At 43.2% G+C, this 72089-nt stretch overlaps 3 protein-coding genes across 5 annotated transcripts; 1 reads left to right on the forward strand and 2 right to left on the reverse strand.

Annotated features, from left to right (window-relative positions):
* Positions 1-26131: 26131 nt before the first annotated feature.
* isg20l2 (interferon stimulated exonuclease gene 20-like 2) lies at positions 26132-34187 on the reverse strand. Of its 2 annotated transcripts, none has more exons than XM_084336056.1 (4): positions 34079-34187; positions 31793-32656; positions 30786-30986; positions 26132-30149 (listed from the first exon to the last, which is right to left on the reverse strand). In XM_084336056.1, exons 2-4 carry the CDS (start codon positions 32498-32500, stop codon positions 30045-30047), a joined length of 1014 nt encoding a protein of 337 aa, XP_084192182.1. In that variant the 5' UTR covers positions 32501-32656; positions 34079-34187; the 3' UTR covers positions 26132-30044. The 2 variants fall into 2 exon arrangements, with proteins under 2 accessions (XP_084192182.1, XP_084192181.1); XM_084336055.1 differs by lacking the exon at positions 34079-34187 and adding an exon at positions 33833-34071.
* Positions 34188-35047: 860 nt separating this feature from the next.
* On the forward strand, positions 35048-53390 carry mettl25b (methyltransferase like 25B). Of its 2 annotated transcripts, XM_084336380.1 has the most exons (8): positions 35048-35334; positions 35806-35927; positions 36019-36232; positions 36365-36427; positions 39561-39698; positions 48141-49033; positions 49973-50157; positions 52987-53390. In XM_084336380.1, the coding sequence occupies exons 1-8, from the start codon at positions 35233-35235 to the stop codon at positions 53100-53102; spliced, it is 1833 nt and encodes a 610-aa protein (XP_084192506.1). In that variant the 5' UTR covers positions 35048-35232; the 3' UTR covers positions 53103-53390. The 2 variants fall into 2 exon arrangements, with proteins under 2 accessions (XP_084192506.1, XP_084192507.1); XM_084336381.1 differs by lacking the exon at positions 39561-39698.
* A 5607-nt stretch (positions 53391-58997) lies between these two features.
* On the reverse strand, positions 58998-63808 carry s100a1 (S100 calcium binding protein A1; the record flags this gene model as incomplete). Its single annotated transcript, XM_084336614.1, has 2 exons — positions 58998-59147; positions 63671-63808. 2 exons carry the CDS (start codon positions 63806-63808, stop codon positions 58998-59000), a joined length of 288 nt encoding a protein of 95 aa, XP_084192740.1.
* Between the last annotated feature and the right edge of the window lie 8281 nt (positions 63809-72089).

The following is a 72089-nucleotide window of genomic DNA, read 5'->3' on the forward strand; positions in this document are numbered from 1 at the left end:
GTTCCACTATTGACACTACTGTGTCTACTATTCAGTACAGAACACATCAGATACCTGTGGTAAGGTCAGAAGACACTTCATTTACCAAACAGGAATCGATGATGCAGAGACATTCAACACAATACACGTTTCACAGCATGGAAGACGGTACAGTGACATCAGTGAATGTGATATCGCCTTTAACCAATGGCTTAACGTTTTTATCACACTGCTTTATCGAGTAACCTAGAAACATTATTGACAAATTATTTTAAATTCAGAGGTATGCATCATGGCCAATCACATTGCTTGGTCGAAAACTACCTGTTGTGGAACGTTCTATACCAGGGACTTTCTATAACAGGGGCAGCAAAACAACAATAGCAAGTAGTTACTGGTGTAGTAACTAGTTAACTATAAGGTAAAAAAAATTAAGAATAAGAAACCTGAATGTGTTGATATCAGTCAACCAGAGTGTATATCTGAGAGACTGCCTGTGTATCCATGGTGTTCTCAGGCTGGCATGAGTCAGGCTTTTGGGGAGCTCTTGAGTGTGACCAGAATGCTGATGTACCCGAAAACCCCCACCCACCCACCAGAGGGTGATGTGAGTGAAAGCCCAACCTCCGACTTAACTGGTTTACCATTATTAACACTTTTACAACTCCTCCATACTGCTCAACTGTGCATTCCAATCACCCCCCCCCCCGTTCCACTGGCACACAATACCGGCCAAGACACACAGACAGAGGCACACGTCTCCGGGCCTGTCCCCAGACGACCCCTGCATTTCCCTTTCTGAGAGACCCCTAGGCTGCCCTTCTATGGGAGAAGGTTGAACATGAATAAAGTGAGTGAAGGTCCCCCCGCTGGCCCGCTGGGTCTGTGGGCAATAGAGAATAACATTGCAATCATGCTGCAAACTCATTTAACTGTGAGGAAGATACGGCGGCTACGCGGCGTAGTGGGCAAGGCGCTCGCCACGAATGACGGAGACGCTGGGCTTGCCTGTTCGAGCCCAGCGCTCCACATTGCTTTCAGTTTAGCTGGTCGTTCATACTAATACACATTGGCCGTATTAGGGAGTGGGAAACTGATGGGTGGGGATCGGGCGTTGTGGACAGCGACTCTGAATTGGATGATACGAAATTGGGATGGGAGAAAATATAGAAAATGGGAGAAAAAGTGGACAAAAAAAAACTGTGAGGAAGATACATTGTTGCAATTTCAACGTCTTCATTTTTAAATGAAAAAGTATTTTTTCTCTCTGGGAGATTGTTATAGGCCCACTAGAAGTGCATAGTGTATACTATTATGCATTAACGTGTTCTTTTACGATACCTTCATTATTACTCCTCACTCGATGCATAAAACTGTTAATAGGTATTGATTTACTCTGCTGGTTTCATGCTGGTACAGACAATTTACCTATATCAAGCCACGCCCCCCTTTTCTTGATTCTCCAATCACAGCTGTCAGCCTGCCGGCTGCTCTGGTTTTACATTCATACAGTAGGTATACTACACTGTAGCTACACTCCAGAAATTAAGTATACAAATACAAGGTAAGTTATTTTATTTTACATAAACAAAAAAAAGAATCACTGGAACCAAAACTCAATTCTGCGCCAAATGCAATCAATTTGATTTGATTTATGCATCGTGTTTGTAGCAAAACGACAATTTACAACAACTGTCTGTCCACAGGGGCTTTTAAACTCTTTTCTAAATGTAATTACTTGATTAATTTGAGATTTGAGCAAACATAATTCCCTAAACCAACAGGAAGTGATGGTCCTGCTGATTTATCAAGCAGGATGAAACTCATTCATCTGGAACTGGACTACAACTGGACTTTCATCTATTTTATACAAGCTCTTTTACAAGCAGCTTGTGGTGAGGAGGAAGAGATACTGTCGCTTCACCTCATAAAGAGCCGAATCCTGACATGGAAAATCACTGACAAAAACCAACATTGGTGTCAAGGAATTTTTTTTTAAATGAAGTTTCAAGTTTCTCAAGTTTCTTTAATAGTTGTCATACAGAAGTACAGAATACTTTTATACAAAATGCTTCTTACTGTTGCGCTCCAGAGACTGTGCAAGACAAGATAAGTATGAAATAAAATAACATAGTAAAATTAGAAGTAAAAAAAATGAGGTCACAGTGTTCAGTTTAGACATATGTACAATGTTCGATGCAGCTTAGCATGAAATTAGCATTAAAGTTGAAACAAAGACAGAAATTAAATGTTTATTTTGTCTGTCTCTGCAGAGAGACATTTCTAATCAAAATGGGATTAATTAACAATCTCTCCCACATTTCTCATGTAATACCCACATTTGGCTCTCTTCTGCTTCATACAAAACTCAAAGCTGAGGGAAAACTGGGCTCATGAACCTTTTCTCTAAGCAGAGCTAAAGACGGGATAAAGAGATTAATCGATAAAAACTCATGCTATCCATCACAGGTACATGATGAAACACCAGAGGATAATAAAACAATAACCTGAAAAGGTGATGAAACACCAGAGGATAATAAAACAATAACCTGAAAGATAGCTGCAGACCCCCCTGGAGCTTACCAAGGAGTTCCTGCTCCCTCTCTCAACACGAACCGTGTCTTCCGTCTGCAGTGGCACTGGAGTGCACCTGCTCCCTTTATCCCCAAATTCATACCTGTTGTACATTTCTGGATGTAATTCTTGCCTACTTGGGAAAACCATTAAAACAACCTGAAACGCTCCATTCTCCTCTCCTGTGTTCAGCGATTGGGCTCTGCTTAAAACCCATTCTCACAGAACACCACGACCAAGATGTCAGAACCAGCTACACACGAGATCGAGGAATGGAGGAGGTTTCAGAAACAGTCCGTGAGTATTATCAACGGCCAGGCCGCTCGGGTAGACCAACTCGCCCTCTCAATAGACGCCGTCACTGCTCAGCTTACCGCTCTCACACTTGGCTCTGCGGAACGAGACAGACAATACGGCCGTTTCGAGGCATACGTCACGGCTCAGCAAGCCCCGCCAGACTCCCCACCCACTGCTGCGATTCCCCTGCACAGGGAGCCCCACGTCCCCGCGCCGGAGCGTTATGACGGAAGCGTCACCAAATGTCGAGCCTTTATCTTTCAGTGTTCGCTAGTTTTCGGGCAACAATCACACACTTTCCAAAGCGAGAGGTCTAAAGTCGCTTACCTGTCGGCCCTGCTCACGGGTGCTGCGCTGGAATGGGCAACCGCTCTCCACTTCAATAATTCTCCCCTCTGCGAGTCATACTCTGCATATATTGACGACATGCGCAAAGTCTTCGACCACCCTCCGGGTGGTTCGGATAGAGCCGCCGGCTTATTCACAATCCGCCAAGGAAGTCGCAGTGTGAGCGAATACGCTATCGATTTTCATATCCTGGCAGCCGGCTCCGACTGGGGTGACACGCCACTGCGAGGGGCTTTCCGCCAAGGCCTGAGCGACGTTTTGAAAGATGAACTTGAGTCTAAAGAAAAACCGAATTCCCTAGATGAGCTAATCCATTTAGCCAGGGAACTGGACATGCGCCTCCGTGAACGCCGCCGAGAGAAGGCTAGCGCCGCTCGAGCACCTGTGCTCTGCTCAACTCGTTCTCCCCGCGCCGTCCGCGCCGAAAGTAGTTCCCCCGAGCCCATGGACCTAGACCGCTCGCGCCTTCCCCCCAACGAACGCCGTCACAGGCTCGCTACGGGGGCATGTTTATACTGCGGCCAACTCGGTCACTCCGTTGTCTCATGTTTGATTCGCCCAAACGACGGAGCTCGGCAGTGACGCTGGGCGTCTGTTCGAGCCTTGATATCGCTCCCAGCTCCGGTCCGAACATGCAATTCAGCGCCACGCTGTATCTCAATGGTCAATCACTCCCGCTGTCCGCCCTGGTCGACTCAGGTGCCGACGAGAACCTCATCAACGCTGGGGTTGTCTCCCACTACCACATCACTACGGACGTCCTGTCAATACCCCGTGACGCTCGCGGGTTAAACGGGAAGCTCCTCACGCAAATAACTCGCCAACCGTACCCCTCCGCCTCCTGTTATCCGGAAACCATAGCGAGAGTATTCGTTTTCATGTCACCAACTCTCCCCACAATCCCATTGTCCTTGGCATGCCGTGGCTCAAATTACAGAACCCTGTCATAAACTGGCCTACTGGCTTGGTGACCAGCAGGAGCGCTCACTGTCACGTAGCCTGCCTACAATCAGCTCGGTCGCCACTAGGGGTCGCTGGTTCCCACCTTCCCAACGAAACCATTGACCTGTCTGCTATTCCTCCTGTCTACCATGACTTGAAGGCTGTATTTAGCAAACAACAGGCTCTCTCCCTGCCTCCTCATCACCAATACGACTGTGCTATTGATCTACTCCCGGGGGCGCCGCTCCCCGCTAGTCGCCTGTTCAACCTCTCACGCCCAGAAAGGGAGTCGATGGAGAAGTATGTCCACGAGTCCTTGGCCTCAGGCATTATCACTCCCTCCTCCTCTCCTGTCGGCCCAGGGTTCTTCTTTGTCTCCAAGAAGGATCGTTCCCTTCGCCCCTGTATCGACTACCGGGGTCTCAACAACATCACAGTCAAAAACAAGTACCCCCTGCCTTTAATTGAATCTGCTTTTGAGCCCCTGCAAGGTGCCACCATCTTCACGAAGCTGGACCTCAGGAATGCCTATCACCTTGTCCGCATCCGGGAAGGAGACAAATGGAAGACGGCCTTTAAGACCCCGCTCTGCCACTTCGAGTACAAGGTAATGCCCTTTGGGCTGACCAACGCCCCTGCTGTCTTTCAGGCCCTCGTCAATGACGTTCTCCGCGATGTACTCAACCGCTCCGTTTTTGTTTATTTGGATGACATTCTGATTTTTTTCCCGCTCCATGGGGGAGCACGTCCAGCATGTCCGCCGGGTCCTCCAGCGCCTTCTGGAGAACAAGCTGTTCGTCAAGGCGGAGAAGTGTGAGTTCCACGTCTCCTCCATCGGCTTCCTCGGCTACATCATTGAGGGCGGCAAGATCTGGGCGGACCCCGAGAAGATTAAGGCAGTGTCCGACTGGCCCCGTCCCACCAATGTCAAGCAGCTCCAACACTTCCTGGGATTTGCCAACTTCTACCGGCGCTTCATCAGGGACTACAGCTGTGTTCAGCGATTGGGCTCTGCTTAAAACCCATTCTCACAGTACATCTGTTGTTCGTCTGATGAAGGTTGATTGACCAAAACCTGTGTTTTTAAATTCGTAGTTATTAATAGATTGATTCCTACCTCCAAAGTATGTTTATTTCAGGGTTTGTACAGACTGGAGCATGGCCCCACTGAATGAGCTTTGTGGCTAACTAGCCAGAGCTGCGAGTCTCCAGAATGAGGACCAGCATGGATTGTGCTGAGAAAGGACTCTACCGGTCGACAACATCATTGGTAAGTAGGAAATAGGGCAGGGGTAAAATAGGCTGACCTTATTTTTTATTTATTTTTTATTTAACCTTTATTTAACCGGGAAGTCCCATTGAGATACAAGATCTCTTTTGCAAGGGAGACCTGGCCAAGATGACAGCAATAACATTTGCAATATATCAGACAGCAATCAAATGAGCGATACATCACACAAGAACATAATAAAAGTGCATGTATACAATATACAATACATCACATGTAAACACAAAAACACAAAATACAGGGTAATACAGTAATTTAGCAGTTTTCTAGTTGGGACCCGACTACAGAAAGCAGCGACATTCTTCTTGTATGAAGTTATGTAATACAGATTTAAATTCGCAGAGAGAGACCAGGGTATCCAAGTGGATATGGTCCTGTAGCCCAGCGGTTCTCAACAGGAGTGCCTAGGCACACTAGGGTGCCTCAGAGAGCTGCCAGGGGTGCCTTGAGATTTCTCAACAAAATATATATATATATATATATATATATATATATATATATATATATATATATATATATATATATATTATTTTTATATGATTAAAGAAAATGATCACTAAAGTGCTATCTGTTGCAGCTGCACTGTTTTCCATGAAAATACCACATTTGGATAAGTTTGACCATTTCTCAAAAACTGAAAATCATAATTTTTTTTTATATGTTTTGGTAGCTTTTTCATTTGTTTATTGGACAAGTCTGGCAGAGAGGAAGGATGGGAGAGAGATATGGGGGAAGACATTCGGCAAAGGTCGCCGGGTCCGGGAGCCGAACCCGGGACGGCCGTGCACGGGTGCACCACCCTGGCACCCTGAAAATCATTATTGTGTGGTGACCTATATTAAGAGACATTCACCAAGGTGGGCTGTGCCTTTAAGGGCGGGGGTTTTACTGTTTAGGGTAAAGGGTAAATACCACTTCCGGTTCCGGGTTAAGTTTGTTGTGATTGTAAATGCTATGTGCAGTGAGAAGTAAAGTACCTCAACACGAACCATGTCTCTGCCTCGCTACTTTCTTATCGCCACATTGGTGACCCTGTGAAGAACATTTTTAACGTTAACAACATTTAACGTTATGTCTCAAGACAACGGCGTTGCGCAACCGCAAGCAGCCACACCGATTGCTAACGACGCTAATATGCTACAAGCGAACATTTACGCTGCAACCGTCAAGCTGCCCGACTTTTGGCAGCATAATCCCTGGCCGTGGTTTCAGCACATCGAAGCCCAATTCCAGCTGAGAGGAATAACACAAGACGTAACTAAATACTTCCATGTGGTGGCGGGGTTGGATGCTTCAACGACGGCACGGGCGATGATGCTATTGGAGGATCCACCGGCAGCTGACAAGTACGATGCGCTAAAGACATTCCTTCTGAAACTTTATGAACTATCAGAACTGGAGAAAGCGGACCGCCTGCTGTCCCTCAACGGCCTCGGCGACGGCAAACCATCAGAATTGATGGAGAAGCTGCTGGCTGTGCTGGGATCAGCTGATCCCTCCTTTCTGTTTACACACATTTTCCTGCGGCAGCTTCCAGTGCCTGTGTGCACAGCACTGGCCAGTTCCCTCCTCTCCTCCACCAAGGACTATCGCGGCCTGGCTGCAGAAGCAGACAGGGTTTTCCTGGCCAACAGGCAGCAGCAGTTTGTCCATGCGCTGCTGCCCCACCAGTGCACCTCAGCCCCACCACTGGAGGCCTATACAGACACCGCGGCTGCGGTGACAGCCCGACGCCAACCCGACGACGGGCTCTGCTATTAACATGACAGGTTTGGGGACAGGGCCAAGCAGTGTCGCAAGCCATGCAGTTTCAAGGGGCAGGGAAACGCCAGGGCCGGCGCTCATTAGTGGCTGTGGGTGCCGGCCATGACTGCAAGCTGTTGTTCATCACTGACTCCTTGTCTGGCCGGCGGCTGCTGGTGGATTCGGGCGTGCAACGCAGAATCCTGCCGGCACAGGGCGTGGACACCATGGACGGCAGACACGGGCCCCAGATGGACTCAGCGAACGGTACGCCCATACGTACTTACGGCACCAGGTATGTGGAGGTGTGTTTTGGGGGGGCGCCGTTTCGGCTGGGGTTTTGTTATGGCTGCGGTGTCCACGCCGCTCCTGGGAGCAGACTTCCTCTGTGCCTTCAGCCTGCTGGTAGATGTTAAAAACTGTTGCTTGATTGATGCTCTCTCTTTTTCCTTTTACCCCTGCACACTTGGGGCGGTTGGGGGGGGCGGAGCTCTCTGCCTGTTGAACACACTTGCCACCGGGGACCTGTATGAACGCCTGCTCGCCGGGTTCCCTGACCTCACCACACCCACGTTCTCATCTGCAGTGGCTAAACACGGTGTGGAACACCATATTACCACCGAGGGCCCCCCAGTCTATGCCCGGGCCCGGCGCCTCGACTCAGCCAAGCTGGCAATCGCCAGGGGGGAGTTTTCCACCATGGAGCAACTTGGCATTGTGCGCCGCTCGATGGCTTCTCCATTACACATGGTTACAAAGGCTGGCGGGGGTTGGCGCCCCTGCGGCGATTTCCGTCGCCTTAATAACGCCACAACCCCCAACCGGTACCCTGTCCCGCACATACAGGACTTCTCTACCCACCTGGCGGGGGCCATCATCTTCTCCAAGGTGGACCTGGTGCGCGGGTACCACCAGGTGCCGGTCCATCCATGGGATGTGCCAAAAACAGCTGTCATTACACCCTTTGGACTTTTTGAATTCCTAAGAATGCCTTTCGGGCTCACGTTTCAGCGCCTGATGGACTCTGTGCTCCAGGACATGCCGTTTTTGTTTGTGTACTTGGATGACATTCTTGTAGCCAGTACGTCCATAGAGGAGCCACGACCTCCACTGGCTTCCAATCAAATACAGGATACATTTTAAAATACTACTCATCACATTTAAAGCCCTCAACAACCTTGCCCCTCCCTACCTGTCCGACCACCTCCACCGTCACACGCCCACCCGTCGCCTTAGGTCTGCAGATGCCAACCTCCTAACACCTCCCACGACCAAGCTCCGGACCTGGGGCGACAGGGCCTTTGCTGCTGCTGCCCCCTCCCTCTGGAATGCCCTCCCCAGCCATATCCGTGATGCAAACACCCTGACATCTTTTAAATCAGCCCTCAAAACCCACCTTTTCAATCTTGCTTTTGACCTCTAATTCTGTCGGTTTTATTTTATTTTGTCATGTATTATTTTTGTTCTGTTTTGTTCTGTTTTTTTGTTTTGCCATAGTTTGTCTCTCCTGCCCATGTGAAGCGTCTTTGAGCACCTGGAAAAGCGCTATATAAAATAGATGTATTATTATTATTATTTATGACACACATCCAGCAGCTGTTTGAGCGGCTCAGTAAACACGGCTTCATCGTCAACCCGACCAAGTGCCAGTTCGGGCAGTCCTCCATCACCTTCCTCGGACACCATGTCGCTCCACAGGGAACCACCCCACTCCCTGCCAGGGTGGAGGCTGTTGCCAGTTTAGAGCTCATGAGCTCATACAGGTCGACTGCTATATTGATATGTGGTTATTGTAGAATATTGATACACTGTATCTTTATATGTGTACAGTATATAGAGTGATCATATGTATGTATATTTTGTTGTTTGTTATTGTTGTATATTGTTCAGAGAGTAGCCAGGCCACACGCTTTTCATTGTATGGAAATGCACTGGCTGTATTTTGAACTAGAGTTTGTGATTTATTCTATGGCAGTGGTGCATTCAGTATCCAGTGTCCATCTTGTAACAATATTAAGAATAAATAAATAAAAATTATATATAAAAATAATTTAAAAAATAATAATTATAATCAAGAGTTGCACTGCTAACTTTCCCAAAATGTGTGGGTAGCTCCTCCATTATTCAATCTTCCTCATTTCTGGCTGGTGAGGACATACTCACATCCAGGTTCTACAATTCTTTGTCAAGTCTCTCTCCCTTTCCCCCTCACTCTCACACACACACACACACACACACACACACACGTCACACACACACACACAGCCTAGCCTTCTGAGCCGACCGCATGGCCTCTTGCCAGGCCCACATCTCCATACGCCAAGGAGAGCGAGGCGGTGGGTTTCCTCTGGGGAGAGAGAGGAATAGGCAGCGGACGCATCCCAGGCAACCTCAGAGGTGACCAGAATACCCAACGACTTCACCTTGAGGGAAAGGCTGTGGGGCAGAGAGGGGATGTTTGACCACTCGCTTGCCAGGGAAAGGTCATTTGAGGATTTGGGGTGGATAGATAGAGGAAAAGAGGAAGAGGTGTGTGAGAACAGGGATACTACAAGTGGATGTAATGTCAGTGGTTTCCAACAGCGTCCCAAAAAGAAGGGTTTCTATATTGAATGTATGTCACAGGGTAAAGGTCTAGAAAGCACAGCAATGAACCTAGGAGTGCATGTTGGTGTTTTCATATTTGTGAGGACATTGACGTACATTTGTTCCTTACATCAACATGATAATGACACTAACCCTGCCAATAACCAATAATCTTAAAATACAATGAGTGGGACAAAATTAGCTCACAACCAAAAATGTCGCCAGGAGCAAGCTGTGCTGTCAAGACGAGGACATACAGGTACACAAGGCTCGCAAACAGTAAAACACCAACTGAAGCCTCGCTTCGCCCCTTTCAGACTTGAAAACGGGGTGCAAATTTGTTGTTGAGCCACCCTGAACCTGGGAGCCATGTTCCCCTTCTGCTGTAGTGCCTTGTACTTTCCTATTGCAAGGACCACTGTTGCTACCATCTTCTGCCTCTAACCCGTCTCTCCACCACGCCGGCCCACAAATCCTGCATCACGCCACCTCAGATGACTCCATCTGCCCATCGCCAGGGGCAACCCGTACCCCCCCCCCCCCCAGACTCAAGCTGACAGGAAGCAAGGAACTACTGGGGTGGAGAGGAAGTGGGTGAGAACTCTGAGAGAACAAGGTGATAGAAAGAAAGAAATAGGGAGAGAGAGAAAACTAAAGACCAAGGCAATTAGAGAAAGAGAGAGAGAGAGAGAGAGAGAGAGAGAGAGAGAGAGAGAGAGAGAGAGAGAGAGAGAGAGAGAGAGAGATGGGGGGGGGGGGGGGGGGGGGGGCACATCAAAGACTGTACAGATAGCCTCAAGTGCAGTGAGAAATTACCAGCTAGTAGCCGTTAGCCACTAAGCAAAGCCACTGACCCAAAGGAGTGAAGGGGAGGAACTTAAAGGGGAGCTACACCCAATTTAAGAATTCATACATGTTATTCCTACGGTCACCGTCTAAGATAGTCCAGAAATATTAGTGAGAACAAACATCTCTCTCCCTAATCCAAAAACTAGAGTGCTAAAACTCCAACGTGTGATGTCATCAAGTATAAAGTCTGGGGATGCTCCATAGACAATGAATTGGGTAAATGATAAAGGTAACACTGAGAGCAACCAGGGGGATGTTCTGTGTATACGGATACATTTTCTGTATGGAATAAAGCTCATTTGAGTTTTAAAGATTCTGTGGCTCCACAAAATGGGTCTCCCATGCATTGTCTACAAAGCAGCTCCAGACTTTCTACCTGATGATATCAAAAGTCTCGTTCTTACTTCTCTGGTTTCTGGCTTTGGGAGAGAGTTGCTTGTGATCACAAATATATTGATTGAACATTTCCATGGAAATAGAATATTAGATTCCTTAATTCGGGTGATGTTCCTCTTTAAGTTGGCAACAAAATCCATCCGTGAGCTGCGAGATTGTAGCAGTTAAACTGACACATGCAGGGATATAAGAGGCTGGACGAGGTCATGTCTCTACAGGCTGATGCACAAGGGTTTATGCTGGAGACTGACAGGAAACAATAGCAAATCTCAAGAAGATTTGCAATTCAATCAAGAGTCACGCTTCGGAGGAGCTACCGGAAACAACGTTTAAAGCATAATTCACCATCAATATTACTTAACCCTTTCACACCACCTGGGACACACAAAGAAGAGGAAAAAGTAAATACGAAGAAGTGTGTCTAAATTAAACATTTTCTCTGGTCAAATAAATCCCACACCTTACTACAGCACATACTACACTGCTATGGACACAGTGGGGTGCATTCACACCAGTGACCTATCTATCTGCTCAGGTCGATCACACATGTAACGTACCATATCTACACATTCCATATTATCCCAAAACTCTTTTGTCACTAAATCACATAGACAGGGGAGAACCCAGATACCACGGCGTCAAAGGCTCTCTTGTCTTTGACCGAAGGAAAGGAGCATTCCATCGATGGCTGCTTTCTTAGCATAGGAATATGACGGAGTGAAAAGTGAATGACCTACAGTAGGTCAGCGATGAATATGTCACACTGAGGTACTGCAGAGGAAAATATGAAGTAGCACACTGGCTAATCCCAGAGCTTTATGGAACTGAAAAAAGGGTAAATTCAGGATTTTGGACCCCTAGACTAATTTCCTACTGATTGATGATATTGACAAAGGGTCGCGTCTGACATTTGAAATTGACCCTTTAAATTAAGGAGACAGGCACATGAAATACTCCTTCCAAGCGACTGCAACATCGTCCGCTCGCCTCACACCTCTCTGCAACCTACACCCCAGAGAGCTGCCCATGCTGGATATACAGTATCCTTGGCACCAATGTTTGATGCATACATCCTGTGGAACCTGGGGGCCGCTCTCTCACACGCAAACACAAAAGTCTGATCCGGGCTTTAGAGTGTTCCACTTTTCCATGTTCAAGCACAAGGAGTGCTGACCATACATAAGCCGATCCGGAAAGCCTGGGGTCATAGAACTGATATACTCGGATGGGTATGTAATAAACACCTCGAAAAAGAGGTATTTTACTGAAGAAACGACCAATGGTATGGTATGGTATGGTGATGAGATTTGGCTAGAGAATATAAAAAGAATATTGGAAAATATCCACCATTTCAGGATGAACCAATTTTGTCCTTCTATTTATCAGTGCAAATGTATAGCCATCATATAAACATTCAGAATTTCAGTCATGGAGCAAATATCCCCTAATGTTTGCATTTAAAAAAGAAAGAAGGAACATTTCACACCCAGCTGCATTGGTCCGTACAAATGCCAGCAACTTGCATTATGGGATCCAACAGTGTTTTCCACCTTATGATCCAATAGCCTTTGATGTTCAATTCTGGGATCTGCATACTGCTAGCCAACAGGATCTTAACAAAACAGTCTTGATAAACAGTGAATGAAGGAGAGACATCCTGTACTATTCCCTTTCACAAAATGTACATAGGTTTGTACAAGCTCATAGCACATTTGTTATACTTGGCAGTCTTCACATGTACTCACTAGAAAATCAGCTTGGAGTGAGACATTACACAGTGGAACTAGCAGGTGCACTCCGTTACAAAACAGCATAGTGGCTATTTCACTCTTCTTGATTTAGTCAAGGGGCTGTTGCTTGCTGGTGTTAGAACACGCATTAAAAATGTATTTTAAGACATAACATCAGTATACGAATTTAAGTTAAGCCAAATAGGCCTATAGTCAAACTATTGGCTTCAAGTTGTGCACAACTTTTTAAGTTTGCCTTTATTCATATTAGCCTATAGGAAAGGCTACTTAAATAGTGCCTCTATTTAAATATGGGAATAATACACAAATTAACGGGTGAAAAAAAATCTTAAATTTTAAGACGAATGAATATGCAAATTAGTCAGAGGGTTGACATGATCGCTTATCAATTCTGCAGCCTCATGATAAAACCATAATGCAAAGCTATTCTACTTACCTCATTTCCACCACTTCTGTGGGGCACGGGTTCTTAGAAGCTTCGAGAATACTGTAGACAGGTGCAACCGAAATGTCCTATGTTACGACCACAATATAGTCCCCGGGAATCGTTAAAAGGCACCACAGATGAGTGTGCGCTCCTCTGTCCCGCCAGCTGAGGGGAAGGTGGGGAGGGAGAGAGCGTAGACAAGCCTCACCGTCCAGCCTACTTATTGCACCTTCCTCACTGACAAGGTCTGCGGGGGGACGAATGAGATCAAACGTACAGGTATTAGCAGGCTGCACATGTCACTGAAGTGTACGATAGAGATCTCAAATGAAAGGAAATAATCAGTGGGGGTTAGGGTTGAGAGCGACCACAGTCTGAAGTTGGTGTCTGCTGCTAATGACAGGTCTCTCTCCGCCGTGATGCTGTAGCCTTGTTTTAAGAAGAAGAGCGCGCGCGCACGTGACCGCGTGCCGCAAACGAGGGCAGGGGACCTGATGCTATATAGAGGACGAAGTGAGCAAACATGGGATTACTGTCAGAGGCAGGATGGTAGAACCTTAGTTCTATTGTACATTTAAACCTGTCTATATCATAATAATGTACAATTAAACATTTCACCATTTTTGTTCTGTATTTCTTTTCAAGACATTTTCTTGTATCATGGTAGTTTGATGATAATTCCAGTTTTACAATGGTACCACCGGTCATTGTATAAATAATTTACCATAGTACTACAGCTATGGTAAAGGTTACCACATAACTGTCACTTAAATAATACCATGGTTTAATTAAATTGAATTAATAATTCAAGTAATATATTCCCATAATTGTTGGTCAGTATAACATGATGTTTTTTGTAAGGGATGGTACCACCGGCCATTATATAAATAATTTATCATGGTACAGACATGGTTAAAGCCATTGATAAGTTATAACCATGGTACCACTTCTGTATTTAAACGTACAATATGTAAGATTTTACACGTACAATTTCACTCACAGTCTACCGTGAGCAAGTTTCATCGACAAGTGTTCTTGCTCAGTGCAGATATTCCAATCTAATTTTCACAGCGCTCCCCTTTGTCCAGTTGTACAGTTTTGCTTGTTCAGTCCTCCCGCCCCCCAACCTCCTCCAATGTACAGTTTCTATGTCAAATGTATATACTCTCTTTTCTGGACTCTTTTCGTATCACAAACAGTACTGTATTTGCAAATCTGGTATGTCATAAATCAATGTAGATGTAGCAGTACTGTCTATCTGTATGTCATGTTACGATGAATTGAAAATGGGGGACCCTGATGTAAACAAGACGAAAGTCTTTCTCTGGTCTGTATCCCCTTAACAATTGTATGTATTGAGCTGTACTGTACTGTACCCAATCTGCAATCTGTTAATAAAATTTTCAATCAATCAATCAATTCCCAACCAATCAGAGAAGCTCAAAGGTAATTTAGTTGGAATCAGCTTAGTCTACGCAGTCCTCGTTCAACAGTCTGGCAACGAGAACCATGTAAATAGTAAATGGACTGCATTTATATATTTACAACTTATGCCTCACCTTCACCCATTGACTCACACACTGATGCAAGGTGCCAATCTGCTCATTGCGAGCAGTTAGGGGTTAAGTGTCTTGCTTAAGGATCTGACACGCTGCCGCGAGGAGCCGGAATCGAACCAGGAACCTTCCGATTACCAGGCTCTACATCCTGAGTCACTGTCAATATAGTTCCTGCTTATTCCAACAAAATTGCCTTTGAGCTTCTCTGGTTGGTTAGGAGGAGCCTTGTAGCAATCGTACATATAGCTTTAAATACCAATGGTATTTGGCATAACTTTCTTTATGATGGAAATACCATGATGCTGTTTTGTAAGCCAGATTTACAATATCTTCTCTTATATGTCCAGGTAGGGAACTAAAATACTTTGAGTTTATATGGCCCCACATGTCCATTTATAAATCTCGCCTTTCAATGTATGCACTATGAGCTGAATTTGGTGTTGACATAATTGAACAGTTATTCTTCCTTAAATTCAAATCTTGTAATAGTTAGTGTCTAAATAAGATAATTCCGGCAGCTCTGGGTACTTTAGGCATAGAAGCAATCATATTTAAGTGCCTAACATGAATGACCAAATAAGGACATAAAATATGTTACATTTCTATGCTACAAGCAGCTGTGAATATGAACAATATCTTGTTTTCTAAGAATTAAGCCACAAACACATGTGTACGCACAAGCACAACAAAATCCAAAGCCTCTTGTAGAATTAAAATGTCTGGCTTTCACTTAAGCAGCTAAACAACACTGCATAATATGAAATTATCCCCATTACTGCCCATGCACCAAAAGGGATCAAGAGGGGATACATATTTTGGGAAAAGCTAAAGCAGGGATTAAATCACGTGTGGATTACTTTGGATATTTTTGCTCAACTTCATATTTGCTCAAATCAAAGGTCAAACAGGGGTCAAGCGCAGGGTTGTTATGTAAGGAGCGTTTGGTCAAAGATGCAGAAGCAAACCACCACCGGATAACTCATTCACAGCATTCTAAAGGTTTCATTCATTTAAATAATATAATATGGTCCCAGTGCTGCCATGGTGCTGTCCTGTGGTCCCTGTCTTGCTATGGTGCTGTCCTGTGGTCCCAGCGTTGCTATGGTGCTGTCCTGTGGTCCCCGTCATGTGGTCCCAGCATTGCCACAGTGCTGTCCTGTGGTCCCCGCAGTGCCATGGCGCTGTCCTGTGGTCCCCGTCATGTGGTCCCAGCATTGCTATGGTGCTGTCCTGTGGTCCCTGTCATGTGGTCCCAGCATTGCCACAGTGCTGTCCTGTGGCCCCCCCGTCATGTGGTCCCAGCATTGCCACAGTGCTGTCCTGTGGTCCCCGTCATGTGGTCCCAGCATTGCCACAGTGCTGTCCTGTGGTCCCCGCAGTGCCATGGCGCTGTCCTGTGGTCCCAGCACTGGCATGGTGCAATCCTGTGGTCCCAGCACTGGCATGATGCAATCCTGTGGTCCCAGCACTGGCATGGTGCAATCCTGTGGTCCCAGCGTTGCCATGGTGCTGTCCTGTGGTCCCAGCGTTGCCATGGTGCTGTCCTGTGGTCCCAGCGTTGCCATGGTGCTGTCCTGCCGGCACTGCATTTCCACATGGTTGTCAAGGAAACAGTCAATGTCTAGACCTTTTTTGAAGGACCTTGGTCGAGCCCCCATGAAATTAATAAAATAATTCCACGTAGATACCAACATTTCAAGTCCCAAATAAACACAGGTTGGATGTGAATAGGATGTAATAGGTGCACAGACATGATGTCATGACGGCAAGGCGCTTTGGTCAAGCAATCACTGAGCCTAGGTTTCATGATTCATATCTGTAAACCACTTGTGGACAGAAGGTGGATGCTGATCACCGGCAGGGGTTTCACGGGCCCAACGGTAGGAGCTGAGGGCGTCAAGGGAACGGGCGCAGGGCAGTGCTGAGTAAGAAGCCTTGGGCCAAGCGGGAGGGGGTGAATACGGCTTTGTATGTAGTCTTGCTCAGTCAACGGCTGTGGCCGAGTGGCAGCCTGTGGAGGAATTTGACATCCAAGCACAGGGCAAGACGGTCAACACTGCGCTGGGAAGACACTGATGGCAGTGAGGGGCCAGCAGCATGCTGAGGCAGCAAGCCTAGAAGTGTGGATGACAGGCCGGCTAGATGGACAGTCTCCTGATTACATATGAATGACTGCTTGTAACGTTATTGCCAACCGCAATACAATGACAGTACAGTAGAGTACAAATGACAGTACAGACAAAACATTTAAAAAAAAAATTAAGTAAACATTTACAAATAACTAACCTTGAGATTGGGTCCCTCCTCCAAAACATTCCCGCCTACACAAATATACCTACACATTTCCCTCTCTGTATATACTTACCCATAATACACGCATGTACATTTCCCTCCATCCTGTCTCAAACCAGTGTGTCCCAAGCCTACCCAAGATAGCTAGTAATTGACCTCCATCTCCTCTCAAAGAGAGGCATCTTCAGCTGTAGCTGGGCTGTCATGTGTTCCATCATGTACATGTTTAACTTTCTGTTTCCATTGAGCAGTCGTAGGGGGCTCAGGTTTCATCCAGTTAATAGTAATCATTTTTTTTGCAATCATCAATAAGATGTGTAGTATATAGTACTGATCCGTGTCCAACACTCGTTCACTCTGTATTTCTAACAGTAAGAACATTGGGTCGATGGGGATGTCCGTTTCCAATATTTTCTCTATTTCTCCTTTTATATCCTTCCAAAATGTCTGTATTTTTGGGCAGTCCCAGAATATGTGCGTATGATCCCCAACCATACCACATTCCCTCCAGCATTTGTTGGTAGAGTCCTTTTTGAAGACACATGCTGTCAATGGAGTTCTGAAGAATCTCATTTTGACCTTCCAATCAAATTATTTCCATAACTGGCTTCCAATCCCCCTGTGGCAGTTAGAACACATGGCCTCCCAATCCTCATCCTCCACTATTGTATTCATCTCTAGTTCCCATTTTCTTTAATATGTAGAGTGTCATCAGACATGAGCCTTAGATTTTGGTACATAAGGGATATTTGTTTTGTCAATATCGGGCGTTTACACAGTCGTATAAAATGGAATTCTATATTGGTTGGTTCTTTCTTAATAGTATCCCAATCTGTGTGTTTAGTGACATAATTTCTAATTTGTAAATATCTGTATAAGTCACTTGATGGTAGAGAAAATCTGTTTTGTAGTTGTGAGAGATTTAAATGTATTCCCATCAAATAGTCGGTAAATTGTAATTAATCCCTTATCAGCCCACCTTTTGTATGTGTTATCCCACATGGATGGGATAAACTCTATGTTTCCTACTATGGGCATAGCCCTTGACAAAGCTACTGTACCTTTTATGTGTTTTTGAACTGTGTTCCAGATTTTCAGTGTATGTTTGATCCATATATTAGTTATTCTAATTTTTCCCTGCGATTTCTTACTCATAAATGGGAGGGTGGATATTGATATTACTTGATAAAAAAAATGTTTTAAGAAACATTCATTAGCTGACTGAATTTGTCAGCGATGGTCTCTTCAAATGCAGGGTTGAGGTCCCCAGATATTAAAATCCTTTTAACATGTCTGTAATAATATCCTAACTTGTTTGAAATGAACAAGCACATAATTTGTTTTAAACCACAACCAATCTGGCTACAGGAAACAATCCTTACTGTTACTCCTCAACCTGAACATTGTAGCCATTATTTCTATGCAGGTATCTAGTGGCAAAGTAGTAGACCAATAGCCAGAAACATGCACCAAGTCTTGTGTCGATCGGACAGTGTACAAGTTATGTATTGTCAAAGTTGTACGTTTTGGCCTTTGATTATAGCGCAGCCATCTGGTTGACTAGTGTGAGATTTGTTGTGAGGCATTGGCACACAGACATTTATCAGGCTGGTCAAATTCCATGTTTCCCATCATGTGATTTTTTTTGTGAATAGTGCTACCATGTGGCTGAATGGCACAAAACCTTGCACACTTCTTCATTGTTATGGAGAAAGCACACGTGTCGCGTTTTGTGCAAATAGGCCACAGTGTTAACGAGTAACACGTCACACCGTTTTTCCAATGTGGCGTGGAGGTCACACGGTTTGGGATAGCTACCTTCTGAATGACCTGTGACATCTGTCCATAGATGCCAGACAACACATTTCGGGAGAATCGGGGGGAACAGCCTAGAATGAGCAGGAGAAAAACGTGACATTCATGAAATTAAAAGATGATGGAAAATTCAAGACAGTAGACATGGGCGGTCCCAGTGTCCAGGCTGTTGAATAAGGTTAGGTGTTTTGTGTCAGTCAGACAATTGGTGTGCAAGTTACGACTGTTCATATTTAGGCCTGATTGGTGTGATTATTTGTTCGTATGCATTGGCACAATTATATCTGTGATTGTGGAAAATTATTACTATATTACTATGTTGGGACATACCATATTTTCTTTTCTTTGGAAAGGACAGATGGAAATTTTAAACTAGCTACTTGGTCGCAGCTAAACTGGCTTCCAATGTCAAACCCACACTGTTGGTAAATGATTTTTCAATTACCAGCTGAGTGGCTTGATTTGGAATGGAAAATCATATTTAGCCTATAACACAACACAAAAGGCGCAATTTTCATGTATTTCAAAAGTTGGCGTCAGAGCAGTTTTCGGACCTCAGTCTGGGGCCACCTGTGTAAAACATTGGGAACCTATGCTCACTGGCAACATCCTTCAAATTGAACAACCTTGAGCTCAATGCTCTAAAGACAGTGGAGATGGTAGTGGACTTCCGGAGAAAAAGCAGCCCCGCCGCTCCCATCATGCTGGGAGGCACCCAGGTGGCCTCCGTGGAGTCATGCCGCTTTCTAGGCATGACCATCTCCCAGGATTTGAAGTGGGAGCAAAACATCATGGCCCTGCTTAGAAAGGCCCAAAAGAGGATGTTCTTCTTCCGGCAGTTGAAGAAATTTAAACTGCCGAGGACCATGATGGCCCAATTTCACACGGCGATCATCGAATAAATTCTCACCCACTCCATCATCTCCTGGTTCCCCGCTGCAGCGGCAAAATATCTCGCCAAGCTGCAGCGGGTGATCGGCTGTCCCCTGCCCTCCCTCAGGTCCCTGCACGACTCAAGGGCGCTGAAGATGGCAAAAAGGATCATGGCCGACCCCTCCCACAGCCTCTTCACCCTGCTCCCCTCTGGGAGAAGGCTGCGGATCCCAAAGGCTGTGAAAGCTCGTCACAGACTGAGCTTTTTCCCCTTAGCCGCCATAGGCTGATCAATGCCTCAGGCCCCCCCCCCCCCCCCCCCCCCGCGTGACACTGGCACAATAACACTGGCAAAAATACTGCACTGGGACTGATCTGGAACTCTGCACTTTACACCTTATATATATATATTTATTAAAATGATTAATCCTTCACTGCACTGTCTTTGTCATGTGTCTGTTGTTAGTTATGTGAAAAAAAAATATTTATGTAAAAATGCATAAGCTGCAACGCTTTACCTTGTGATTACCAACCTACAATGTGAAAGATGCTGGTACAATTGTCTAAAGATTGAGGTTGTACACATAAAAGTTCAGTGGATAGTATAATGAGAAAAAGAATAGACCCACACTTTTGATCAAGATGGTTAATCAATCAAAACACTACACAATCCCCTTAATTTGGAGTGTATAAAATTGGACAAATCAATAAGTTACTCATTAACCTTTTTATTTTCCATAAACAAAAGTTGTTTAAAGTTGTGCAACCAGTTATGAAATCACCACTGACTGCACCAGTTTAAAATTATAATTGCGCAAAACCGACAGGATTGTAGATGGAGAACTTTTTATTCCTAAATCCTAAACAAATAGATATTTAACCCAGAGTGAACATTTTCGTAGTCCCCCAAGGTGGGAACGGAATGAAACGATAACGGGGTTCACCTTATGGCCTAACTCCCTAACAGATCAAATAAATTTATTCAAATAGTCTGGAGGTCATTTTTCATTCACTGTCATCTTTCTCTCCCATTACAGAAGCCGAGACCCTGACACTGGTAACGTCGAACCGTCCGACTACATGCCAGCTGGACCAGCTACCCTCCCCACTCCTCTAGACCATAGCACCAGACATCCTCCCATTCCTAACTGCAACCATCAACTCCTCACTCAACTCGGGGGTGGTCCCCACCTCCCTAAAACAAGCCAGAGTCACGCCGCTCATAAAAAAAACCAACCCTGAACCCCACCGTCATAGGCAACTACCGTCCTGTCTCTCTTCTCTCCTTCCTTTCTAAAACACTTGAACGTGCTGTATCCAACCAACTTACTGCTTATCTCTTACAGAATGACCTCCTAGACCCTAATCAGTCTGGCTTCCGGACTGGCCACTCCACAGAAACGGCCCTCATTGCGGTCACAGAGGCACTTCACTTAGCAAAAGCGAAAGGCCTCTCCTCTGTCCTGATTCTCCTAGATCTATCTGCAGCCTTCGACACAGTCAACCATCAGATCCTCCTCGCGGCCCTCGCAGGAATGGGAGTGGCTGGCTCTGCGCTGACATCATACCTCAATGACCACTCCTACCAAGTGTCGTGGAGAGGGACCCTGTCGGCCACCCGCCCCCTGCGGACGGGTGTCCCCCAGGGCTCGGTTCTAGGACCCCTTCTCTTCTCCCTCTACACTAAATCACTGGGTAACATTATCACGTCTCATGGCTTCTCCTATCATTGTTATGCCGACGATACTAAACTCTTCCTCTCCTTCCCTCCCTCAGATATCCAAGTCTCTGAGTGGATCTCGGCCTGTCTGTCCGACATCTTCGCCTGGATGACGACCAATCACCTCAAACTGAACCTAAGCTAAACAGAATTGCTCCACCTGCCGGCCAAATCCTCCCCCGACCGACCTTTCCATCACAGTCGAGAATGCAGCTGTGACCGTGTCCCCGAGCGCCAAGAACCTTGGTGTTGTCCTCGACGACCAGTTGAACTTCTCTGCTCACATCGCGACAACCAGAACCTGCAGATTCCTCCTGAGCAACGTCAGAAGGATCCGCCCCTTCCTGACAAAAGAAGCCACCCAACTCCTCGTCCAATCAACAGTCATCTCCCGCCTCGACTACTGCAACGCACTGCTCGCTGGCCTCTCGGCCACTGCCACTAAGCCTCTTCAACACATTCAGAACGCAGCGGCCCGCCTAATCTCAAACCTACCGAAGTCGGCCCATGTCACCCAACTTCTTAGGGACCTGCACTGGCTCCCCATTGCTGCACAAATCCGCTTCAAGGCCCTCGACCTAGCATACCGTGCGGCAAGGGGAACCGCTCCCGCCTACCTCCGGTCAATGGTCTCTAACTACACACCCTCAAGACCCCTACGCTCTGCATCTTCTGGCCGCCTCAGACCTACTCCTATCCAAGCTCCGGGAGGGTCATCAAAGAGAAGTCGCCTATTCTCAGTCCTTGCCCCACAATGGTGGAATGAACTACCCACCCCAGTTAGGACAGCCGAAACCCATCCAATCTTTCGCCGTCGACTAAAGACTATAACCTCAAATGGTCTGGCAGGATCAGCTTGGTCAGCCTTCTTCAGATTTTTCCTAGGAAGCCGTCGACTAAAGACGCACTTCTTCGACCATTATCTGAATAATTTTTTTTTTAATATCTAACCCTAACTAACCTTACTGTCATGCACTTGTCCTAATAAACTAACCTACACTGTAGCACGCAACACTTTGATGAACATTGTTACTCAGCTGATAAGAGTTGTGCCCTTCCTGATGACTTGTCGTACAGAACTTGTAAGTCGCTTTAGATAAAAGCGTCAGCTAAATTACTAAATGTAAATGTACCCGAGGCAGTAGACATTCACAAAGGTCAGTTTTAAGAACAAGACACACCACCGGGAAGAGATTCATTCATTGGCAAAAAAAGATAACCACATTTAGAGATTCCTCCATGGAATTCCTCCACAGATGTAGTAGAATATTAAGCATGAGAATCATCTCCTCCTTTGCTGAACAGTGTAACTGAACTGGTTGGCGCCAAACGTGACCAGCACTATATGGCAGTGGTCTCCACTGGCAAGTAGATGCCAAGTCGTGAATTCAACCATCAGGTGCTTTGGCATTACCTCTGGAGGTGCTGTAGTTTTCATTTGCCCCGTTTGGGCAATAAGACTGAAAGGTTTGGCCGAGGCTGTCGCTAGCAGAACAGAGGTGTTCTGTGAAGATCATGCTGAGTCAGGCAAGTCCTCAAGGGAGGGACAAACATTCTGAAGAGCAGTCGAGTGATGATGGGGAGTTTCTATCAAATATTGAAGAAAGGCAGCACCACGAAACAACAAAAGTTACCAACTGTACATAGTATATCTATTCAGATTATTAAAGCGACAATGTGTAATTTTCCTATTAATTATTCATCTATTAATTTAGTTCTGGAGCATTTGCACAACAAAGTGAGACCACTGGCGTTTCAACATACGACTCACTTTCACGGCTATAACCTCAAATGGTCTGGCAGGATCAGCTTGGTCAGCCTTCTTCAGATTTTTCCTAGTAGGAAGTCGGAATGTCCGACCTCCGAGTTATAATCGAATGCAGCATTAATGCCATGTATGTTGTTTTGTGATGTTACCTTCTTTCAGGGTTTTCTGCAAGAGCTGGATATGTGCCTGTTGGAAGTTGATTTCAGTTTGTAAAAGGTAGAATCTGTAATGCTGTCAAAGAGTGACCTCCGGGCAAAAGAGCCCCAGTTGGTATGTATTGCGCTTTGTTTTATTTATTTATTTTGGTCTGACCTGTGGGTTGGTTTCTCCAGACCTCTCTTGATAAGAGTCAAGCCCCACCCCTTTACCCACTGAAATCGAACCACCACATCAGACAAGACATACTTTTATTTTGTATCTAAATTACTTGGCAGGAAAACCATTTAAAAGCTATACTGGTGCATCAACGTATATCTAAATAGGCCAAAGTCAGAGGAATAGTCACCTACTGCATTGTGTTTCAATGTCAAAAGGGTCAATTTGTGAGTTCTTTGGCCTAATATTGTATAGGCAATGTCAGCAAACCATACCATTAATTTTGACCTGAAATTTGTGACTTGGTCAAATGAGATGGATTAAGTGTAGCTACAATTTCTTATTTCCTGGTCATTGAAGGTAATTCCATTCAAACCTGAGATAGCGTCATCCACACTCACTCAGCATGCATTTAGCAGTGAGGGGCTAATTCGTCATCCCTCTCAAACACAGACGTCTAGTCAGTAAGGTGCAATCTAATCTTCCCCTCTCACATACAAGACAGGCAATGTGAACAGACTAGCGTCTTGTTTCAAAGAGTAAGTCAGAGTATGGTTAGAAATGGAAATGGTGGAGTGATGAGAGTGACTGGATGATGCTGGATTTCCTTTGTTGGATATTCTTTATCTTCTTTAATGAGCCGTGCCGTACGAACAGCAGGGTCTGTTGTGTTGTTGTTGACTGGCGATTTCAGCAGAGATGGCTGTGTAATTAATGCAGTGGTGTTGAATTAACAGCAGGGAAATACTGCTGACTCGCTTGCTTGCCAGAGGCTACAATATGGGGAACAGAGTGAAACGTGGGACGAAATAATGCAAAGTCTAGTCTTCCAAGACGTTCCTGGCTTTTGGTTCCCACTGAGAGAAGCATAGCCCAGAGAGGCCCATGCTGTTCACACTGACTGGAGTGGGGCTGGTCATAGACCTGATTACGTCATGTGAACTCTGGTGCGCACTAAACCATTCCAAAAAGTTCACACAAAAATAAACGGGGGCCTCGGCCCACTTCCAATCGGACCACGGTGCGGACCATCTCTGGTGTGAAAGCAGCTTCAATAAAGTCCAACTCATTCATCGTTTGTCATTCATCAGTCATCCCCCACCTCGATTCTGTGACTTGTCTTTAACTGTGGTAACAATTAGTATAATAATAATAAATTCAATTTGTACCGCACTTTATATTTGTGAAAATCTCAAAGTGCTACAGGAGATAAAGATAAAAAGTTAAATGAATGGGGAGCTCCAGTAGCTCACCGCGTACCTCGAACGCTATTTCGGCGTCGGGGACAACCGTGCTCGTCACGGATCTGGGGTAGCGAGTTCGACTCCCGGACAAGCCGTAACTTTCTCAGAGTGTCTTTCCCCCCATCTGTACCCCCATTCAACCTGTTTCTGTCGGTCATACTTGACCAGAGAAAAAGCGATAAACGCAAAAAGAACCAGCGGAATGGTCAAAGTTTAAAAAAAAAATTAAATGAATAAAACTATTAAAATGAATAAAACAACCAATGAAATGGAAGAACATAAAAATAAAATAAAATAATAATAAAATGAATAGAAGTAAAAAATAAAAGTAAAAGAAAATTCAGGCAAAAGCCTTGTTAAAAAGAAATGTTTTTAGGCCCCTTTTAAAAGCCTCGACGGACTGTGGTGCTCTCAGGTGGATGGGGAGAGCATTCCACATTATCATTAGCCTAGGTAACTTCCAAACTCTACCTCACAAAGCTCTGTCCCAAGTTATTACGGGAACAACACAACCTCTACAGTAGCCTAGTAGCAACCTGACTCTCCGACTCCAACCACTGACGTTGAGCAGAGTCAATGTTTGAATAGAGGCCTTGCACGGAATGTTTGTGTACTTCTCCATCTTCCAACATGGCTGCATGTTAACATAGCAACCATTGTTTGGTACATGCCAATGGGGGAGATAATGGTTGCTATGTGCAAAACAACCATTGCTATCTGTTGATATAATAAATATATCAACAAACACATAATAATTTGGCGTCTTATTACTGGATCTTGTAAATAAGTTTGACCTACTACTGCACAAAATATCCAACTAAAAGGTCAGATTGGTATTGGCCAAGTGTGAAACGAACCAGAATGATGCAATGTCGCAACTTCATAGTTGATTCTGTGTTGGACTTTGTAAAGACTATTATATGTGAAAATGCCCCAAGAATCAACCGTCAGCAAGAAATACAGTATATACATGGCACAACAAGGCTCAAATCATCAGTCAAATAAGTTACGAAATGTTAGCCCCCATTTAACCATCCTGTATTAGTGAAATAATTTTGCCCACATAACCCTCTGAGATCCACATAGACCAATTTTGGTCTTTTTAGAGGCATACAGGGATCTTTAGGGGGAGATAGCAGGTCAACAGTAGACGCTGCATAGGAGTGGTGCCATCATCTGAAAGTTGGGAACATGAAGATTAAAATGAGATGCAGCTCAGTCATAAATATTTAACAAACATTGTGTTTTGGTTAGGCGCCCATTCAAATGTGGAAGGTTTCTAGTGTATAAGGGAATAGAACATTATGATCGAAGATATGCTCAATTATATCTCAGAATGTATTGCAGCAATGTTTGGGTTGATACCATTTGTTACAGATTTGATGATTTTTTTTACTCAAGATAATCAACCCTCCAAAATACCACATTAAGACACCAACACCTTGAGGAACGCCATAGAAATATTCATGCTGTGAAGTATAAAACATTAGGTTCTCGACATTTGGAGATTTCTGTAAGAATGGCATTTTTCAGCGATTGGATGGCGAGCACTTCTGTTCTGGAAATTGCTCAGAAACCCTACCCCCTTATGATCAATATACCTAGGAAAGCCATACATTATTTGAATTTAATGAATATCTCTAGGTCTCTAGTTTGTGGTTGTAAAATTGCATGAGGCTGTGATTATCCTAGAGATCATCATAGGTGATTTTATACAGTGAGGTTGAGTTTCAAAAACTGGTCTCACTAGAATTAAATGAGTCTCGGCTTTCCAGTCATACCCAGTTTATGCAATTCCAATACTCTTCAAGGACACCTTTTTAGAATAGGTGAAAATAACACATTTGTGCTGCATGCAAGAAACTGCATGGTTCTTGGCGAAAACGGCATGGGATTTTCATTCTGATATCTTGAGGCGAGTTGTCAAGGCCAGGGACCCATATGAAAATAGCTTGGCAAAGATTTGGAGCATTATTTAGCCCCCTTCCCTATAAGCTAGCATGACATGGTTGGTACCAATGGATACGGTAGGTTGTTGAGTTCCATATCTCACTACTTTTGCGCTATCTTAGCAATGAAGCATGCTACATCCTCTGAAAGACTAATGTCAGGAGGTGGGTCTCAGAGGGTTCCGCCTGCATCAGTCAAATAATTTAAGAATTTTTCGACGTTAATTTTATGTAGCTTCTCAAATATCACTATACAGTCGGTAATGGATAATGGATAATAAATACTGTACCCTACTAGAATGATAAGAAAGGGTCGACCATGGTACTTAACTGTGCTGTTCATCGGTGTGATTGTGACCGTTAATCTGTGTGATTGTGACCGTTAATCGGTGTGATTGTTACTGTTAATCTGTGTGATTGTGACTGTTACTCTGTGTGATTGTGACTGTTAATCGGTGTGATTGTAACTGTTAATGTGTGTCCTAGTAAGAGTTAAGTGGACCATTTATTTCAACCGCATTTGGAACTTTTCTGACAAATCTGTGTGAAACTAAATAGTTATACCCTGTGAAAAGTAGCTTCCTTCATATATGGAATCCTAACAAAAATATATTTAACTGTGTTACATCATTTCTTATTTACTAAAAATGTAAAATCAAATTGACTAAATAATAAACATGGGCAGTGTTGACATTGTCATTCATTTATGAAGTGAGAACTGTCCGAACAACCACATTTCATTCATCATCAGTTTTCTGTGAAGCATTCATCTTTCAAGAGGGAACACAACACTGTACACTGATTGTATTATTCCATGTGGAAAATAAAAACTCTGAACTGAACTGAACTGAACTGTAGTACAGCGGTTAAGCCTTTGAATCAAAGGAATTGTGCACTTTTTCATAAAAGCATGAAACTTCTACCATCGTAAGTTTATACCATGAGGTTTATTTTCAGATGTGGAGGGAAGTCAGATTTGACCTCTGAGGCCCGGGAGGCGTCTATTCTTTTACCAACGGATTTCCAGTTCCGTGTTCGCGTTCTGCGATCTAATTGGCCACTGACGTTTCTGGTGCGATCTGATTGGCCACTGACGTTTCTGGTCATGTGACATGTGCGCCAAATCGCGTGACGCGCCCATTTCCGCCTCGAACAGCAGCAAACTACCTAACGCCTAGTTTATCACTGGTTAAGCTTAGGCGACTCTTTCGAAGTTGGTTAAGGTTAGAGTTTGGAATCAGGGCTGGTGTTCTATCGCCCTGCTCTAAGACAAACTCTAACCATAACCAACTTCGAAAGAGTGCCTAAGCTTAACCGGTGGCAGAACTTGCCGTCACACGATTGGCGCGACCAGAAACGTCAGTGGCCAATCAGAGCGCAGAACGCGGAACTGGAAACTGCACTTAATGCGAGCAGCACAAGTAGTGCGCAAAGAGATCTTTAATTCATCTCTCTCTTTTGATGGGTCATTCTTCTTATTATTCTAGCTCTCGTCAACATGGTACTTGATGGTACAAACATTGAGCATCAGACCACCACAAAACCTGCCCTAACAATCTCCCAATTGATGGTCTTCAACAGTAAGAAGCAGGCACGGAACAAGAAATCACCAAGCTCAGCATGTACAAGGCACACCCGAGAAACTCCACTCCCTCTATATTTGTCCCTCAAGATCCATGCAGTTACAAGAAGTAGGGGGCTAGTTGACACACTTTTCAATCTGGGATTGTGTGTTTCCTATTACAGGCTGCTGCAAATCACATCAGACATTGCCAATGGTGTATACCAGCGATTTAGGATGGAAGATGTTGTGTGCCCACCAAAGTTGCGTCATGGACTGTTCACAACAGGAGCTGTGGACAACATAGACAATAATCCAAGTTCTGCAACAGCCAAAGATTCCTTCCACAGCACCGGAATCTCACTTATGCAGGATCTGTCCCACACACAAAGCGGAACTGATCGTGGGGTACTAGTGATTAGTCAAGATGGCTCTTCTTCCAAGTCAGTAACACCTCTTCCATTAGCCTACACAATTGTGCCACCAGCCACCATCCGGACAAAGGAATTCAGTGTGCCACCTGTACAAGGTCCTGTGAGACCTTCCACTTTCCTGGTTACTACAGCCACCACAGAGGATGAGTATGCATGGCTCAGAATGTCTACCATTGATGGCATATCATCATGGTCTGCCTACCACGCTGATGCTCACCAAGCCGCCATCCCTCCTGCAGCAATCAACGCACTATTGCCTCTCTTTCCTGACAATGCACATTCAGTAGCAATGATTCTGCACTCGATGGAAATCGTCAAAAGAGCAGTTAACATTTGGAACCAGTCAATGGTCCTGGATCCAGAGATGCCAGAGCCATCTGGATGGGGCTGGACAAAAGAAACAACTGGGTGGCAGCCACTCTGGACCACTCTCCCTGAAGCAGCAAAGTCTTGCCATGAGCTGGTCCGCTGCAACTGCCAGAAAGGGTGCACTGAACGGTGCTCCTGTGTCAAAGCTGCACTTAAGTGTACAGATCTGTTTCTGTTCTGGGGACTGTTGAGATTTTAGATCTTTAGTTCTCTGCTTCTCCGTCCCTTGATGGTTTTTGTTTTGTAAAGCGACCTTATGACCAATGAAAGGTTATGTATAAATCAGTTAAAAAATAAAAACATATTAAAAAGTTAAATAATAAATTTGTTTAAATAAATGATAATAATTATTATTATTGTCATTATTGTTGTTATAATCATTATTAACATCATTATTACTGTTATTATTTTAGAAATAAACTACCTTTTTGCACCGTTTACCTCTCTTTGTCTGCATAATTTGACCTCCACATTGATCTAAATGCATTTTCTTGAACGCTATTGGTCTCAAAGGTATCACCAACAGAATGGGCACGCTGAAGTTGGTAGGAAATGATACCTTAAGTGTTTTTCTACTGTGTTCGGTTCCAAAGTTATGAATTTTGAATATTTTGGTGGCCATCTTGGATTTGACATCTCCCGGGCCTCAGAGGTCAAATCTGACTTCCCTCAACATCTGAAAATAAACCTCATAGTATAAACTTACTGTTTCATGCTTTTATGAAAAAGTGCACAATTGTTTTGCTATCCGCTGTACTACTGCCCTCTTGTGGCATTAGCACCGCAGAAATATAACACAAATCCTGAGGTACAAGGCAACTGTTTTGAACTGAAGGTGAGACAGGCGTCTAAAGCCACAAGACGGAAGACATGATAGTCACTTCTGAGAGGACCATTCTTCCCCGTGGCAAAATGTCCAAAACATCTCGCATTACCCAGTTCTCTCCTGAAACTCACTGACTGGCCTACTTTCGAGAGGCTAAAGTCCTCTCCCACTCTGCCTCCACCACTTTGTACAGCTCCATGGTGGCTTTGGCATCCTCCACAGAACAGTGGCCCTTCCTCCCAGTCTGTGGACACAAGAAGAAATACCAAATAACCCATTAATCCCTATTCAAATTCATGCAGCAACCCAGGAGTTAATAACAAGCACACCCAACTGTGGAAGTTTGACATATGGAGATTCTAGTAGAATGTAGCAGGGTTTTCAGCAGGCTGAGTTACATAGGCCAGGTAACTTTCAAACAACGTTCAAGTCTCATGGAGTATTTCCCACCCCTTTTCAACACCAATGGCAGTTTGAATGGTGTTTAGTAAGGTAAGCTGGTCAGCTAAAACACACGTATACACCTACAAATACAAAATTTGTTAAAGACAGGGGCCATCTATTATCTATAATACACGATTGTTCGGTCCTCTGTTCCATTGTGTGTGTTCAACGTTAAACTATTGTGCAACCTTATACACTGTACTTAAATAAATTACTTATTTGGAACATACCCTTGTGTTTGCTATTTTATTGTTAGTTGCTAGTTTCAAGTAATTACAGAAAAGGTCTCTTTTTTATTGCAAAATGAGTTGCCTCCCACAGCCCCCATGCGGGTCACGACTCAGCACCATCTTTAATTGAAATTCGCAGGGGAAAGCCATGAAAAGGGTATTATAGTCACTATCCTACATTTTAATCAGCATTTTATTTCCCCTACCTGGATGTCACGGTTGAATATGGCCTTGGTGAGTCTCTTCAGGGAGGCGCACTCCTTCTCCCCAAAGCCAGCCTTCTGGTTGAGCAGTGGTATACGTGAGGTGTCTCTAGTGAGGGCAGCAGGGTGAGAGTAGCCCAGGACCTTGAAGTCATTGTGGATGGCATGTCCAATCACCACCTTCCCTGTAAGAAGCCTCAGTATCTAGAGGGGAACAGAGTCGTTACCATAGGGATGTGGTCATTTTCTGTGGTTTATCCTTGTATGTGATGTCTGAAGATATCTTGCAGAGGCTTTTTAAAGGGGCATTTCACCAAAAAAACAAGGCTGATTTATTTTGCACGTTATCGCACACACATCCCAAAACTCTAAACAGTTTTGCACACATTCAATTAGTTTGACATTTTATTGAGAATTTAGTTTGAATACAGTCACTTGTGATGTCATTGGTACATTGAATCCTAGTTGTGTTGTGTTAATTACAGCTCCATGAAGTGATTATGAAACAAATTGCTACCTTATCATTTAATTGAGGTGTAATTAACACAACACAAGGATTAAATTACCCTGATGACATCACTGGTGGTGATATTCAAACAAATTTACTCTCAATAACTGTCAAACTAAATTAATGTGTGCAACTCTGTTTAGAGTTTTCGGATGTGTGTGAGATTATGTGCAAAATAAATCAATTTGAACATGAATGCTCAAACTCAAAGTGCAAGCAGGTTTACAAGACAAAATAGAACATAACTAAAACAAGCACAGCTTTCCATCCCCGCCTTGATTCCCTTTTTGCATCAATTTTATTGAGATTTGTGACTGATGGAGACAATCCTACATCACTTTTTGAGTGTTTTTCAGCTAAACTTAAGTCATTTGAATGGTGTAGTGAAATCATAGGTGGCTTTTAAAGTGCCCAACAACCCTGACAACAAAGTCATAGAATTAAAGCCATTGGGAATTCTTGCGGTTCAAAAGCCCCCCACCCCTCACCGGCTCTTCCTTACCTCTTTTCTGGCGTCTACGTACGGCGTGGCTCTAACAAGGTCATGCCACCGGACGCCACTCCAGCGGGTGCGGTAGTCGGTGACAGGCTCAGAGGGCTTGATGAACTTGTCATACACCACATCTCCATCATAGGAGACTACACTGCAGCGCGCCAGCTGACTTATGCTCCCCTTCGGACCCGTGCCCACCATCTCACAGTCGATGGAAAGGTACTTTGCGGGGTTCCCGATGGGCGTCGACCCACCAGGATGAAAGGCAGTGAAGGCTTTGGTCCTCTGTGTTTGGGCAGCAGTGGTGGTAGAAGTGATGCTCACTGATTTCTTGGACTGCTCAGGGTCGCTAGAGTTCCTCACAGTGACCGTCAAGGATGCAGTGCTATTTGTGGATGCTGCCGGCTTCGAGCCAGAGCTCACAGCACTGCCTGACTTAGGTGTGTGGGGTAAACTTGTCCTATGTGTGCTAGTGGGAAAGGAGGGTTGCCTCGCTCCGTTCTGCCATGGAGGTTGGCCCTGATTGTGTCCCTTGTTGTTATGACCAGGGAAGGATTGTCCATTTTTGTATTTTGTCTGCTTGTCCCTGAGGTAGCCCTTTCGCTCCAAGAATCGTCTCTTTTTGTTAAATTGTTGGTGTCTGGCATTTCCATTTCCTGGCCCTTTGCTTGTTGCACCATCTTCAGAAGAGACCAGGTTGATCACGATGTTTGACATGCTGGAAGAAAGCCTCTCAGCTGAGGCTGGATATAACAAAGGAATAAACAGTCTCCTCAACCTACTTCCAGAAATGTCCAAGAAGATAATAACTATGTTATTTCAAGACCAGGTGGGCATCCTTTATTCCAGTTTGCGTGTCTCCATTTGTATCACCTGAATGCAATGAATAAGAACAATTAGAAAATGTGATATATGGTTTGAGTAGATGCGAGTGCAAAATGTAACGCTGGTTAATTCAAACGGACCATTTATTATAATACATGCCTGAGCTACATCGCCTCGATCACAACACCAGAGGGAGCTCCACAAATCATGTAAAACCCAGATTCGGCTCAAACAAGGGACTAAACACGTTTCGCAATTATGCCACATCAATGTGGAACGCCCTACCTAAAGCTGTAAAGGAATGTGAATCACTACCCACTTTCAAAAACACTCTCAAAAAACACCTACGTGAGACTGCAATTCGAAACTGGCCCCTACAAATGTCCTAACCTAGTTGTACAGTAAATGACCAAGCAAGGCTTTGTCAGTATTCCAATGTACAGTGTAAAATGTGTGTGTGTCCCCTACCCAACCCCCCCCCCCCTCACCTCCAATGTACAGCCCTCACCCAACCCACCCATCCAACCTCCTCCAATGTACAGTTTCTACGCCAAATGTATATACACTCCTTTTCTGGACACTTTTGTATCACAAACAGTACTGTATTTGCAAATCTGATATGTCATAAATGTATAGATGTAGCAGTACTGTCTATCTGTATGTCATGTATGTCATATATGTTATGATGAATTGAAAATGGGGGACCCTGATGTAAACAAGACGAAAGTCTTTCTCTGGTCTGCATCCCCTTAACAATTGTATTGAGCTGTACTGTACTGTACCCATTCTGCAATCTGTTAATACACTTTTCAATCAATCAATCAAGCCTACGTTACCTAAGAGCAACATTTGTTAGATCGGATTCATTGTATTCACAGGTACAGTACAACGATAACACGCGAACGTTATCTAGCTTGATTGATGATTGAAAACTTTATTAACAGATTGCAGAATGGGTACAGTACAGTACGGCTCAATACACACAATTGTTAAGGGGATGCAGACCAGAGAAAGACTTTATTCTTGTTTACATCAGGGTCCCCCATTTTCAATTCATCGTAAAAAAAAGCTAAGCTAAAATCCTCCAAAAGTGGCGTCAAATGCGCTAGCGTTCATGTAATTGCTCACCGTAATACAATAAATGTGTCAGTCAGCCTACTATTAAGTCAATTATAGTTAGATTAACGTTAGTAACTGGACAAACATGTTAGATTAGTTACTGACCTAATGTGCTCAAGTTAGCTAGCTAACGCATCGGCGGCGTGAGTTGTTCTACTCGGTGGTCGTCGTCAGGTTTTCGTGGACATAGCGATGGTTTACTAAAGGCTAATATTTGTGTTGATTACAAAGTGTCTCTGATAATAACATGTTTAAATTGAAATATAAAACCACCACATATACATCGTAAACACACTGCGTGGCTGCCCAGACTCTGGTAGCTAGCAGCTGCAAGTTGTTAGTTGTTCTCACTTCTCAACTTCCGGCCGGGCTTCTTCTTCTTTTTCCAATAGACCACTACACTTCCGCGTTACATTGAAATCGGGGAGGAGATTGCGGGGGGTGCATATGAATGAATGTGGACGAGAGCCGTGATGTAAGTGGTTGCCGATACGGCTGTGGGGGTGCTAGAGACATGATCGAATAGACGTTTATGCGCCTCGCTCTCCTGAACACGGCGTGACCCATAACTAATCGATCAGAACTAAATCGGCAGAAAAAAAAGCCCATTTAAAGCACCTATTCCGCATGGACATGCGCAGAGTGCCCATGGAGTCTGGACGACGCGAGATGACGCTCGAATGAATGTGGACTGTTCCATCAGAGGGGGGAGCTTCGGTGGCCAATGTCCTTTCAGCCGAACAGGATAATGAAAAAAATGATCCCACTAAATGGCCAGACGCGTCTTATGGCGACATCTACAATTACCTCATTGAGTCTCCAGGTAGACTAATATTTATATTTAAGTGCAGCGGTCTGTAGCCACTCATGACCATCGAAGCTCCCCCCTCTGATGGAACAGTCCACATTCATTCGAGCGTCATCTCGCGTCGTCCAGACTCCATGGGCACTCTGCGCATGTCCATGCGGAATAGGTGCTTTAAAACGGGCTTTTTCTCTGCCGATTTAGTTCTGATCGATTAGTTATGGGTCACGCCGTGTTCAGGAGAGCGAGGCGCATAAACGTCTATTCGATCATGTCTGTCTCTAGCACCCCCACAGCCGTATCGGCAACCACTTACATCACGGCTCTCGTCCACATTCATTCATTTGACCCCCCCGCAATCTCCTCCCTGATTTCAGAATCCCGGAAGTGTTACGGTGGTCTTATTTAAAGGGCTCTGATTTTGAGGTTTTACGGTCAACTTCCGGGTCAAATGTTATTGTTCCTGTTTAGCTAACTTACACGTGACGTCATTATTGATTCAAACACGAGAGAGCGGACATGTCCGACTCCAGTCTCATCAGAGTCAAATCCAAATCAAATTGCGCGGAATCTATTTGGGCTGCTAGTAACGGACTCTGCATAAGTAATATCGGAGCCTTATGTTAGCTAACGTTAGTTTAATAGTAATGTCGGAGCCTTGCGTTAGCTAACGTTAGTTATATCGGCGTTCTTGTTCGAGATGTTTACACCAAACCTTTCACCAGATCAGCTGAGGGAGTTGGCGAGACACCTTACCACCTTTCTGTCTCTATACAAGCACATATCTGACTCCTACATAATTGTACGTAAATCGGTGCATTTTTCACTTCAAATGTAACAGTACTAATATATATACCTGTATGTCCCTATGCCATAAATGTCATGTATGTTGTGTATGTCATACATGTCACTATGAATTGAAAATGGGGGACCCTGATGTAAACAAGACAAACGTCTTTCACTGGTCTGCATCCCCTTAACAATTGTGTGTATTGAGCTGTACTGTATTGTACTCATTCATTCAATTCTGTAAACTGCATCGCTAAATACTGCAGCACGGTATTGAGTTTAAAACGCGTCTGCTAGCTGTTTGATAGTGGTCGTCCTATTTTGTTGCACAAATCAATGCATTTCTAGTATGGGCTGGATTTCTCAAAAGGATCACTGCAGTAGTTGGTTGAGAAAGGTCATTATTGTGTGTCAACGCAAACTAACGTTATATGGGTGTCCCGTTAACTTAAAATTGTAATGACGTTATTGTGTTATTCTACAGGAGTTCTTCAGTGAGGATCTATGGCACACGTTGCCCATCAAATGGCAGCTGGTGCTGTGTGATCTTTCACCCCCGCAAATAGCAGATCTCTTACTAGATAGCAGCACCCATGTGGACAGAAGGTATTGTACGGTGTGGTGTGAAAGATAAAGCTGTCTCTTTTGTGTCCAGGTTATTCAATAAAAGTTTATCATGAACATGTCGTCATTACAGATACCCATTGGTGTGGCCTCTTTCACTCTTGGCTTTCCGGGCCACAGCGCATGCCCTGGCGTTTCCTAGAGTGGCCCAGCAGCAGCCAGAAGGGAGAATGGGCACAATACCAGAAGAGTTCCTTGAGAATCACAGTCAGAGCTCACTGCTGGGACATATATTCAGGAAACACGTCAAACCAAAGAAACAGCATGAGATTCGCAAACTGGGCAAGGTACAAGTTACAGTCACTGTTTTTTCAAATGAGCTTTTAGGACTACCAGGCTTTAGAGACTGGTTTTGTTCTTCATTTGTGATGAATCATTGTTAATTGTGATTTTGTTCTTGTTTTCTTTTCTCTAACCAGTTGGTGAAACAACTCTGTAACCAGACCGATTGCGACAGAGTGGTGGATGTGGGCTCTGGACAGGTATTGATTGAAGTTTTAAAGAGATACTCCATCCTATTTAAGAAGCCTATCTGATTTGTCATTTGACTTGCACCAGTCTTATTTTTGTAGGAGAAATCATTAGTGTTTGTCAGCAATGTGAAAGTCAACTGAGACCCAAACCATCTGAAAAATCACATTTAAAGGTAGAATCTGTAACGTTGTCAAACACCAAGCTCTAGGCAAAAGTGCCCATCTTGGTATTGTGCTTTGTTTACATCTTTTGTTTTTGTCTGATGTATGGGTTGGATTTCAGTGGACATAGGGGAGGGGTTGCCAATGCTGACCACACCCCAGGCTCTACGAAGAGAGGTCTGGAGAAATGCACACTATTTATAAGTTAACACATTGGGTGCCACGCAGTATGCCCATCTTTACCACTCTCTGCCAGTGCTGTAACCCTATGGAGTGGCTCACCTTCTTTACAGGGCTATAACTTTTTAAATATTATAGCTATATCGACATTACTATGGCCCATTCAACATCGGGTATCTATCGTTCCAGATGTGGGAACGTTATATTTTTCCATTCATATATTGTCGTGTTAGTACCGTCAATAATATAAGTATGTTTTTAGAGTGTATAGCAGTCATTCCTAGAACACGCGTTATAGGCCGCGTCACGTATTATACATTATCGATTGGCGTTTCGTCCCTATACACGCTATATTAAAAATGTCAAATGTATATGATCGCTATACATTATGCTTAGGGCTGGGCGATATATTTTAATAATCAATATCGGAAAAAAAATATATCGAATTTTTTTAATTTTTTTTTTGACCTGCAACAGGGCAGTTTTAAAACCAGAGACAGTGGACAGACTTGGAGGAGTGGTTTAGCACAAAATGTATAACATTCTACAACTACCTACCTACAAAAGGCAAAGAAGCAATACCGGCAATGTGGGGTTGTTCCCGGAGAGCTCACTCTCGGCCGTGGTTTCTCAGTGTATAATGTATGGTGCTCTCCCTCAACATGCGAGTAGGGTGAGACAACACCATTCTTTAGTCCAAATAATACCCTACTTTATACTATATTATTGTCATTCGTTTAATGTAAAGTCAGTCTTACATTGGCACTGCGTTAACAACTTTATGAATTAGGGAAATCTATTTTTAGATTAGAGCAGCAATAACAATGCACATACATTACCTCCACTCTGTCTGCAGCATGTCTCTCATGGAACGGCATATTTCTTCCATATCAATATTCTATGAATGCTATGCAAAGTGGGCGACATGTTGTTGGCACTAGTGATGCACGATATATCGGCCGCCGATATAATAACGGCCGATATGGCCATTTTTTTACACATCGGTCCGATATCAAGATAGGGCCGATATTTTTTTTTTTTTTTTTTTGTATCTTTTTTTTGTATCTTTTTACATGTTTTGGCCTCAAATAGTTTCAAAATATCAGTAATTTCTGAAAATAAGTTACAAAAGTAAAAAAATTATGCGTTTTGGAAAATAGCTCTTTATTTGATTATCATAAAAAAGTGTTTTCTATACAGAGATATCGACATCGGTAAATATCGGTATTGGCCAGAACAGCAATATTAATATCGGTTATTGGTATCGGCCACAATTTTCACATCGGTGCATCACTAGTTGGCACAATTTTGAAATGCGCAAACACGAACCAAGGCTTTCTGTGTCATGCTACCTAGGTGCCGCACCTAAACCAAGCGCAGTATTTCCATATGTCTGAACACGTCTGACACAGAGACTTGCATGCTGTTTGCTACATGTCTGACACAGAGACTTGCATGCTGTTTGCTACACGTCTGACACAGAGACTTGCATGCTGTGTGCTACACGTCTGACACAGAGACTTGCATGCTGTGTGCTACATGTCTGACACAGAGACTTGCATGCTGTTTGCTACACGTCTGACACAGAGACTTGCATGCTGTGTGCTACACGTCTGACACAGAGACTTGCATGCTGTTTGCTACACGTCTGACACAGAGACTTGCATGCTGTGTGCTACATGTCTGACACAGAGACTTGCATGCTGTGTGCTACATGTCTGACACAGAGACTTGCATGCTGTGTGCTACATGTCTGACACAGAGACTTGCATGCTGTTTGCTACATGTCTGACACAGAGACTTGCATGCTGTGTGCTACATGTCTGACACAGAGACTTGCATGCTGTTTGCTACACGTCTGACACAGAGACTTGCATGCTGTTTGTTACATGTCTGACACAGAGACTTGCATGCTGTGTGCTACATGTCTGACACAGACTTGCATGCTGTGTGCTACATGTCTGACACAGAGACTTGCATGCTGTTTGCTACACGTCTGACACAGAGACTTGCATGCTGTTTGCTACATGTCTGACACAGAGACTTGCATGCTGTTTGCTACACGTCTGACACAGAGACTTGCATGCTGTGTGCTACACGTCTGACACAGAGACTTGCATGCTGTGTGCTACATGTCTGACACAGAGACTTGCATGCTGTTTGCTACACGTCTGACACAGAGACTTGCATGCTGTTTGCTACACGTCTGACACAGAGACTTGCATGCTGTGTGCTACATGTCTGACACAGACTTGCATGCTGTTTGCTACATGTCTGACACAGAGACTTGCATGCTGTTTGCTACATGTCTGAAAGGCAACTCCAGGCAATGCCCCCACCAGATTCTCAGTAACATTAGCATACTATCCATAGAATCCTCCTTCCGCTCTCATGCTCCACAGCTTCCAATGTTGTCTTCCTGCAACAACTCACACCTTGCAGGATTTCAGAGCTAGACATTTTAAACTATTAACATTGACTCATTCGTCCTATGCTAATATTCCTTATGTTGTTGAGTATTACATAGTAATAATAACACATGGAGATATACTAAAAAGCTATTTATAGTTTGTGGCTGGTATAATAAATCTGTATGGCTGGTAGCTTTCTTCTTATATATATATATATATTTTGTATCTACCAGCCACCAATCTACCAGCCAAAAAGTTATTTTTGTTCCCTTCTTTTAAATATTGAGGATTAGCCTTTATCATTTGTGGTTCACCATTCCTGCCATCTAGGTTCATAAGCCTGTGTCTTGCACTTAATCATACATCCTCTATACATATACCCTACATAGGGCCATCTGACTCGCTTCCTGTCGTTTGGGCTTGGACTATCAGTGACCGGAATTGAGGCTGATCACAAGTTGGTTGCTATGGCGTCCAAATTTGATGGACAGCTACTGTGGACCTTGGAGAAAGACGAGCGGAAAAAGGTAGGGTACATTTGTTCAATATGTAAGTAGGCTTGTGTGAAACGGGAAAGCAGATTGTTTATGTTTTCCCTAAACGAAATCATTGCTCACTAATAGTTTCTTAAAAGCCCAACATGACATTGTAGTAGATCACATGAGTCAAGCATTTTCGGCCGGCCCTCGGATTAGTTTATCAGTTCATTTTGGCCTGCCACAATTAATCTGGCCTGTGATTCAAATCTACTACTACTTACTACTTTAACACATTCTGCGCCATTAACGAGTTAACTCTTTATTGACCGCCAATCGTTGAGTGCCAACAACAAGTTAACTAATTTTTATGATCGTTATTTTCTTTATTCGCTATTGGCATTCATAATTCATCCAGCAAGGCTCCGGGAGCCAGCTGGACTCTGTCTGATATTTCAACGCCTCAATACCGCCGCCTGGTGGATTTCGGGCGAGTTGCACTCTACTCTAAACCGGATGTGGCGCTCTGTGCATCAGGGAAAATGTTCCGGCAGAGCTATCTTGTTTTGTTGATCCAGACAAACACTCGAGTGCATTGGGTCGCTTTCGAGACGCAAGAATCAATATGATTTCGGCGTTTATTGCGTCATACGGAAAATGGATCTAGCACATCGAAATCAAATAATTGGAATATTTTTTCTCCAGATTCATCGGCCACAGGTAAGAGGAATCTAATTCCAGCTCGATTGTCCATTTATTTCATTGCAATCCATCTGATCAACGTATGATGTCGTACTAAATAAAGCCGTTACTGACAATCAAGGAATCATAATCGACCCCCCCCCCCCCCTTTCCTTCACGCATGATGGAGCATATAATAATGTATACCGAGCATATGCATTTGAATTTTTTTTTTTTTTTATCCACTTTTTCTCCCATTTTTCTATATTTTCTCCCATCCCAATTTCGTATCATCCAATTCAACCCCCCCCTGTCACAAACGCTGTTTCTTGCCTCCCACAAGCCGGCTGCAATGTGGACTAAGTCATACATAGCACAAGTCCCCTCCGGTACTTGAGGTAACAGCAGTCGCATCTTTTCACCTGCGCAGCTCGATCTCTCAGTGGCGAGGAGTAACGCGTGGGAGGCTCACGCTGCCCCCGACACTTCCTGATTCTACTGCGCAGGCGCACCAACCGACCTGTAGGAGTCGCTGTCCACAACGCCCGATCCCCACCCATCAGTTTCCCAGCCCCTAATACGGCCAATGTGTATTAGTATGGACGGCCAGCTAAACTGAAAGCAATGTGGAGCGCTGGGCTCGAACAGGCAAGCCCAGCGTCTCCGTCATTCGTGGCGAGCGCCTTGCCCACTACGCCACGTAGCCGCCCTATGCATTTGAATTTTTTAATATAGCTTGTATAGGAATGAAACGCCAATCGTTTATGTATAATATGCGTCAGGGCCTATAACTCGCATTCTAGGAATTACTGCTCTACACTCTAAAAACATACTTATATTCACGACGGTACTAACACGACAATGTATGAATGGAAAAATATAACGTTCCCACATCCGGAACGATAGATACCCGATGTTTTTTATTTATCTACCTTTTCTCCCCATTTTCTATTTTTCTCCCATCCCAATTTCGTATTATCCAATTCTACCCTCCCCTGTCTCGAACGTTGTTAGACCATGCCTCCCACTGGTCGGCTGCAATGTGGACGAAGCCTTGCATCACGTGTCCCCTCCGGTACACGAGGAGGCAGCCGTCGCATCTTTTCACCTGCACAGCGCGATCTCTCAGTGGCGAGGAGTAACACGTGGGAGGCTCACGCTGCCCCCGATACTTCCTGATTCTGCTGTACAGGCGCACCAACCGACCTGTAGGAGTCGCTGTCCACAACGTCCGATCCCCACCCACCGGCTTTCCCACCCCCTAATACTGCCAATTGTATTAGTATGAACAACCAGCCAAGCCGGAAGCAACGCAGAGAGCTGGGCTCGAACCCAACATATCCTGCGTTAGTGGCGAGTGCCTTGCCTTGCCACTTAGCCGCCCCGATAGATACCCGATGTTGAATGGGCCATAGTAGGGCTGACCCCTATTAGTCGATTAGTCGACTAGGTCGAAAGGAGCCGTAGTCGACTGCCAACCTCTTAGTAAAAAAAATAAAAGTATTTAAGTTTAAATTTTTTTTATCATTATTTCCAAAAGAAAAGAGGCCTAGAAGCGTGGCTAACGCTAATGGCACGCATACCAGAGGCTAACTGCCTAAGAAAACAGGCACAGAGGCACTGAAAGAGGATTTCACCCATCTAATGAACACACTAGACTAGACAAATATCAAGATGTATCCATCAGTGGACCAATTGCATGCTTTTGCAGAGGACAAGAAGCCTTCAGTCGACTCCTTCAGACATTAACCCATTCTCCGCCAATCACGTGTTAAGGCGGGTTTCTCCGCCATGCGTTGTCTGCCAATCACGCCGTAAGGCGTGTTTGAGATCAATATTTCATATTTTCGTCATGGTATTCATATTTCACCCACGGAGTCTTGGCTGATGCTGTCTGAGCCATCACAACTCTGCAACGCTTCAATACCGCCACCTGGTGGCCGATCGGCGAGTTGCCAAACCGGAAGTGCCCGTTGGAGCTCGGTCCGTCCCCTAATTTTGTCCGGCCACTCGTCTATCGTCCCGGGGCTCAATACAGACACTGTGGATATGGATCTTTGCCATAACTCAATAATCAACATGATTTGGTCGTAGGGCTGGGCGATATGGCCAAAAACGTTATCGCGATAAAATTATAAAATTATTTTCATATAACTCGATATCGATAATTATCGTCGATATAATGTCTGTCAAGTTTAATTAACTTCTTATGCCCGGCGGCGATGGACGGGCTATTAATAGCATAGATATATATAATAGACTTGTTTTGCTGCTGCGAATGTTGATGTCGTCATCAGTCCGCTCACGTTAGCAGTTAGCCGACAAGCGGAGTATCTCATGACAGACAATGTACTAAATATTACCCTAAAATACTCTCTTCCGCCCCAATATATTGAAACGACGTCCACTGTATACCCCACACTACTATATAAACGTGGCCTCAGAATTCACGACACACACATACTCGGCACGTAAATATATAAAATAGTGCCGTGCAAGCTAGTTATCCTAGCCAGCCTGTTGTGTCTAAGCGGTGTATTCCATGACAATGTAATAAATATTACCCTAAAATACTCTCTTCCGCCCCAATATATTGAAACGACGTCCACTGTATACCCCACACTACTATAAACGTGGCCTCAGAATTCACGCCACACACATACTCGGCACGTAAATATATAAAATAGTGCCGTGCAAGCTAGTTATCCTAGCCAGCCTTGTTTACTACTAGAGTCCTACCTCTCTACCCAGAGGTGCACCGCGGGTCTCCTTCACTGTCGGCCATCTCCTTCACTGATTGGTTGTTAGTGTGTGTGCTGATATCCAAGCTTGGAAAATCGACATATCGAAACTTTGCGACCACGTTTCATGTTTATTTCGAGGAAATAATTTATCGCAATAGTTATCGTTATCGCCCAGCCCTATTTGGACGTGTATTAGTAATATACAAACCGGAAATGGATTGCATCGATCAACATCACATAATTGGGATCTGTTTGCTCCACCCTCATCGATTAACGCTACGAGGAGACTGACGTGAGTTTCAGCGTTTTTCTTTATCATTTTCGATACAAACTGCTCTGATCAATATATCACCCATACTACATAAATCATTTAACGTCGGTCATTGAATTATAAACGACCCCCCCCCCCCCTCCGTTCACCCGCAGATGATCAGTCATGACGTTTAGGACCATGTACAGTTGACATTTTTAATATAACGTTGATCGGTATCAAACTGCATTTGATAATCTAATATTTGCATTTATGCCTATATCTCACGTTCTATGAAATACTGCAGAAAACGATAAAAACATATTTATATTCTAGACGGTATTTTAGTATGAATGTGTGAATGAAAAAGTAAAACGTTCCTACATCCTGAACGATAGATAATTGATGTTGAATGGGCCATAGTAATGTCAATTTAGCAATACAATTTAAAAAGTTATAGCCCTGCAAAGAAGGTGAACATCTCCATAGACAAATAGCGCTGGCAGAGGATGGTTTAGGATGGTCAAAGTGGTGGCAGAGAATGGGTTAAGCACCCCCCACAACCCAAATGGAATGATAAAAAAAAAAAAATTATATATATTTTTTTCCCGACTAATAGTCGACTAACGGCAAATTTTGGCCAATCATAGTCGACTATCAAAATCCTTAGTCGGGGACAGCCCTAGGCCATAGTAATGTCGATATAGCTATAATATTTAAAAAGTTATAGCCCTGCAAAGAAGGTGAGCGACTCCATAGGCTTACAGCACTGGCAGAGAGTGGTATAAGATGGGCAAACTGCATGGCACAGAATGTGTTAAAGCAGATGTGTAAATTAGTATGTGGCGTAAAACTGGAATTCTCTACAGAATGATTTAAAGAGTTGTACAAATATCTTTCAGTTCAAGAAAATGTATAAAGAAATAACAATTAGACTGTATGAAGTTGAGGGGTAATAGCTTTCCCTATGACTATTCTTTTTTTAGCATGTTATTTTAAGTATTGATTGTTAAATATGTGTAATTGACAGACCATCTATTTCTATTGTTTATGTATTGTTTTGAGTAAGGGGGCAGGACAAATAAGACTTTCTTCTCCCTGCTCCTTTTCGCTCATGGAATATGCAAATTGAGAGGTGCTTTTATTAGAATATAATAGAAATACTTTATTCATCCAGAGGGAAATTTGGCACTACAGATCGCTCACAGTAAACAGTATTATATTATACTTTTGAGTGGCTCGGTAGGTAGAGCAGTTGTCTGGTTATCCAGAGGTTCCCAGTTCGATTCCCACTCCTCCCGGGCAGCGTGTCGAAGTGTCCTTGAGCAAGACACTTAACCCCTAATTGCTCCCGATGAGCAGGTTGGCACCTTGCATGGTTGCCTCAGCCGTTGGTGTGTGAATGTGTGTGTGAATGGGTAAATGTGAGTACCGTAACAAATTGTATAGTGCTTTGGATAAAAGCGCTATATAAATGCAGCCATTTATACTTTTATGGAACTGTGCATTACCATGAAGGCATGAACGGAACAAATAAAAATCGAATAAAATCAAAACACCTCCATCTCACTGCGAATCAATACAGAGTCACACAATTCAAGCAAACGTAGAGAGCATTCTCTGCACCTGCACTGTGTGTTTTTATTGTATACAAATGCATTTACTCTGCTATTACTATATACTATATTACTATTATATACTCTTATTATACAGCATCAAGTGAATTATTCCAAATCCATCACTATTCTAATTCTTTTCACATAGCCTACCTACTCAGAAATTAAAACCGTGGACATTTTTGTTGTTGTGCAACTTGCAAGACAGAAAGCGGAGGTAGAGAGAGATGTTGTGTGTATCTGTGTGTTCCACTGTGTTCTCCAATAGTCCAGGACCAATTTATTTTAGAATTACTAATTTTACAAACCCGTGTGGGTGAATAATTAATTAAAATCTAATATGTAATTTAAATATGTAAAAATGACATCTATAATTAGCATATCCATGAAGGACGCCTCATTACCCACCTTTTAATGAAACTGCATTTACAATAATATTGCCTATTGAGTTGGTATGCACAAATTGAATAGATAAACAAAATTACCCATTAACACAATCCCGCCCCAAGCACGGATATATCCGGCTTTCGAATCCATGCGTTGTGGACAGAATCACGGATATCTCCGTGGGAAGTTGTTATTGCTTTTATTCCATTTTAATAACCTGTTCAAGGTCGCAGAGCGGCACTGCAGATCTTTCCTACTCTATGAATTCGACAATGTGCAATACCGGCCAGATCCTCTTAGGGGCGCTATCGCGCTACTGCAATGTGCCCTGTGGGCGAACGGATCAGACTCTGTTTTCTTTCAACGGAGATTTCAGTAGCACGATTCTGGATCTGCAGCCTGTAGCTTGGATTACGTTTTGAATCGCAGATTTCACCATGCAATAAGGGGATTTATCATCAGCCAATGGACATATCGATCTACCAGATGGCGAGCGATAATGGGGAAATGCTCGGGGAGATCCCACCGGCTCATGGTAAGATCTTTTTCACGTAAATTACAGCCCGATCAGAGCTTGCTATGATACTCAACCAGCCGACCAGCGTATGTGGCTACTTAGACGAACACGGTTATTGGTAATCAATAATAATAAACGACGTCCCCCGCCCCCCCCCCCCCCCCTTTCATGCATACATGCTTTGGTATCGTCCGGATCATATGCAGTTTGAGTTATTTCTGTAGCATCTGTAAAATGGAAATGCCATTGGATATAACGTTAGCAGCTATTAGCTCTATAACTAGCCTTCCAGAAAATATACTAGACCAAATCTGCTATAATGCTTATATTCACGGCGCTATAAAATGAGAACCTATTGATGCATTTTTTTTTCTTTAAGCCATTTTGAAGGGACGGTGTATGGACTCAATTGACAATGAGAATGGACAGATAGCAATACTATAAAGTATAGATTTAGCTGTACAAAAAGCCCCACGTTTGTTTACAAAAGCTGGCCCTCAACCATTATATTAAACGGGCCCCAGTGGCCACGAAAGTGTTAAGCTAGTGACCTCAGGAAAATGCGCCTTTAGGCATTAACTCATTCAACGCCAGTCACGATGATAGTCGGGTTAACTCGCCATCGCTTGAGCGCCAATCACGAGTATAGTCGGGTTTTAATCGCTATTTTTTTAATTAGCGATATACATTCATTTTCATCCAACCAGCCTGATGTTATCGTTGGGAATGAGTCTGAGCTCGCAAAAAGGGCAAATACCGCCGCCTATCGTCTCCCGGATGGTATTGCACACCATTGGATTGGATTGGCTGGGGATGTGCATTAAAAAAAAAAGTCCGGTCCGGGTTTTGCTTCAAGTTTCAAGTTCAAGTTTCTTTATTAGTTGTCATACAGAAGTACAGAATACTTTTATACAAAATGCCTCTTTCTGTTACGCTCCAGACTGTGCTAGACAAAAATAGATTAGTATAAAATAAAATAAAAAAAAGTATAGCAAGTATAAAATAGAAGTCACGTACGTACTTCTCGGGCATGCAGTGACATTGTACCACGTTGACTGGGGGGACTGGGAGCAGCGTGGATTATGTGTTTTGGACTATAACGTTGGATCAATGGACGCAATCGATATTTGGAATGGCGATCAGAAATTGGATTAATCTTTTTGCAGAACATCTGATGTGAGGTAAGGACTCTTATGTTACCAGTCTTGGGTTAATCAGATGTTTTTTTCATAGCGATCACAACGTGTCTGTGTGTGTGCGTGCCGGACACATACTATCAATAATCTAGCGTTTTGAAAACTATTCATAAATCAGCCGAAAAATGTCAACGTGTTTTGTGTATTCCACTAAAGGGCTATTATCGCGTATTTCTCTGGAATGACTAGAAATCTCAAACTATACTCTTATTCAAAACGGTATAAAACGGAAATGTACAGATGAAAAAACAATCCGTTTCTTACATGTTGACTGCAAGCAAGTCATTGATTAGCGACTGGTGTATTAGACCCATAGCCATAATTTAAGATATATTTTAAGCACTCGCAAATTTCCTTGTCCTCCCATTGATTAAAGCGCTGGCGTGCTAGCCCTAATTTGGTCATATAGGCCCGGCGCAGAATGGGTTAATATGTGTCTGGCCCGCAAAGTCATCTGTGTTTTTCATTGTGGTCTCCTTGGTAATTGAGTTTGACACAGCGGCGTTGTTTCAGTAAAAGCCAAGGTATGGCAAGGAGGAAGGGTGGCTGTTGCGGCCGGTGCTACGTATAGTTGGAAGGTCGCGGGGGTGGGGGGAGGGGGGTTGAAGATTTTTCTATTATACATTTTTTTTAATCAGTTGTGCAATAGTACATTTTGTGAGTTGTTTATACAATTCACTTATGACAAGTCATAACGCTGTGTTTGTGTGTGTGTGCGTGTGTGTGTGTGTGTGTGTGTGTGTGTGTGGTTAAACATGTCGTACGTGAGTGTGTGAGAGAGATTTCACTGTCTGTGCCCCCAGACATCATATTTGAAGACCCTGATCAGATAGGCCAAATTTATTTGCTGTGACGATACATTGGCCTGCGCTATTGTTATGCAAAGACAGGTGGATACTTGGTGGCTTGGTTGTTTATTCTGAGACAAATTAGATGATTTTGTCACAAGCCAAGCTATGGCGAGTGCCATACCTTGCCATACCAAAACGACGCCCCTGGTTTGACACGCTTTGTGTCTAATCCACTATCAACCCTGCCTGACTGTGAAATAGAAATTATAATTGGTTGCCCTGGCTATCCTCCCCCTTCTTTTCTTTTGCAGAATAGCTCCTCCCAGGTCATGGCACTTGGCCCCTCTCCCCGCCATGTTGCCGGTTGGGTTAACCCCAAGGCATCATGGGAGGTCTTCATCCAGCAGGTCAGTACAGCCGAATGTGTCGGCGAAGGTCAAACAACGTCATCTGGACCCAGTAAAAAAATACTTCGAGGGTCTGTTTTGGATTACGAACAAGGACAGGCACATACTGTCCCGGTTCTGCCTACAACAGAATCGGAATCTCTTGGTTGCATAACTTGCATGGACTCTCGTGCTCCCTGTACGAAAATTCCCCTTCAGGACATGGAGTTGGCATCGGAACACCGACCCTCTCTTCAAAAGTATCTATGCAAGGAGGACACTGGAGAGGAGTCATCTCCCAGTAGGTGTTGCCCATGTGCCCAGCCAGTGTATGAAGAGGGTGTATCCCCTGTGGGAGAGGAGCGACGAGGGTACCCAGACTTCATCCTAACCGGTCTTCATGCCTGTGGCGACCTCAGTGCCACCCTCTTACGTCACTTTGTCAACTGCCCTCACGTGCGTGGCATCACCTCCGTGGCATGCTGCTACATGAAAATCACCACAGGAGAAAACCCTACTCCGCCCGGGCTGGTTACCCCTCCACCTGCACCGGCCCCCGAAATGTCCCACTCCGAGTTTGGCTACCCAATGAGCTCCTGGGTGCAGGGGATGCCGGGACACCAACTGTCCTATAAGGCGCGAGAGGGGGCGTGTCACGCTACGGAGGATTACACACAGAGGCTGAGGGAGGAGAGTGAGTTGCTAAGGACACATTGTTACCGGGCAACCCTGGAGACGGTCATCAGGGACACGAAGCCTGAGCAGCGCAGGGCTGGAATCCAGACCATAAAGAAAGCCCACTTGCTCCCCTTTACAGAGTGAGTGATTATCTGTCAGACAGTTCCCTAAACCAGTGGTTCTCAAGCGTGGGTCCTCAGCAAGGGGCCCGGTGGGTCACAGGATAAGGGCAAACTGTAAACATTTGAAAAAAAAATTGCCAGTGAAAATAATAAAGCATTACTTTTGCCCTCATCCTGCCACACACATCACCCCCTGCTGGGGACCCAAGTATGAAACCCACTGCCCTAAACCATGCTTTAGCCCCAAGTCAATAACAGGTACACCAGCGTACAAAGCACAAGGGGCTATTGTAATTGCTTGTGTGCGTGTGTATCTGTATGTGTCCGTGCCTGCGATAACCTACACATTTCTTATCCATTTGGCTCCTACTTGGTGGACAGGTTTGACAATGAAATCAGTCATAAGATTGATGGCGCAGATTGTGGTCAATGCTTTAGCCATTGGTGTAGTACTAAGAATCAAGATGGCAGCCAACAAGAAACGATAGGTGGGGACAAAAGCTACGTCTACTTCAACTACACGTTTTAGTCGGTCTACTGGGTAATTCCTATTCTTGACTGAAGGGTGGGTTTACAGGCATGTGCTGTAGAATGGACGTTGCATCTCTCTGAGGGCCTCTAGTTGTTTATCATACTGTATCCTTCTGATGTCGGATAGTAACTGTTAATTTCACTGCACAGGCACACTTTCTGTATTTGGTCATTCATTATAGCCACTCCAATGTATGAGCTGATGAATTGAAAATGGGGGACCCTGATGTAAACAAGACGAAAGTCTTTCTCTGGTCTGCATCCCCTTAACAATTGTGTGTATTGAGCTGTACTGTATTGTACCCATTCTGCAATCTGTTAATAAAGTTTTCAATCAATCAATCAGCCATTGTTCTTTACCTTGAAGGCTTTTCAAGTCCCTCTTTCAAGTATCCTTTGCCCCACCCCACCCCAACCCTCTCCCAGGTATGCCCGTCTAGGTCTGCCCCGCGTGGGCCTGCCCCCTGAGTTGCCCTTGGATACAGAGAGGGTGGAGGCCATGCTGAAGCAGCAGGGCAGGGTGGTGGTCTACTACAGCCTGTCACTGCTGCTGGCTCCGGTGGTGGAGACCCTGGTCCTCCTGGACAGGATGATCTACCTGCAGGAGAACGGTGAGTCTGGGTATGAATGGCAACTTTGGCTCAAGTCCATCTTTATTATCTCGGAGAGGGAAATTAAATTAGCAGTAGCAACCGTCCGAAAGACTATCCTGGTATTTCCATTAAAGTGGTACGATGACAAGAAATTATGGAAATACCATTGGTATCGTCGATTAAATGACATGATATTATTAAAACGGACACATGACCTTTACCATGGCAGTAGGGCTGCAACTAAGGACTATTTTGGTAGTCGACTAATCTGTCGATTATTTTTTCGATTAGTCGACTAATCGAAAAACAAGTATATATTAAAAAAAAATATATATATATATATATATATATATATATATATATATATATTGCACTACCTATCTTTGTGAAAGTGGCTTCTCAGCTCTGGTCCAGCTGAAGACAGAGCAGAGGAACAGATTGGACATTGAGCATGACCTCAGAGTTGCTTTGAGACTCTTGTCAGGACCAAACAACATCCCCAGTTATCCCATTAGTTCCCCCAAACTTACTGTCGGTCTGTTATGTTAAGCTAAGAAGTCTTCAGCTGGCTGGACCAGAGCTGAGAAGCCACTTTCACAAAGATAGGTAGTGCAAAAAAAAATTATAATATTTTATTTTTTTAATGACTAATCGACGCAACAATTCCTCGTCGACGATTTTTTATAATCGACGTCATCGATTATGTCGACTAATCGTTGCAGCCCTACATGGCAGTACCGTAGTAGATTATGTATACAATGGCCAATACCATGGTGAAACTGAAAATACCATCTGAAAGTAAGTACCATGATGCTTTTTCATAAGGGATGTTACAACCCATATTAAAGAAGATGGTAAAAGAAAAGAAAATCTAGTTAATCAACTAGTGGTCAAAAGCTCTGTTGGATTCCTTTAAGAATTGACTTACTTGCTTACTAGCAAGCATTTTAGTAGTTGTAACAGAAAGAAGAAAATTCAGTTAAAAGTATTCAATCTCCTGATTCGTTGTTCCCGGGCCATCATCAAAGAGTGATGATTTCTGATTGGCAGCTGCTCTCCTCACTCTGGAGAGTTGACGAGTTGACAACTTTTCAGAGTGGGGTTAGTGGTGGCCACTGTGTGCCAGGCTCCACCCCTCCCCAGTTCTCTGCTGTTTCCCCGTGGCAATGCATTGCATCGCCTCACTTTTGCCGCTGTTCGGTAGCATCTTAACACTTTGGGTGCCACGCGTATTGCTTATCTTTACCCCTAGAATGCCAGATTTATAGCCGTTTCTGCAGTCGTTTCACTATGTTTGCGAAACTGTGTGTTTTGTATTATAGCTGTGGAGACATGGTGTGGCTAATTTTGACAAACATTACTTGTAGTGCAACATGGGAGTAATAGTTTATTTCCACACGCTGTAGTTTGTAGTTTATTACACGCTAAACATCGCGCATTTCCAAGATAATCCTTAATCTTTTTTCATAGATTGCAAGATAAAATGTGTTATGTGCAATAAGCCCAAACCGTTCTGGCTGATCCCTTGAAACCCCAAATACTCCCAAATCAAAGGTATATGACATGTATATATGTACCTTCACAAAATCATTGTTTTAACTCAAAACTGTGGTCGTGTTTGCCGAGCATGTTTTTCGTCTGGTGAAACACAGAACTGTGATCGTTAGAAAAACACGTTTCAGATTCGGTAAAATAGACATAGAATGTACCTTACCTTAGCCAGAAGGTATTCCAAGAAGAATAATTCCAAGTGATCGCATCGCCATCACGATTACCTGTGTATATGTCTATACTAGGCTTCAGGCAAAAAAATCTCGAGGCGATCACTCTGTCTCCGAGGAGGAGGGGCCCCTGCAAAAAAAAAAAAAGGAGAATCCAAGCTATTCCAGTTCTGACACGGATGATACTGCCACCTGGTGATAGTCGATCGGCATTGCAGTTCTAGTGTGTGGGGATGTGCCAAAATGATGCAGATCGCTCCGGGTAAGTCTGTAGAGCGGGGATCAAAGTAAAAAGATCAAACGATCCAAAAACGTAATATCTTAAAGATAACGTAAAGACTACCCCCCCCCCCCCCCCCCCCCACCCTCTGATTTTGTGAAGGCACATGTGTACATGATATATACCTTTGATTTGGGAGTATTTGGGGTTATTGCATGGAAAAAGACTGGATTATTTTGGAAATTGGTGATGTTTAGCGTGTAATAAACTACAAACTACAGTGTGTAGAAACAAACTCTTTTTTACATGTTGGACTAGAAATAGTGTCTGTCAAATGAGCCATACTATTGTCTCCATAGCTATAATATAGAATATACAATAGCTCCGCAAAGATCGTGAAATATCGTGAAAATGGTCAAGGCGCTAGTCAGTGCAGATGGGGAAGAGGGCATGGTCGTCAAAGAGTTGAGGTTTAGGACAGGTGGCAGTACTGTGGCAGGAAGGTCCGCATTGGGACCCGGCTAGCACACCATGCTAGTACCTTTTGTACTGTGCTTGCAATGGGCAATTTGGAGACAAAGATGCTATTTTCGCTAAGCCAGATGGAAGAACAAATAATACCACCTCTGCCTTAGTCTTGTTAGCTGAATGAACCGCTAACTAGATCAAACCAAAGGCAGATTATTAAAGCATACTTAAATAATAGTTGTAGAACTCCATGATAGAATTCCAAGAGAACATTACAAAAATAATGCACACCTGAAAGGGAGAACCCAGAGTATATGGCTTTTTCCCCTGAATGCCTCTGATGGATGAAGCAAGACTTGGTGAGCTGGTAACATTGTGAGTTATGGTGTAGTATGTGGAATGCGTTAATCTCAGCGTCTGGTGTCTGTTGTTGTTCAGGTGTTGGCAGTCGGCTGGTGCCCCTCTTTGACCCCGACTTCTCTCCGCGGAACTTTGTGCTGGTGGCCCTGAAGCCCAACATGGACGGGGAAGGAACTCGCTCTGCCCCACCTTGACTGAGGGACGTTTCAGAGACACTCGACACTTTGGGACTTTCTCATATGAAAGGGGATACTGGGTTCTACAGTCTACAATGCAGATACAATGATTTATTTGACACAGAAGCACAGGGCTGTTCAATGTGCCTATAGTAGGCCCCGAATTATACCCCTCGCAACACACTTTTTTTTACCGTCCAAAGTGTGGTCTGCATCGACACAAGACAATGTTTTTTTTAATGTATGTTTTTAAATTATCAAGGTCCCCTCTGCTCACCATCCGTGTAATGTTTTAGCCTGTGTTCTCCATGTAAAATAAATAAATAGAAATCAGTGGCACCCCTGGAGTTGCACGTTGGTTTTGCCAACAGTAGATGGCACTCTTTCACCGAATGGCAACTGGGTCGTTCCTGCTTTGGTTTCCACAGTCAACAAGTGTGTCAGTGCTAACAGCCTCAGGGCTAAGCCTGCTAGGCTTGGGCACGCTTATCCTTCTACTCTAGCCAATCAGTTACATCAGTGCTTTTTAATTTTACAGTCTCTGCACCCTGTTCTAGCCGTGCAATGACTCATTTGTCTAAAGATACTTAATGCGAACGACTCAGACAAGCAACGGTTACATAACTGAGCAAGATTCCAGACTTCATAGCATTGGAGGCCAGTCTTAAATAGCTTGAGACCGTCTTGCATCAGTTCACTCTGGAGGTTCCCAAGATTAATTTGTGTTAAAACCACTCAGAGTTGAGGCAAGCTTTGCATTTCATTACTCTTGATAAGTTTCACCAACCTGCCTTTGTTTTTTGTTTTTATTTTAATGACTTGATGAATCCTCATCTCAGGGAATGTCTGCCATTATCACATGTGTGTCTCTGAGCCAGATATGGCTGGGCCATCTGGGAGTAATGAAGGACATCCATCCAGGAGGGTGCTGACATCTACTCTCTGTCCAGACATGCCATGCCATACGCATACGTCCACATAGGCATCATGTCCGCGTACCACTCAATCCTTTTGTCAGCAACAGCATGCACTTAGCATTTGCATACAATATGGCTCGGTCGGCATGCGCCCTGGTCATTGGTCATTGGCAAGGACATTGGTGGATCAAAGAGCTAGCACGCCTGGACTATGAATGGCAAAGGACTGTGGACCGTCCGCCCTCACAGTCGGTGTCCTTTACTTCTAGACTATGTACAGTAGGTACTGTATCACTGAGGGTTCATTTTACACAGCCGTATAATTTCCTTTCAGGTATACTTGGATGGTACTTTACATTTTTTGTGAAAATGTAACATTCGCCATCAGTAACAAATCAAAGGGCTTTATGAGGGGAAACAACACATCAAGTAACATGCTCATATAACACAGTTTGTTAAATGTCACCTTTACACATAGTAGCCTGTAGATTGAGGATATGTACAGTATTTCATCACTATTGAGTGTGTTGGAGCATTAGGACACGAAACCAAAGTATCTTTAATAATCGGAGGAGGAGAAAGTCTAGGCCACTGTGTATAATGTAAAACATTTAACTGGTTTGCCATATAAAATATATTGTACTCCAAGCCTTTCCACTATTTTATCAGTATTGACAAGAGTGTAAGAGCTTGTATCCATCAAAGAAACCAGTACTGGTCACCGTTTTAGTGACCATCTGAACAAACTCTTCAAAGTCCACTTTGTCATCCAGATTTTCATGATCTCTCCACCGGTGCCCCCTGCTGGCCTGGAAAGTTTGGCCTGATGGTGGCACTAGAGTAAAGGTTGTGGACTTAGTATATGCATTGGATTTCTTTCTAATGTACACCTTTGCCTTTTCCTTCTGTGCATCTGTATGACATCACAGATAAAGGCATGGGACAAGCTATTCTTTCTGGCAGTGGGTAGTGAACTTTTACTAATGCTGATGTCCTCTGACCTGAAATAAACTTCACCACCAGTTTAATTTCTTAGCTGGAATAAATGCTTCCCTGTTAGTTTCTCCATGACGCATCCGTTAGTGTAGGTAGACAGCTGTGGTATCTGTTAGTGTAGGTAGACAGCTGTGTGGTATCTGTTAGTGTAGGTAGACAGCCATGTAGTATATGTTATTGTAGGTAGACAGCCATGTAGTATCTGTTAGTGTAGGTAGACAGCTGTGGTATCTGTTAGTGTAGGTAGACAGCCATGTATTATCTGTTAGTGTAGGTAAACAGCTGTGTGGTATCTGTTAGTGTAGGTAGACAGCTGTAGTATCTGTTAGTGTAGGTAGACAGCTGTGGTATCTGTTAGTGTAGGTACTGGTAGACAGCTGTGTGGTATGTTAGTGTAGGACCTAGGTAGACTAGACAGCTGTATCGTATCTGTAGACAGCTGTGTGGTAGGCTGCCATTCTCCACCCTTATCCCCTCTTGTTTAATGATGTACAGCATGCATGCAAAGCTGCGCCTAGGCAGCCTGGTTTCCATGGCCAATATCCACAACACTTAAGATATGAGGTGCTATCTTCACTATCGTTTTACTTAAACCAACTTAGCGTTTTACGGTCATCACCACTTAGCATGTTGTTACGGTCTCCGCACCCTGGCCGGTATCATTACACGGGCCAGGTGTGTGTCTGAGGATGTTCCATGTAAATGTCGGACAAGTGACTGTTACATAATTGAGGAGGCCTCAAGACTTGGTGGAGGTGAATATCAGATTGCTTGAGGCTGAATTGTCAGTTCTTTCTGAGGGCTATGTTCAACCCTAAATGCCCATGTGTGGTAATGAGGACACAGGATCTAAAGCAGCCGTCGTTTGTGTCAAAGCCACTCACCTGTGGTGAAGTTGGGGCAAGCTTTGCATTTCATTACTCCGACTGGTTGCCTTGTAATCAGTTTCATCAGCCCTGATTTGGGGGAATTGTTATTTGAGACCATGACTAAAGCCCAACGCACATGGCGGGCGATTTTTTAAGTGAGGGGACCGACACAGAATTGTATCGCTTCCATTGTTATGAATGAGACAAAAACATTTATTCATTTGATTTATTTCTGCCAATTCACCACTACCATTGGCTTCCAGTGTATCTGATAATGTGTCTAAAATGGCATGCTAAAACATTTCTTTTGGTGGAGTGTTACTTAAGCTCACCCAAAATTCAAAATAACATATTTTCCATCCAGATGGTTTTGTAGATATCTGCCATAGACATATTTGTGGTCATTCCAACACAATGGAGCTGAACTCAAAAAAGGAATTGGTCTAATCCACAGACCTCGTGGAAACTATTTTATACCCCAGTCATTATTCCTATATGATACCCCTCACAAGGTCTGTAGATCATCTTGAATAACTGGGTCATGATTTCTGGAAAGGGACATTGCTCAGCCTTTTCATTCAAATTCATTATTATGCCATTGTATTGGAGTGATGGCAAACATCACCAAAACTAGGCGAACTCCACACTGCAATTATCTGGATGGGTAGATGGAACTCCAGGTAAGTAAAAATGTATTTCATTTTGGGTGAACTGCCCGTTTCACAGGTGGCATGCAAGGCTTACTGAGGAATAAACATGGGAAATACAAGCTTAAAGGTTAGAGTAGTTACGTCTTCTTTCATTTCAAAAAGGTATGCAATGGCGCGGCTGGGTGGCGTAGCCGAGATTGCGCTCGTCACCAATGCAAGAGACTCCGGTCTCGACTCCCCGAGTCAGCATTGCCTGCGGCTTGGGCCAGTCGTCATACTATCTCAATTGGCAGAGGTAGCGGGTGGAAAGTCGATGGGTGGGCATTGGACGTTGTGGACAGCGACTCCTACAGGTCGGTTGGGTGACGCCTGTACAGCAGAGACAGGAAGTATCGGGGGCAGCGTGAGCCTCCCACGCGTTACTCCTCGCCAATGAGTCCGCGCTGTCTGGTGAAAAGATGCGACAGGCTGCCTCCTCGTGTACCGGAGGGGACACATGAATACTTTCGACAACAAATGTTTGTTTCCGCGTTCGAGTTTTGCGCTCTGATTGGCCAGGTCATGTGACATGTGCGCCAGGACAGGAAGTTCTGCGCCGATTTCCGGGTCTAACAGCCTGCAAACTACCTGGCGTTCTATCGCCATGGTCTAAGACAAACTCTAACCTTAACCAACTTTGAAAGAGTGCCTAAGCTTAACCGTCGAAAGAAGGGCAGGCGTTCTATCGCCATGCTCTAAGACAAATTCTAACCTTAACCAACTTCGAAAGAGCGCCTAAGCTTAACCAGTGTATAAACTTGCGGTCCCACGATTGGGCGTACATGTCACATGACCAGAAATTACCTGGCCAATCAGAGACGCGGAAACAAACATTTGTTGTCTAAAGTATTCAGGCGGAGGGGACACGTGATGCAAGGCTTCTATCCTCACTACAGCCGACCAGTGGGAGGCATAGTCTAGCAACGTTCAAGACAGGGGAGGGGAGAATTGGCGATGCGAAATTGGGATGGGAGAAAAATAGAAAAAAATAAGGAGAAAAAAATAAAGTATGCAATGACACAGTGGTAAAGTAAGGTGGGCAAACCACTCCCAGTCAATGATTCAATCTTAAATGCTACAAAGCAGTCTGTTTGGTTGATAAAACCCTCAATAATCTTGCACCCGCTCCAACTGAATTCATTAGAAGGAAAGTCGAAACCCCCACTCATAGGACCACCCTAGCCACTGCCAGAGGAGACTGAGAAACCCCATAAATACACCACCTTTGGCCGGGCTGTCTTGTCTGTTAGAGGTGGTGATCTGTGGAACAGTCTACCCCCAACAATAAGAGAATGCCCAACCTATAGTTTTCAAAAGTCAGCTAAAAGTATGGCTAGTCTCAAATCAGACCTGTACACATTGATATAAACTATGTGGGGCTGTCTTAATGATGTTCCATGTTTATATTTTCCCAGATGTTGTTTTTACATTTGCCATGTGTTTTTTTTATATTTTTTCCTCCGTTTTTCTCCCATCCCAATGTTAGTCGTTATGCCAATTCCCAATCCCCTTCCTGGTCGCTGCACACCTACCCCCTACGGTCGGTCTGGGAGAGTGGAGGCTATCACATGCTTTTTTCGACACATGTGTAGCCAATCAACCGCTTGTTTTCACCTGGCAGCATGGACTCTCACTGAGAGGGTGTAACATGTGGAAGGATCACACTACCCCCCTTAGATTCTTTCCTCGGCTGAGCAGGCGCCCCGACCGAACTGTAGGAGTCTCTGTTTACAACGACCAGGACCCACCCACCAGCTTTCCCACCCCTAACACTGCCAATTGTGTTAGTATGAACAACCAGCCAAGCTGGTAGCAATGCCGGGAGCTGGGCTCGAACCCAGCATCTCCTGCACTAGTGGCGAGCGCCTTGCCCACTGCGCCACTTAGCCACCCCTACATTTGCCATGTCTAACCTTTTTATCCGGGGGACTGCCTCTGGAAACTAGCCTCTGGCTGAAATTGGTTTGGTGCATTTATGTTCTATGCATGTTCAATGTGCTTGTCCCCCTTAACAAATAAAATAAATTAATGATTAAATCACCTTTACACAATGGACTTCAATAGGTGGGCAGTTCAGGTGAGTTTACCCTTCAATACATCCCTGGATGCAATTCATAAGGTCAATATTAATGCATTCAATAAACTTTGTTCCCCCATTTTGAGGTTGTACTGCAAGTTGTGAACAAAAAACAACAGCACAGCAGATCAAAACCCACGTGCCACCTTTATTGATCAAGTCAGGGAGGAAGGAGGAACAGTCTGGCCATTACTTTACATTTACACTGTAAAAACGACTGTATAATGTACATTGATGTTCTGTACAATATCAATTGGAACTTCATATCCATACTATTTAACAAAAGACACTTTGCATTAAATGTATTCTGTGTAGAGTGGTTATGAATTAGAAATGAAAGAGTTGATCAGACTGGGGGTCAGCATTCAGTGGTTTAGGCTCTTCACAAAGAACTCATTGCAGGCCACAGTCAACGCTGCAACCAAAATGACAAACTCCTGAAAGTCCACCTCCCCGTCCCGGTTTTCATCCAGATCAGTCATGATCTTCTCCACCACCAGAGGGTCCTGGCTGGCCTGAAAAGAGACAAGATATGTTTGTAATTGTATCACGTGCCTTTTAGTCCTGTTTAGGAACACTTATTTTGTCATGAGTATATCCTTGCCTTTATAGTCATTAAAAATGATCTAATTAATTTAACTTATGTTAGAATAAATACAAAAATGGAGATCGTGTGCGGATCTCAAACCTCTGCTATGCTCACCGAACCAAACCCATTGCTTTTTAATGGCTAAAAGCTTATGCTTCCTGGGATGCTTTGTACTAGGTACACACTACATTGCAATTGTTGCATAGATCCAACCCTGCATGGAAATTAAACGATAGTATGAATGATGAAGAGGACGAAACGGAGCATTTCATTGCCCCGGAATAAAAAAAAGTTAACTTTTACTTTTTAGTACTTAAGTACATTTAAAAGTAGAAACTTTTTGACTTTTACTCAAGTGTGTTTTTAGCCAGATACTCTGACTTTGACTTGAGTACGATTTTGAGACGGTACCCATACTTTCACTTAAGTATAATTTCTGGGTACTTTTTACACCCCTGAATGTATGTTTGTCCATATGTGCTTACTTGAGTACTGGGTGCTTAAACTAAGTCTATTCAGCATACACACACACAAGTCATGGTCTATTGGTATTAAAATATTCATGACTGTGTTACCGTAGGCCTACAGGTGTGCTGCACTCAATTTCTGTCATCAATCAAAATCTAAATAAATTACAATACATCACACAGGGAAATGGAGACATTGGAGTAGAAGGGCCCTCACAGTTTGTAAGTGTCTTTCAGACGCTCTGGGTCTCTGGGGGGTTACAATAGGAGATATATATATATTTTTTTTAACAAATAATTTGACTTGAGAAAGACACAACTTACAAACTGCAAACATTTCCAATGCTGATACGGATACGTGGTGTCAACAGTGTCGTCATAGACGCGCTCAGTAAGGCGGTTGTTAGTATCGGTGCATTTCTCTACACTGAGCTGAAATTAAACAATTGCACATAAATTAGGCAATATTGATTTACAACACAAATTAACTTATTTACAATTATACATACAGTAGTGACAACACACATATTAACTATTTACAATACAGGGACAGTGTTTCCCACAGGATTTTGTGAGACTGGTGGGTGAACCTCGGACACTCTAGGGGGGTCTGGGGGCATGCTCCCCCGGAATTGTTTTTTGTGTACATTTTAAAGTTAAATGCATCAATCTGGTGCACTTTGAGAGCAAAATAAAGAGGCCAGATCTATGATGAACTTTGTGTTCAAAACACAAAATCGACTATAGAGCATACATTTGAGCCATCAAAGAAATGAAGCAAAAGTGGTCACCTGTGTTGAACTGGTTTATTTTTTAGAAAATATAAAAATATACTGGATTACTATTACGACTACTACCACTGCCAATACTACTGATACATCCATATTGGCAATGTATCAGTCTAGGTAATTAATGGGAAACACTGAGGGAGGCACATACAACACTCATAACTATTTACAACCAGTGTCAGGGCGAGCGCGCTCAACTTGTTAGGAAATTCTGAGTGCACACTGGACGCTCTGACCAAATAGTCAGTTTATCAGAGCAGAGCAGATTTTCAGAGTGAATTTGTTAACTCACCTTAACTAGGGCCCTATGAAATCCGTTTTTATCTTTTCCTGTTTTCGGATATGAATTTTCCTGTTTTCAGATTTCTCTGTTTTTAATGATTTTGGATTTCTCTGATTTAATATTTTTTCCTTTTGGATTTAACAAAAAAAAACAATCCCAATTTATATTTTTAACTAACTTTAATAACAGTACATCTGCAAACAGTGCCAGTGTAGTTCAATGTTCAGTGCCAGTTAGGTTATGAGGTTTCTTTTTTCAATTAAGTTCAGTTCAATGCAGTTCAACTGCCAGTGCAGTGCAACAACTAAATAATAATTAAATAGTTAAATAATACAAAATAATAATTCGTTTAAAAGAAATCAAGAAAAAAAACTGTAAAATGTAATTTATTTCAAAGAGATGACCTTTAAAGGTTCATGCTTCTCCCCATCTCTGGCTGACATCACCATTGTGATACATGATGGTTAGGCCTTTGTGTTTTCCTCAGTGAGGGATTCTCTTTTGTCGGTCAGCAGCGTTTTGTACTTGCTGAAGCTTCTCTCTGTATAATAATTTTTTAAGTTTAAATATCAACATTATCTGGCCATCATCAGTAAATACTATCAAACTTTCCAAAGACCAGAGTTGGGACGGGCACGCAAACACACACAGAAAGGCTGAATGGCTTATATGAGTTATCCAGTTCATATATCAACTTATATCAACTATCCAGTTCGTTTTTATAGTGTAACGTTACTTGAAGGAGAGAGAGACTAGTCCACTGGTCTAATAGAAATAAATGCATTCGAACAATGTTATAGACATAGCAATGGCAAACAAAATTTATGACGTTATGTCAGCACCAGGCGCCACGCCCGTGAAAAGGTACAAGCTCGCAAAGCCACACCCCCCGTTCTCCCGGGACCGACCCCGAGACCACCTCTGCCAGCTGGTCCCGTTCAGCGGGGGGTGAAACGATTCAGCGCCGACTCGCACCCCAAAAGGGGTGAGTGAGAACACTGCCCCCCGTGCTCCGGGACGGTGATTCGATACAAAAGGCTGAGTGTGAAAGCGACGCTAGTCAGTCTCGGAGTTGTCTCGAAATGGATTTGGTAGGTTTTTTCTGCATCTCCGGCATAGACTGTGCCGCACCACCGTTTTAAAGTCTTAATGAAGGCAATGGTAGGGGACAAGTAGTCTACCCTCTTTAACCCACGTTCCTAAAGCAGACTCCCCAGTCCATCCCACACTGCATCTTGAAGCAGTTCACGGTTCTCTGGTTGGATGAGCTATATGTTCAAAAACTAAATCTGATTGTAGAGAGCAATCGGGTTCCATTGGTATAGTGAGGAATGGGGGAGGGGGGTTTACAAGCCGTGATAACATTTGGCTCATTGACACTACGCTGCAGCTGCACCTCCTCCTTGGCCCGAGTGAACTCGGGCTGAAACATGCCGTAAATGTAAAATGTATATCTGGGACTGATGATGCTGTGAAAGGCTACAGCTTGATGCCAGAGTTAGAGTATACTCTGGTGTTTTGAGTACACAAATAAAGCAGTAGGATGGCCACTGCACGCTGTTCAGTGCAATATGCAATTATTTAGACCATACAGGGTTGCACACGATAAAAATGTACCGGTACTTGTTTTATTTCCATGATTAGACCGTTTTCAGCCCTCTGGCCTTCGCTAAGTGTCCATGTGACAAGACAAAGGCCAAACACGTTAGATCCTATGAGAGGAAGGAATCTCTGCGTGAGAGTCTGTCCTTTATCGAGAACAGGCATCCAATCGGGTTCACGTTTGGCTGCTGTAGTACCCAAGGGAGTGCAGTGTCAATTTGGTCAGGTGCTGGTGCTATAACATTACATTACGTTTTGGCCTGGAACTTTTTAACCATAACTTTCTCCCCTGGATTCTGTGGGTCCAGACTAATCCATCCATCCAAGCTAAAACCATTTGCATCTAGATAGATTTTTCTCCATTTTGTCAAATTCGTTTTTTTGTGCTACTACATCATTTAACAATCACCAGATTTGGTACAGAGAATCTCTGGACAAAGTACCTTTCTGATTTGATATTCCATGAGTTTTGCTATAGCTGGCTCTCAATTTGATTAAATGCTGTGGGTGGACAGGGATAATATAGAAAGTGTGCTATTGCAACCACATTTGGTGGATATGTGTAGATATTAGCGGTGGAACGGTTCACAAAAATCACGGTTCGGTTCATATCACGGTTTTGGGGTCAGTTTCTGATTCGGTTCAGCAGGGAGAAAATAAATTCCATTGGCAATTCAAATAAGTATTTGAAAAAAAAAATGCTATGCATTAGCTGAAAGCACATTAACACATCCATTATCAATTATTTGTTCGACTTCACACGTGGTGGGTGTGTTGCTGAGAGCCCAAGTAAGTGCAGTGTTGAATGTGTTCCGAGAACACTGCAAGCACCACTTCCAAGGGCCATCTCCCAGTTGCATTAGTTGGGCACTTCACACGTGATGTCAATGCAGGACGTTGTCAGCTATAAACACATGATCATCATCTATAAACCTGGTGCTCACCAGGAAGAAGACACTGGCAAATACTGAGGGTATGACGCATGCACTGCAAGTCTACAGCATCTTATCAATGAGACTATGTTTAGTGCTGGTATTGCTGTGCAAGCATGCCTTACATTGCCGTGTTTTCCACTGCATCTTCCTGCTCCAGTGTCCACAAGAGTTTTCTGCTGCCTGTTAATTATGCATGGTGGCTAGTCAGCTTCAGTGTTCCAAGCCAATTCCAATTTACCAAGTGTAATTAATGGCCTTTGTAGTGCCCTTTCCAGAGTAACCTTTACCATGTACCAGTCAAGCAACCAAGGTTTAGGAATGACCCACTTGGCACATTGAAACGTGCCCTTGGACAACAAGGTATTAACACTCACAGCCAGGAAGTCGCCCAGTTCCCCCTGCAACAGATTCTTCAGCTCCACTTTGCTCAGCTTGTATTTGTCACCTTCTTTTGATGAGTAGGAGTGGAACACTTTGATGAGGCCTTCCATGGCGCTTTCCAGTTGGGTCATTTTCAGTGCTATGATGAATGCCTACGAGGTATATTCAAAGGAAGGGTCAACCATACAGAACATTTCAAATTGAATAGTTTAGACTAGGTCCCCAAAATGAAAGTGAATGAGGAGCTTGGCACCTGGGATGAAGGTGGTGTTGACAGTGGAAGACCGGGGCAGCAGTGGTCACTAGTTTACTTGATGATGACTTTAGATACAAGTAAGGCTGCAGATATGTGAAATATCCCTTTAAGACTTAAGTCCCAATAGACATCCAAATCTACCCATTGCGTAAAAATGATTAACCTTTATTTAGAAAAGTCAATGTACAAATCATTAACACATTGAGCGCCATAAGCTTCCCCCATCCTTCACTGTCTAGCGCCAGCTTTTCAAGACTATTTTCGTGATATTTTACGATCTTTGCGGACACTATTGTATATTCTATATTATAGCTATGGAGACAATAGTATGGCTCATTTGACCGACACTATTTCTAGTCCAACATGTAAAAAAGAGTTTGTTTCTACACACTGTAGTTTGTAGTTTATTACACGCTAAACATCGTCCATTTCCAAGATAATCCAGTCTTTTTCCATAGATCGTGAGATAAAACGCGTTATATGCAATAAGCCCAAACCGTTCTGGTTGATCCCCTGAAACCCCAAATACTCCCAAATCAAATCAATCAATGTACATATGTGCATTCACAAAATCATCAAGGGGGGGGGGGGGTCATTTTAACTCAAAACTGTGATCGTGTTTGTCACGAAAACACAAAACTGTGATCGTTACAGAAACATGTTTCAGGTTCGGTAAAATAGACATAGGGGTCCTTAGGTAATCCAAAAAGAATAATTCCAATGATCCCATCGGCGATCGCGATTACTCGTTTGTAATTACACGTGTTTACGGGACACTATAGGTTTTGAGGCGAGCAGATCTGCTAGCGATTGCTTTGGAAGAGCTCCTCCCCCTCAGAGCGAGTCTCGATAGTCCGGTTCATTCATTGCCTCTCCTGACCCATTTCTTTCGGAGTTCAAAAGGTAGGCGATACTGCCACCTGGTGAGATTCGATCGGCATTGCAATTCCAATGTAGCAAACGAGCCAGGGACACAGAATGATCCGGATGATGGTTTAGAACAGGGATTAGAGGAAAAATATCAAAGGATCAAAACCCGAGAAATCTCGGGTATGGCGATCAACCGCTGGCGAGATAACCTGAGAAATGTCGGGTATGGCGCTGAATGAGTTAAGACATCATTATAGTCAAACATATCAATATAAACTTAACCGAGCCAACAAAACAGGAAATAAAAAATAAAAGGGGAAGTATATTACACTGGGGTCAGATTAATTCATAGTGCAAGAGAACTTAGGGCCTTAGGGCTTAGGCCATTTATAAAATTTTAGGAAATGCAGGTAGAGTTCAGATAATACAGTCAGAGTGAAACTGGTATTTGTATATCCTTTAAAAAATACAGTCAGAGTGAAACTGGTATTTGTATATCCTTTAAAAAATACAGTCAGAGTGAAACTGGTATTTGTATATCCTTTAAAAAATACAGTCGGAGTGAAACTGGTATTTGTATATCCTTTAAAAAATATAATACAATCAGAGTGAAACTGGTATTTGTATATCCTTAAAAAAATACATTTGAGAACCTAAGTGGGTCTTGAGTTGTTTCAAGTCCACATAGTGGAGGACAAAAAAGACCCCCCACGGGGCAAGTGATATTGCTATTGGCAATGGTTGCAGATAAATAGAATTTTAGATCACGGTTTGCATTACGTTAACCAACTCACGCAGTTATCCTCTTGGGCTGAGGATAACTCGACTAAACTATCAGATGTCCCCTCGCCATAGAAGATTTGCCATCGGAGAGTTGTTGTATCCCCAAAGGAGACAATGCTCGGGCATCAATTATGCACAGTGGACCATTGTATATGTGTGCAGGGAGATGAGATGAGGGCAGGTTTAGACCTTCCCGAAACTCAAGGTTGGTGGCTTAATTCTGGTGCAATATATGATACATAACGTCCTTAATTAATAGGTAATCACTCCATTATTTAATATTAGCCGTGGTATAAGCCCCTCCCCTATGTACATTTGTCTAAATTACATGGCTTTTTGGATCAGATATTACACACACACCAGCATCAAACTGCAGTGTCCATTGATGTAATGAAAGTGAACAAAGCTATAATGTTACACTTCCACTGCTACCTCTAGCACATTATGGGTTGACTATCGCAGGACCTTAGCATGTATTTTACCATGCTTTTTGTAAACTTTATGTACATTATACCTGTTATGTCTTATTCTTATTACTTGTATTATTGCACAAAGGTCTTATTCTTATTACTTGTATTATTGCACAATCGTTGCGGGCATGACCACCCGCATTTCACTGTATGCTTGTATGCCGTGACAAATAAAACTTGACTATCCTTGCCATTGATAACCAAAAACATGTAGCCTACACCTAACCATATTCAAGCATGTGAACACGGCATGCATAATAATCTTTATCGGAATATTCAACCGATAATCACGCGCCGTGGACATCCATTCTTATGGATGATTTGTCCACTCAACTTAATGTGTACAACTGGCTGTGTTGTCGGAAATACTGTTTTTAATCATCGTATATGTGCAGATGACTTGGTTTTGTTCTCTCCGTATAGTGCTGGCTTACAACAGCTACTGATATGTTCCCAGGATGGTAGAACGTGGACATCCAATACAACGCCAAGAAGAGTAACATAATGATTGTACATTGTAAAGAAGATCCTAAGGCAGTTTTTCCAGATTTGTATCTGAGTAATGTTATTGAGGTATGGAATACCTCGGCCATTGTATTGCAGCTGATTTGTCTGATGATAAAGACATTCAGAGACAGCGTTGCAAATTATACACACAGGCGAACATGCTGATACGTAAATTTCATAAGCACTTCAGATGTAAACATTTCACTGTACAGAGCGTATTGTACGCCGCTGTATACTGCTCACCTGTGGGTCAGCTACAGGAAAAACAGTACATTATGTAAATACTTAATGTGGCTTATAATGATGCTCTACGACTGTTCTTGCGTGTCCCTAGATGGCACAGTGCCAGCCAGTTTGTCAGTGTATACCTACATTTAAGGCACTTTTAATAAACCTTATGTAGGCTACAGGTTTATCATGTGTCAGTTAGACAGCAGGGGTTCTCAACCTTTCTGCTGCCAAGGCACCCCTGTGTTCAATAAAATATTCCAGGGCACCCCTACATACGATAAAGACTTTTCCGGTCCTGTCTTTTTTGCTACAATGATGACAAAAGTGCTTGCTTTCAAAATAATGTTTGTTTAAGAAACCGGGAAACACATTTGTGTGTATATGCAGGCTATATAATGCATTATTAACAGGTGTTTCAGGTCTAAATGGCTTAGTACTGTTGACATTACACTGCTTCTAGTAGTAAATCAAATAGCATATTTCTTTAAATAAAATTACAGAAAATTATCACTAAAGTGCTATCTGTTGCAGCTGCACACTTTTCCATAAAAATAGCATATTTGGATAAGTGTGACCATTTCTCAAACTGAAAATCATGTATTTTTTTTTTAAATACAGAAAAGGATCACTAAAGTGCTATCTGTTGCAGCTGCACTGTTCTCCATAAAAAATAGCATATTTGGACAAGTTTGACCATTTCTCAAAAACAGAAAATCATGTTTTTTTTTAAATACAGAAAAGGATCACCAAGTTACCATTTCTCAAAAAATATAAATAAATACAGAAAATAAGCACTTGTTCACTCAGTGGACACTTCTAGCTCAATGCGAGGTCTGCTGCTGCTGGCTAATAATACGGTCAATACGTGGGGAGATCTTTGACAAGGCAAACACGCATGTCATCCTCAAGGCTCAACTTGGCCCTATATTTTGTTTTCAGAGCTGTCATGGATGAAAAGCCAGCTTCACACAGATATGTGGTGCTGAATGGTATCAACACCTTAACTGCTGCATCATGAGATACTTGGTACTAAGCACCACACTCTGAAACTAGCTCTCCAGGTGGTATCAGAGGAGATTTCAATGAGTTCTTCCAAGAGTTTGGATCGAGATGTGTCAGGAAGCTTTGTCTCAATGTTGTCTGTAAAGTTTTTTTTATCCAGAGTAACTTGGTGATCGTTTTCTGTGTTTTATTAACACCAAGTTTCATAATGATTTTCAGATTTTGAGAAATGGTCAAACTTATCCAAATATGGTATTTTCATGGAAAACAGTGCAGCTGCAACAGATAGCACTTTAGTGATAATTTTCTGTAATCCAAAAAAATAATCAGAATTTAACATTTTATTTTTATTTTTTAAATCTCAAGGCACCCCTGGCAGCTCTCTGCGGCACCCTAGGGTTCCGCAGCACCCTAGGGTTCCGCGGCACCCCTGTTGAGAACAGCTGGGTTAGAGGACTCATTGAACAGTTATTGTGGCCTTAATTAATCCTGTCAAAAGTAACACCAGGTTCAATTCTATTTTGTGGCGAAATTTAAGAGCCTTTATGTATTTTGACAATTTTTTATACCATGGATGGTTGTTTTTACAGTTTTATATGTTTTGTATTGTTGTGCTATGTCTTTTTATATATATATATATATATATATATATATATATATATATATATATATATATATATATATATATATATATATATATATATATATATATATATATATATATATATATATATATATATATATATATATATATGGACCTTTCTAGGTGTTATTGATTGAATCTTCCACTCCCCCACCTCGATAACACTGCGTTAAAGCTTGGAATAGAAATGTGTGCAGTGAGCAAGGAAACTCACCTCAACGTTGACGCGTACAAGCTCTGGGAGAAGAAGTGACTTCAAGCTTCATTTCATCAGTTATATCCTCACCTGGTCCAATACATCAAAACCAGGCGCCTCCCTCCAGCACGGTGTGCACATGGCGGTAGCCAGCTCAGGTGAGTCACTTGACCATGTAAGGTGTTTGTGAACTCGGCTCACTCACGGGACTGGTGGCCACTGGCCAGGTATCTACAGTAATTGCTGCATTATGGGCCCGGCCATGCATCATTGCTCTCCGTCGCCTCTATGGGTTGAGCATGCCGAAGAGTTTTGAAGTAGTCATAGACATCTGTATGTCGTGTATGTCATAAATGTTATGAATTGAAATGGGGGACCCTGATGTAAACAAGATGAAAGTCTTTCTCTGGTCTGCATCCCCTTAACAATTGTGTGTATTGAGCCGTACTGTATTGTACCCATTCTGCAATCTGTTAATACAATTTTCAATCAATCAATCAATCACATTCGAAGCCGTTAACTGATATAAAACATGGTAGCTCTTCAACCATACAATTATATAAAATATGGTAGCCCCTCAATCATACAAGTATATAAAATATGGTAGCTCTTCAATCATACAATTATATAAAACATGGTAGCCCTACACCCATACATAATATAAAACATGGTAGCCCTTCAATTATATAAAACAATGGTAGCCTTTCACCCATATAGTTATAAAACATGGTAGCCCTTCACCCATACATTATATAAAATAATGGTAGCCTTTCACCCATATAGTTATATAAAACAATGGTAGCCTTTCACCCATACAATTATATAAAACATGGTAGTCCTTCACATTATAGCCTTCATGTCGAGGCTAGCCTACTTGACCTGATGGTGGGAAGGGTATGACTTTGAAAATTAATGTTTAATATCCTACATGCAATCTGATGTTTGAATACAGAATTATATCCATACAGACATCCCTTTCCCCTTCCAAGCATCCTCTTTTTAGCCCTTTTCTTTCAAGTTGCCGTTTTTATTTTTGACAAGCCATTGCTTACAGATGACCAGTTTTGTCACCCTTTACTTAAATGATGATGAGGTTGAGTAAACTAATGACACAACATTTCCCTAATCATGTTGTTTTCATAAGATAGAATGCCATTATTTACCTACTTGATACACCAGCATGACAGACAATGGAAAATGAGTGTGAGCCTACATAAAACGTCTCTTTACTGGTGTCATGTTTTGCATTAATGTTTTGCATTAACCAGTAATATGGTATTATGGAATGCAAAACTTAAAGTACACCTATAACTCCAGGTGGTCACAATGGTATCATGTCGTGAATATTTACACACTAGGTTTTCTCTCTGTATCGTGTTCTAGCTAATTTCCCTACCAAGGTCTGAATGAGTCACAGCCAGGTTGGATGAGGACATCGCAGGCACACGGCTTCACTTGATGTCGACCTGAGTGACCCAGAAATAGAACACTCACCCCTTTCCCTTTTATGTGGGAAACCAAAGCTACCGTCTCCGATTACGTGACAAACCAGCATTAGAAATGAAATGGGGGAATTCACAAACAATGGAATCATCCAAACACAATCACACTTGTGCTCGTAAGTTATAGCTTTATTCAATAATAAAATGTAAGATTGTATTACAAATAATAGTGCAAAGAGAGATGGCGTAACAAATGTCCAGCATTTTAGTATTACAAAAGGTCTATACAGTGATTACTTGGAAAGACAGAAGGCAAGGTGATAATGAAGAAATAGGCTAAAAGTGTTACCGGTATGTTTGCTCCACATCATCATTGGCTACCCACAAGTACAAAGATAGGTTCAGTATAATTCACACAAGTACATAGATAGGTATAGTATAATTCATACAAGTACATATATATGTACAGTATAATGCATACAAGTACATAGATAGGTACAGTATAATCCCAATACATTCAGAGGGTTTGACCAGTCTTAAAGGGGCACTTCACCAAAAAACAATGCAGATATATTTTGCAGATAATCTCACCCAAAACAGTGTTGTCATCGGGGACATTGGGTCTCATTCTCCAACGGACTTACGACAAGAGATCTGCTCTCAGGGCCATTTGAGACATTTTAGGGCCGGTTGTGGGATTCCCCAACCGTCCCTAAACTTGGATTCGGCCGTGGCTGAGAGCAGGATTTAGGAGTGCTGAGGAGCACACTTAACTTGACAGACTGGTGTGCTCCGTGTTATTAAGGGCTTTATTTGGGAGGAATCATAGTGATTCCTTCATGTCAACCCTACAGGCCTCATTGGAATTAATTAATTAATCATAATTAAAATAAATATGACAATATTTGTACGATAAAAAATTACGCATTTGATGTCGGAAAAATAAATAATATGGATTAATCTAATCACAGGGCAGCTGGATTAACCATATCTGAACCAGCTATTTTGGACAAATGTATAATTACTTAATTACTCAGATATTCAAACACAATTATGCAATTAATGTGAAATGATTGAAAATAAAAATTATTTAATGCCTTCTGTGGCACTTGTATTTCTTATTTTTGTTAAATATCTGTTTTATTGATTAATTATACATTTGAAAGAATGCCGGTTATAGCCAACATGCAATATATCCCATTGATTGGTACAATGCGACAGACATTTGTTTTATATAGCTATAACCTGCATTCTTTCAAATATATCATTAATTAATTAAACAGATATTGGAATACACTATGTAGCCCACGTGTCTAATGAATGAACAGTAGGCTTATATTATTCTAATTACTTGTTTAATTAGGATTTAGTAGATACTATATATATGCTCTGCCCTATACATACAGTAAGTACAGTACACATATTAAGGCCGCCAGAGTCGGGCAGCGGACTGGCGGACTGTACTATACTATAGGCAGCGCAGTATCTGTGATTTCCTAATAAAACAAGTCATTAGAATAATATAAGCCTACTGCGTTCATTCATTACGCACATAGACTATACAGTACTGCGAGTGTGTGTGTGTGCACGCGCGCGCACTGCGGCAGGTGGCCACGAGCTGTAGTAGCCTGTATTATATGATGACAATACATGAATCTAATCTCATTTTGATCGGTCGCAAAGCGCTTCCGCCACCATTTTTACACGGCTGCATCGCATCAGTTGCATTTAATGAGCTGGACAGGTGTGTCTAAATTCTCAACTTTTTGCGATTTAATTTGCACACGGCACAGAGCCTGGCTTATAAGGAGTTCTCAGAGGCGTGTCTTGTATGCAAATGACCTCGACGGGAACGCGCGTTCATGTGACATTCCTCATCGCCGGCATCCCAGCTGGGATTGTTTGGGCCACTTAAGACAGCTTCCCCACGCGTTGGGGAATCAGAGTGATCTTGTCGTCGGTTATATCTTAGTCGGTCCCAAGATGGTTGCCCTAAGAGAAGTCTTTGGGAA

Source organism: Notolepis coatsorum (assembly GCF_963971535.1).
Source record: "Notolepis coatsorum genome assembly, chromosome: 19".
NCBI classification, from domain to species: Eukaryota; Metazoa; Chordata; class Actinopteri; order Aulopiformes; family Paralepididae; genus Notolepis; species Notolepis coatsorum.

Excerpts from the sequence above, each read along its gene's own strand:
- isg20l2 (XM_084336056.1), bottom strand. The coding sequence starts at position 32,500 with ATGTCAAACATCGTGATCAACCTGGTCTCTTCTGAAGATGGTGCAACA. Across the intron at positions 30,987-31,792 it reads ACGTAGACGCCAGAAAAGAG|ATACTGAGGCTTCTTACAGG; the intron begins GTAAGGAAGAGC and ends GTTCCCCTCTAG. Across the intron at positions 30,150-30,785 it reads TATTCAACCGTGACATCCAG|ACTGGGAGGAAGGGCCACTG; the intron begins GTAGGGGAAATA and ends TTGTGTCCACAG.
- mettl25b (XM_084336380.1), top strand. The coding sequence starts at position 35,233 with ATGTTTACACCAAACCTTTCACCAGATCAGCTGAGGGAGTTGGCGAGA. Across the intron at positions 36,233-36,364 it reads AGATTCGCAAACTGGGCAAG|TTGGTGAAACAACTCTGTAA; the intron begins GTACAAGTTACA and ends TTCTCTAACCAG. Across the intron at positions 36,428-39,560 it reads TGGATGTGGGCTCTGGACAG|GGCCATCTGACTCGCTTCCT; the intron begins GTATTGATTGAA and ends TACCCTACATAG.